Source organism: Bradysia coprophila, unplaced genomic scaffold (assembly GCF_014529535.1).
Source record: "Bradysia coprophila strain Holo2 unplaced genomic scaffold, BU_Bcop_v1 contig_297, whole genome shotgun sequence".
NCBI lineage: Eukaryota > Metazoa > Arthropoda > Insecta > Diptera > Sciaridae > Bradysia > Bradysia coprophila.
In genome coordinates, this window is record NW_023503555.1 from 4,481,745 (window position 1) to 4,542,692 (window position 60,948).

The window sequence follows — 60,948 nt, forward strand, 5'->3', positions numbered from 1 at the left end:
AAATATCATCATACAAGCAACTGCGTACGTTTCTGAGACTGATGAGGCAGTTTTCACTGCATCCGGGATCGGAATACTTCGTGGATCGGATGGCGGAACTGCAAAGATGGTCATTTCGAATGCAAACAAAGAGAAAATTTCAAAATTTTCACATTACTACGTTCTGAAACCGGTCGGTACCCAATCACATATTTATCTTTCTTCAGGCGTGATCAGGCCTATGCGGGGTCGGACTGCCAACCAATTCGAACTATAGAAAGTTTTTTTACTCGTTATGGAGGAGGTAAATAGATTAATTTTTTACAATTACGAAGACTTAACCGTTGATTATTGTCAAGAAATTTATTAAAAAAAGCCAAATCTGAAACAGATATCGACTTTCTTTCGTTGACTAGAAGTTGTATGACTTTCTTTCTATTTGAATTTTATGAAACGTGAGAAAGAGACTGCGGGGACACAGCCCTCCTTCACACCAATACAAAGCCGATCCTCGACAAAAATCTAATCCTCAAATCTAATCAATCTAATCCAAATTTACATATTACAATTACAATCAAGTCAACTTAGTACAACTTCTTACAAATACAGAGAGAGGAAAGTGAAATTCGTCACTTTTCTGATTTAAGAGTTGTTGTGGCTTGCAATTGATTCCACAAGAATTTCATTGAACAAATGAAAATCTAGATTTTTGATTTTCTGAAATTCGATTAGGCTCGAACTCGAACGGACAAGAATGAAATACAAATATAAAAAAATATAGATTTTCATTGGTTGAACAGATTTTGTGTGTGCGAATCATTTACAAACCACAACAACTCCCAAAACAGAAAATATGTTGGATTTCTTGAAAAACTCAGATATACCTATTCTAAAATTTCATCCACATAAAAAACTGCGAGCTAAATTGAAACAAAAACATAAAAATTCGTTCGTCCCGTTTTCAATACACTTGTACATATAAATCGATCTTCTATTATAAGTAAATGGCTCTGATATCACTATACACGAGTAACCAAATTTCTCTTCCTCATCTCATTCTTCGCTAGTACACTTCGCTAGTACTGGAATGAGACGTGTTAACTATGCCTTCTGTTAGATCGATTACATTCGGATCTACTCTTCTCTCTAACACAAACAGATCAAGTATGGGCGACTTAATATTGCCTGCAGGTTCGTTAAGCAAATTTCTACGTATATGTGACGACGGTGGGTGCATAATAGTACATTTTCTACCTTGGTGTATATTTCGAGAATAACTTCGTATGTACAATTGTATATAACGAGCGCCAGCGAGTGTATATACAATTGTACATAAGAAGTGATTCGAGAAATATACACCAAGGTAGAACAATGTTTTATCTCCTGCAAGCTGATATTTCATACATTAGCGAAATAACCACAAAAATTTGGATTTAAAATTAATTAATTAAGCATGTTGTTTTAAAACGCATTCACAACAAAAAAAAACATCATACAGAGAATCCTTTATTTACTTACTCACACACATATACTATCCACCTCAACATTTCGTTCAAATCACATCATTCCGACTACTCTGATTATTTGATCGATGTAGGATTATTTGATCGATGTAGAAGTGACTAACGAACCACTACCGACACCAATTGCATCGCGTTATGTGATTTGTTGGCGTAGTGGTCAGCATGTTTGGTTGATATGCTGCTGGTCCCGTGTTCGCTTCCGCCGTTCGGCGATTTTTTTTTTTTCAAATATAGATGGAAAGTAAATTTACCCTAGGTGGGTTATGTGTGAATTATCCAATCGTATAGCCTGTGGTTATGTATGTGTTTGTGTTTATATGCAGAAACGCGTAATGTATGAAATATCAGCTTGCAGGAGATAAATACTCTTCTGTTATCGATAACGACGACAAAAATAATGACAATCTCTGGATAATATGGTCCTTTATAAATAGTAAAATGCATTAAAAAAAGATGAATTGCAAGATTTGTAATCACTTGATCACCAAGCCTACAACAGGAGCGAGGCATTGTATTCTATAGATCCAACATTTTTAGAGATAACATGGAAAGTCATTTGTAGTACCAAGCGCATCTTTCAAAGTTTCGTCATTTCTATGAACTAATTCAATTTTTAATGCTCTGGTACGTTTATCAACGTAAATGATCCGTTTGCTATATCAAGGATTTTTCGCGTATAATTCTCGATCATTTCATCACTTAGTGGTAAACCGTCATAGACCATGCAGAACGTTGCCTTCTTATATTTCATATCATGAAATGAGTCACTCGTGATTTGGGAAAATGTCTACGATTTCGCACATCGTATTCAGAAATACTAATCGACCATTTGCTTGGCGTTCAACGCTCATTTCTTTACCACATTCTTAAAAAGGGATGCGTATGTGTAATGCTCATGTGCGACAATAGTTATTTGGTTACCGAGTGATAAAAATAGGAAATTCCAACTGGAGTGAGATCACTCGAGCTGGAATCTCCTATTTTCTTCTTCACAACGTTACAATGTTAGACATTTCTTCCCCCGAACAGACGAAGCGTCACCAAGACTTCGATTCCATCTCTCATTCGCTAAAAATTCCTTGAAACATGCGTTAGGAAAATAACTATTTAATAATAAAAATAAAAACATTTGCGGGTGAATAGTCTAGAATATGCTATTCGCACGCGTGCGGAAGAATAGTCACTTCGTAATAAAAATCATTTTACGAATACTTTGAATTTAGTTGTATATTATGTGGAACTTACACTTTCGTGGCTTGGTGTTAACTTTTGAATCGACACAGAGGTTTGTATTGCACAAAATTTGTTTATTCCCTTGACTGAAAGTCAAGGGTCTTATGCCAGAAAATACCCTAAAATGTTAGTAACCATACAGTGTATGAAAAATTATCAAAACTTTAAATGTTTGAAATATTTTTTTTTTGTCACGACGATAACTTGAGTAATTCTTAACCGATTTTGATGATTTTTTTTTTAATCGACGAGGAATGAAATTCCTGAGGTTAAGTTCGAAGATGAGCCATGTCCGGATAAGGTTCTGGAAACTATTCCAGAAAAACATGATTCTATTGATAATTTTAATTGTTGATAATTGTAATTGATAATACAGTGCTGATAATTGATATTTTGATAATTTAATGTGTTGTGGTGATATTATTATGTAAAATGTAACTGTAATAACTGATAATTGGTAATAATAATATTGTTCACTTGGCTGAAAGTCAAGGGTCTTACGCCAGAAAATGTTTGTAACCTAACAATGTATGAAATGTGAAGGAAAACGTAATTGTTTGTAACCTATTTTTTTTTGTAATCACGATAACTTGATTAATTCATAACCGATTTTTATGATTTTTTTTTTAATCGACGAGGAATGGGATTCCTGAGGTTAATTTCAAAGATGGGCCATGTCGGGATAAGGTTCTGGAAACTATTCCAGAAAAACAGGATTTTACTCTGTTGATAATTGATAATACATGTTAATTGAAAATTAATATTGATAATTTAATGTGTTGTGACATTTTATGAAATGTTATGAGAAACGTAATTGTTTGTAATCTATTTGTCACGACTTGAGATGACTTGAGTCATTCTTAACCGATTTTAATAAAATTTGTTTTAATCGACGAGGAATGGAATTCAAAGATGGGCCATGTCGGGCCTAAGGATCTGAAAGCTATTCCAGAAAAATTCATTTTACGCTGCTTATAATTGATAATTGATAATTATTGGTAATTGATAATTCCCTTCACTGAAATGTTTGTAACCACACAAAGATAGTTGGAGTTGGATAGGTCATGTGTAGAGGTGTGCACCGCCGATTTTACGCCGGCGCGCCGCCGATTTTTTGCTATATTTTCGGCGCGCCGCCGCCGAAAAATAATAGCTCACGCCGCCGCCGCCGCCGATTGTATTTTCGTCACGCCGAAATTTTATACGTTTAGTGCTTTCAGCCATTTTAATGGGCGGCAATATAAACTTAAATTGAAAAATCTATACAAAAGTGTGTGCCTGAGTACAAGGTTTTAGCAAATGTTTATCTCTCTTAATTTATAAGTCAGGTTTCTATATGCGTAGAAATGAGTTTTTGGTTAAAAAAATTTTGTTGTAACTTTGGGTTTTTCTTCTTACCTGTACTGTACGACGGTGATTTTGTTTCTGATGCTACGATAGGGTTATCTTCGAAGTAGCTTTCTATAACGTATCCTATTTCCATCAGTAAATGGCAAGTGTTTTATGCAAATTTTTAAATACTAGTCCAAAGAAAAAGTTTCCCGCTGTCTTGGGAAGGGTATCGATGGATACAACTGAGGATCACCATCGATACCCGAGGTCGAAACAGTATTTGTATTTTCTGTATCCTCACTTAACGTGAACCCTTGGGTACGTTACTCAATTTTCTGTGCAATGGAATGAAGCGTGGCAGACGGCAGACGACGTTTCTCTTATTGTCTGTTGATGCAGATAAGAGGAAGAAGAAAGAGAACAAAATTCAGTGAATCAGTCAAAACTGTGTGATACTACTGTAATTGTAAAGTGGCAAACTTAAGACCTTATGTGGAATTTGGGTGGAAAATGGCGCAAATCACATATTTCAGGAATTTATAAAGTGAAAAATCTTTCCGGTTTCAAGTTTTTTCGTCAAAAGACGAGACACGGATATCTTTATTTTCAATTTTTAGCTGCTTTATGTAAAAAATTTGGGAAAAAATCATTTTGGCGTAGTCTATACACTTATTACGCTTATTACTTATAAATTTAAGTTTATCTAAATCTCTTATTTGCGAAAACCTTCTACTACGATCTCACTCCTACATCGAAGATGGACTAAAGCAACACACTTCTCGCTCCTCGTTCCCTACAGCCTGATTACAACAGAAAAATGAGAGTAAATAAGAAAAAACGAGAGTAAACAATAAAAACAAACAGAGCTACTTCAGCTCTTCCCTCCAAATTTCACGTTAAGTGATTCAAGAGAAAAATCGCTGTTTCGACCTCAGGTGTTAATAGCGGTCCCAGGCCAGCGTGGTCTGGCCATCGTCAGTTGCTCTAAGAACACCCTTCACAAGACAGCAGCAAACGTTTGACTTGAACTGGTATTTTAAAGTTTGCATGAAAACGTTTTGCCATCTACTGATGGGAAAGGACATTTCAGTGAAAAGCTGCTTCGAATAAACCCATCGTAGCATCAGATAACAGAAGTGCGTTGACTTAAGGCAACAGGAACGGGTATTGCATAAATCGAAAGATAATAGTAGTGAGTTTGCGTGAATGACATACATTATAGTTGGAAATAAGAAACCTGCAGAACATCTAGTATGAAGATGTGACTTAAAATTTCCAACTTATAAGTTAACTTATATGTCATTTACGCAAACTCACTAATCATTCTTGGATTCATTAAATTAGATGTTTTTAAAATAACAGGTCTGTGATTGTACATTCAAAATATAAAAGGTGAGATACGTCTCAGTTGATTCCCCTTGTATAAGTGGTTGATACTTCAGATCGCAAGACAGTAAGAATTCAGTGTTTTTGCATTATTTTCGAAAATTTAGATTTTTTGTAAATTTATCGGCGCGCCGATCGGCGCACCGCCGCCGACTATAAATTTTTCCCGGCGCGCCGCCGCCGATTCCTTACCAGTCGGCGCACCGCCGCCGACTATTTTAAGATCGGCGCACACCTCTAGTCATGTGGGCCTAAGTATCTGGAAACTATTCCAGAAAAACAGGATTTTACTCTGTTGACAATTGATAATTTAATGTCTTATTCCCTTGACTGGCAGAAAATAGTGAAAAATTTTGGTTCCTAAAATTATACATCTGACATTTGGAAGGTTAATTTAGACGATAAGCTATGTGTGATCAACGCTTCGGAAGTTACCCCAAAAAATAGAAATGCAATGTAATAAATGAACAATATCATTGATATTCGATTATTGGTATTTGATAATTGATAGTTGATTTTTATATTTGATAATTAACAAGCAGCATATATCTATACAGTGAGTATATAGTATTACAAAAGTCAAGCAATTCTAACATAAGGCAACTTCGACGAGTGTGAAGCTTACGGCCCGAGCGAAGCGAGGGTCGTAATTCACACGAGTTGCGGTATCATATTGCAATATTAGACAGCTCGGCCTTGCGAGAAGTTTGCGATTAGACCAAACCTAATATTAGACAACTGATGAGTGTGAAGTTTGCGGCCCGAGCGAAGCGAGGGTCGTAATTCACACGAGTTTCGGTATCGTATTGCAATATTAGACAGCTCGGACAAGCGAGAAGTTTGCGATTAAACCAAACCTAATATTAGACAACTCTGACGAGTGTGAAGTTTGCGGCCCGAGCGAAGCGAGGGTCGTAATTCACACGAGTTGCGGTATCGTATTGCAATATTAGACAGCTCGGACGAGCGAGCAGTTTACGGCAAAGTATCAAGCAGAGTAATAGAACAAAATAAAGCAGTTAATTTTGGCGGTGTCAAATGTCATTTTGATTTGGTAAGATTTTTACACTCGTAAAATTGCGATGAGAGCCAACGTATATTTGAAAAATAGGCACGAACGTTCTTTCAATGAAAATGTGATCACTGAAAAAGGCTTTAAAACACAATAGAATTTCATTGTGTCTTTATCGGATGCGCTTCTTTGTCACGTTGTAGACGATTAATCTGATATGAGATGAAAAAATCAGTTAAAATAAATTAAGATATTTATAATAGTGTAATATAATTGGTTAATTATTTTGGAAAAATTATCAGTCAAGGGACCCGACCCGCCCAACAGGTGGGACCTAGTTACAGTCTTTCGCATCAAAACAATCATTGTGGTAAGTCATTTATGCTTCAGAAATTTCGTTTTATTTCATATATTTCTGGGAATAACTCCCGCTGGGAGTCCCACAGATGCCACTGGTCCACTTACTGGACAATCAGCTACCGATTAGGCTTTTTTAAGTTTTTAGATACCGCGCCCCCAAAATCAATTTTTAAAATTGTAAGACACGGTTTCGTGCTGATTTTACTAATTGACTTTTAGCATTTAAGTACCCATTTTAGGGAGCTACATTTAGAGACGAGACTGACCGTAACAACTCTGGTCCGTCTGGTGTAGCAGGTAGGAAAGAAAAATAGCAAGGAGGTCTTTAGGGTCCTCACATATTCAATTTAACTTAGACAGTTTGAATAATTAAAATTCATTTTTTATTAGTTTCAGCTTATTATTTGTTCAGGAATAATATTGATAGATCATTATTACACTGTGTGTATCACATACTTATATTCTCACGTATAAATTTTTTGCCAAAAAAAACATTTTGCACAAACATTAAGCATAACAATAACTCTTATCTTTTTCTGAAATCGCACAATAGCGTATAGAAATAGAAATGCATGTTGTTTTCGCATATTGTCTCTTTACACTGGTTGTGGCTATATCAGCTACTATAAACAATTTTGTTACCTCTTACCTTATATTACTACATTCTATATAAGAGTAAAAAAACAATTGACCTGTTGACTGACACTGCGATGCATGCATTGTACTTGAAAGTGTTGCATAATTACAGGCGTTTTATTTATTAAAGTGCTTGAGTCGAAAAATCTGCTATTGATGATTTACACCAAACGGATCGACGCCTATCGAAAAGAAATCGAACATATTACAGAGAATGTGACGACAATTGTTTTTAGACCCGTACGAAGTACTGGGGTCTTATGGGTTTACGCATACGTTTGTAACACGTCGAATTGGACTCCCTGAGTAAGGGGAAACCTATTGTGGTTGTCTAGAGATGCCAAATCCGCGAAAAAAAAAATGTCCGTCTGTCCGTCTGTCCGTCTGTCCGTCTGTCTGCACGATAACTTGAGTAAAACGCATCCGATTTTGAAAATTCTTTTTTTTCCCGTTTGGTAATGTCAAAAGACAGGCTAAGTTCGAAGATGAGTGATTTTGGATCGACCCCTCCCGAGCTGTGGCCCAATAAGTGCTTTACGGTTTTTCGAAGATATCTCCGGACATTTAAACGTTAAACTTGTAAGTGATACGTCAATTAAAAGGTATTTACAATACCGATCGACAAAAAAAAAGTTTATGGAAATCGGATGACCGACTCGTGAGTTAGACCCCTTGGTGTGGAACAGGCACAGGGCGGCAAGCAGTTTTTGCTTGTAGGTCGGCCACATTTGAACATATTTCGTCTGTTTTAGCTTTATTAGATAGGTATTGACCGTACCAATCAGGGAAAAATTTTTTTTGAAATTATGTTCTCCGGAGCGTGAGCTAGGTCTCTTGGAGTGAGCTCTTATCTGGCTACTCGGAAGTACAGTGAACGTGGTGTATTTTGACAATATCTCGAGTAAATTTTGACCGAATTTCATGAATTTTTTTTTGTTTGAAAGGTATTAACGAATGTAAAGCGTCGGTACTATTTCCGGTCTCCTAACAAAATGGCTGCCGGCGGCCATATTGGATTTTAGTAAAATAGAAATATCTTGGGAAAAATGATACTTAGAGAGTTTCTGTTAACATGGAAATAATTTGTTATGTGTGTGGGGTTTCAGGGATTCCATATACGGACATCTATATATACCTATATACAGCTATATTGAGCTATATACAGGCATATAGAGCTATATAATAGCATATATTTATCTGTGAAATGTTTATTTATAGTGAAATATAGTTAAATATAGCGGTATATAGCTGTTTAAATAGGAATTTATGAAATTTGTCTTCGTACGGGGCTGTCTATATTGCCTCCGGCAATTTAGTTGTATATGATAACAAGGCAAAGAGTGGATAATGTAAGTGATTTTAAAGGGAGAATAGTTTTTCAGCAGAGAAGAAAATGAAGTAAGAGAAATGAAGAGTTTCACATTAAAGGCTTTTGATACGAATAGGTGTTTCGTACGGGTCGGCGTTAGCTATGTTTTATTTGAAATTCTTTTCCATAGTTTATGTCCGATATTCAAATATTTCAACATAGAAAAAGTAAAAAAATAGTGGCATCTGTTGTAAATCGCGAATAATTTAATTAAATATACGTAAAATTTAAGGCTGTTTAATATAAACGACAGTATTTATGATTGATGTGTGCAGTGTTTTTATTAGGGAAAGAATTTCGGTGAGCGGTTTCGGTAAACACTGTTTCAATAATAATACCGGGATCCCGAATACCGGTTTATATAGTTCGAGTACCGGTTTTTTCCGAAATAGGAAAAATGGTCAAAATCTAAAGATGAGTACACAGTTCGTGAAAAATCTATGAAAAATGATGTTCGGTCCACAAGTTGCAAAATGCGTGAAAAATGTGTTTAATCACAGTCCAAAGTTAATAATTTACATTTTATTGGAATACAAACTATGCGCTATTGGTACTTTTGGCGGTCGAATCTGATATTTTGAATTTTTGCATGAGAATTCACATTCAAACGTTGATATCTCCGTTGTTTTTAAAGAATAAGAGCCAGATTTTGCTGGGTTTGCATCTTTTATGGATTTTTATCGATTGGCATACTCATTTGTGTAAAATAATTAGACGAAAATTGTAACTCAACATTTTGTGATTTTCGTCTTAGGACCAAGGACCAATAAGCCATTTCATATCAGTCTATTCAAATCTTAAATTTGCAAAATTTGCTGAAACTTTTTGTTGGTTTAAATTTTCGAATCGAACAATTCTGTTTCTAATACTGCACAAAATTATAAATTCAAAAAAAGAAAGTAGTAGCCTACTACTAGTGGGATAAGCGTACCAAAAAAGTTTATGAATGAACAATAGGTATCGCGGGATTCATGCTTGTCCCAGGATTGGTAAGCTTACCCTATGTGCCGAAGTTTTAACAGTTCGCAGCTCAGGATATTTTTACTTTAAACGTTAGATGAATCTATGAAAATACACTTTACATTCTGAATAAAAATTTGTTTAACGTAAAAGTATTACGGACATCAGGTACATTGATTCATCTAAAAGCCGTCATCCATTTTCATTTGCTAATTTGTTTAACAAAATTTTCTCTGGGGTAATACGCTTGCGGTTCCACATTTGTTTTACAGCTTTTCAAGAGTTTTTTTTTACTCTGTTAAGAGATTTGCTTTTCTGGCGAGCTTTATCTATGGCAAACCTTATTTGATTTTATTTTAAATTTTTGTTAGGCATTTTAGGTATAAAGAAAGAAGGAATGAGGGTCGGGTAAACCTTCAACATTCTTCATATGAGAATGTTGAGTGAATTGAAAATGTTTGGTTTAGTCAAGTCAAGTCAAAAAAGTAAATAGGGTTGGTAAAATTTCCAAATTTTGAGTTTGTTTGTCCGCAGGTCTGAGCCACTGCGATAATAAATATAAATTAAATGTACTTGACTTTAAAAAGTAATTAGTGACCTTACTTGTTGCATAGATGTTATAATGATGTTTTTCGGCGATTGAAATGTTAATGAATTCACACACGACAGAGTAAAATAAACCTTTACTCTGTTGTGATTTACAGATCCAAGAACTTTTTTACACTGACTTATGACCTTCCGTTAATTTAAAGTATTAAGAAACCTAATGTTCCAGAAACATTCTTACCTTTTCAGATTTTAGATGGAGTTAACACTGATCTGTTTTCTAATTCTCAGAATTTTCCAGTTTTATAAATCGAATTAACCTGTCACATAAGGCTATTCATCTGTTTTCGATAACGGCGACAAAAAAAATGACAAGCTCTGGGTAATATGGTCCTTTATATACAGTAAAATGCATGTTAAATAATTGAAGTACAAGATTTGAAATCAACAGATTAAAAATAATTTGATCGATTGAAGTAATAGACCCGATAATAATACTGGTCACATGCTTGCCGTCTGTAACAGGTTAAAAATACACCTTCGAATGAATTCAAAGTAAGTAAAAACATTGATAGTGATGTTCATTTAGCCACAAGGACCATTTTTATAACTTATGCCAATGATTTCAACAAAACATAGATCTGTAAATTCTTATGTACCAAAATACCTGGCAAACATAATTATAGACATAAAGTGAGAGCATTGGTAGGTGCTATTTGCATTCGGTTGCAAATAGTCTTCTGCAATTCGATGCAACTGGTTCAAATGGTTTGACGAAAACTTAATTTATTAAAAATTTCAGACAATCGACGATCAGTTCAATTCAAAAATGTCTTAATTTATCAACAAATCGTGAAACACAATTTTGTTATCTGTTATCGATAACGAAATAATGACAAGCTCTGGGTAATATAGTCAATTATACAGTAAAATGCACGTTAAATAAAATTGAAGTACAAGATTTGAAATCAACCGATCAAATACTTTGATCGATTGAAGTGATAGACCCGATAATAATACTGGTCATATGATTGCCGTCTGTAGCAGGTTAATAAGAATCAACTGAATGTAGCTCGCGCTATACAGCTTTGGTTTAAATGGAAAGCAAACTAATTAGGACACTTAGAGAACGGTTCATACAAAATAGTATTTTTTGTTTAGTGTGAGGAATTACTATGTTTAGGACTAGTCGAAAGCTTGTCCTAACAAGTCGAAGCAGAGGACGCGCTTACAACGTGTCCTAAAAAATTCCGCTGGCACCACGAGCGACAAATGTTTTTAGCCCCGTACGAAGTACTGGGGGCTTATAAGATTAATATGCCGTTTGTAACACGTCGAATTGGAAGCAGACAGTAAGGGCAAAGCATTTGGTTATGTTCATAGATGACGAATCCGCAATAAAAAAAAATGTCCGTCCGTCCGTCCGTGACCCCTCTAGCTTGAGTAAATCACAACCTTTTTTCAAAATTCTTTTTTTCCCCGATTGGTATCGCCAAAAGTAAGGTCAAATTCGAAAATGAGCATGGTAGGGTCGGCCCCTACAGAGCTAGGGCCCTATAGGTGTTTTTCAGTCTTTCGACGATATCTACCGAAATACGCACGCAATAGCTGCTTGTGATATATCAAATGAAAGGTATTGACGAGTAGAACAAAGTTGCTGAACATTGTTTTTGGGTAAGATGCAACGTGGGCTTGTTGGGAGGGCTCAAAGGTGTTACTCGGCCCTAAGTGTTTTTTGCACATAAATCGAGTAAATCTCATCCGATTTTGCTAGTTTTAGTTTTTTATGGATGGTAATTGAATACCGGAAAGAACGTGACGAAAAAAGTTTCAAATTAGGGCCCTTGGACTAAGGCCGCTACTCAGCTCTAAGTGTTTTTTGCACATAAATCGAGTAAATCTCATCCGATTTTGCTAGTTTTTGTTTCATTTGAGAGATAATTGAATGCCGAATAGAATGATGGCGAAAAAAGTTTCAAATTTGGGCCCTTTGACTAAGGCCGCTACTCTGCCCTAAGGTTTTTTTTGCACATAAATCGAGTAAATCTCATCCGATTTTGCTAGTTTTTGTTTCATTTGAGAGGTAATTGAATACCCAATGGAAAGTTGGCAAAAAAAATTTGAGTTTCTAAAATAATGTCGTAAATTGTTGGTTTTATTTGAAAGGTACTTCGTACGGGCTTTCGTAATTGCGCTATGCGCAATTTTAAAAATGAACAGTTTCAGTAAATTTGACAATGCCTAACTTGACTTGCATTTTGGTAACAGACGCATTAGAGGGTTGTAGACGTATTAGGGTTCAGGGCTTATTAGGGCTACGGACGTATTATGGTTGCGGACGAAATAGGATTACGGGTTGTACGGGGCTAAGTCGCAGCAAACGCTCCGACTGTTCTGATGCCTTGTTTTCACCTGAGGAACACAATGAGACGAAATCGCATCTTGGCAATTATCGTTGTATCGGCGGTGTTTATCGACCGAGAAAGTTCTTTCACAACAGAATGAAAATATTGAATGTATCGATCGAATTATGTGACATTTTGCTTTATGGAAAAGTCGTATGAGGGTCGAGGTCTAAAATCACTAAAAAAGTACATAATTTGAGTAAAGCCATTTATAATGTTCTCACTGTCTGATCGGAGGAAATTCTCAATGTTGATCGTAATATTGTTGTGTTTATTTAATTGGAAGATGAATCAAACACAGTCACCGCCTCCAGCTGATTCCGAAACTGAAGTGGTTCAAGCTTGGTTGAGGAACCAATGCTTGCAAACGAACCAACTGGCAGCCAATGGAGTTAGGGACATCGCAAACAAGTTCCGAAATTCGTCTGAACAGCTACACAACTTTTTGGTAGCTATTCGGGAGAAGGAGCCAATCAGCGAATGTTCCATCATCCAAATCAAGGAACCAGCGAAACGCATTGAAGTCAAGGCCGTATGCGTGAACTTCAAAATTTCTAAACTATTGAAACGATTGAAATTGTCATTTTATTTTTAGGATGGATCGAAACGGAGATATTATGCTCCCGAGCTAGCATACAAACTCTTCCGACACAAGCAAGCATTTAAAAAACGAATGGTCCGTCAATGTGATGCATTATTGGATGGTGATGATATCTGTATCAATCCATACCATTATCAGTTTGTCGATGCAAAAGGTAATAGTTTGTACGTGTTTTTCCCCGGTGAATTCAGTCTACCTATATGCAAAATTTCAATCAATCATATACCCTCAATCTCCAACTACTGGCTAGCATATTTCTTATTTAAAGTTCCACATGTGATGTGGAATACTGATGTCCGAGTCGACGTTTTTTCAAACCCGACCGAGCCATACACGCTTGACTTCGCTAAAAAATGCCTTTCAGCATAAGTGAGGACATTACTCTCTCTCCTTCTGTCTCTATTAGTTGATATCGGCTGTAACTCTATGTTTAAAATTGTCTTTTGATTCTACAGATGTTAATGTGCCCGACGAAACAAGTGATGCCGAGAAAGCCGTTATCGGTTTTGCACTTCATGTGGTTAATGAGTGTATGATATAAGCTTTTCAATCTTACTATAATAGGCATTCACGAAACAGTATTTTTAGTATCCGACAAAGACGAAACCGATGAAGACGATAGCGATGTGGCCGGGACGAGTGCTTTAACTTCGACATCGATCAATGAACCAGATTTTCGTATTGGGGCAGCACAAGTGTTGAGTTCAACTGTGATAGACCAAACATGTCTATCGTGCGCTGGTATGATTGTTTCTACTAAATTTGAAAATAAGAGCTTTAGGATTTTTTTAACAATAATTCAATAATTCACCATACAGAACAGGATGCTCAGTTGAAATTTAAAGATCAGGAACTGAAGTTGAACCAGAAGGCGATAAAGTTGAAAGAGGAGGAGATCAAGTTGAAAGAGATGGAGTTAAAATTTCGAATGGAACAACTTAAATTTAAAGATGAGAAGTCGGCTTTCAAAGATAAGCAAATTGCCGAGAGCTAACGAAACAGCTCGAGGATCGTAATGTATGGTTGATTAAAACTACGAACTGTTATTATTTTTGAATTTTAAACTTGTCGTATAGTTACAGGCGCCCGGTAAACGAAGCGGTAGCAAATGAAGAAGACTTTGTTGAAATGCCTTTCTGCTCTTTCGTGGCATTGAACGTTTAAAAATGTAAAATTATGATACCCATGTATCCTTTTTTAGCGAAATGATTTTTCACTTTACAAATAAAATTCATGAAATATATGATTTCCCACAAGAACAAGTAGTATTGTTCACCTTGTATTCACTTCTTCAATGAATTTTACATATTTATGTTTTCCCTAGTGTCGAAAGTGGTTTATTACAATGCTAGCGAAAAGAAGGAAACTGGTTTAAGACTCAAAAGCACGGAGCTCGTGACAAAAATGAAAAGCCTCGTTTTCGTGTATTTGTTGACCTCGATTCACCGAAATGTCAAATTATTCACAGTAAATTTTTAATCTTAAACATTTATCGGTGGTATTTCGAGTAAAACGACGTTCTTCAGTTTGGTCCCGAAATAGTCCGGGTTCTTTCCGAACTAAATTTTTTTTTGGTGTTTTGAACCGGTAAAAACTGGTTTTAGTGTAAAACTTAAAAGTGAAATATCTCGGTCAAAACTGCATATTTTTCTATGATTGTACCAGAATCTGAAAGGTTGACTCATAACCTATGCTCGCTAGAACATTTTTTTTAGAAAAAAGTTCACTGAGTTATCCTAAATTCCTTGAAAAGTTTACCGGAAAAACCGCTAACTTTGACCTCATCTTCATCTTCATCTTCATTGTGATCACCGATCTAACCAAAAAACCAACACTAACAAACAAAATATTCCTATCAACTGACAAATAATATCCCATTTCGATTCTTTAGAGTTTCCGTACGTGGAAAATATCTTTCTCCATGAGTTCGTCTGACGAACTTCGTCATGGCAATGATTTTTTTAAATAAATTCCTATAAAAAATATAAAAACACTTTTCAATGGTTTATTAGCTAACTGTTGTTTTCATAACAAAACTAAACTTTTTATTAAAAAAAGGTGCGCGGTTTATTAGCTAAAGCTAAAGTTAATAAGCATTGACTATTAATTCATTTTTTTTCGTCTAGATTTTGTGGGAGAAGTGCCTTCGTAGGAACTGGTGCGTTACGACTACGGCAGAGTAAAATAAACCAGGCAGTAGCGGTTCATTTTTTATACGTCAAATAAGGGAGCTAATACTGAAAATGAACTCAAATGAACACTGTCATACAATGAATAATTTTTATTCACAAAATATAAAGCTACCAGATGATTCAGGTCCATAGTGAAATCAAGCTCTACCGCCTGGACTAAAACTGCGATTTTTTTTTTTGGTGAAAAACATTGGCTGGACTGTAATACAAATCAATTCACTAGCGTTTTTTGTCAGTGAAAGTTTGCAGATTCATCAAACAATATATTCGAAAGTGAAAAGTTGTGTAATAAGAAAAAAATTCCCCAGAAAATGTGCAAAAAATGGGAATATTCCAACATTAATAGAAAAGCTTGACAAAAAACCGCTCAAATAATGAAAAGAAAAAATTCAAAGAAAATGTGCCAAAAATGGGAAACGTATTTAAACCGGAACCTCAATCAATGAGCATCACCATTTCGTGTTCTTGTTCAAAGTCTAATCTTTAAATTTTTGATCATTGGTCAAATTCTAATTAATTATACTGCTCATAGGCCATAGGCTTCACAAAAAACGCTCAAATAATAGAAAGAAAAAATTCACAGAAAATGTGCAAAAAATTGGAATGACCGTTATAAAATTCCCATTTTTTGCACATCTTCTGGGATTTTTTTTCTATCTTCTTCTTCTTTTTCAGCCTGTTTCTTCTTTCCATTTCGTACGATCCATTGCCATTTGCTGCCAGTTTGTACCAGCAATATTCTTAATTCCTTTTGTCCATCTCTCTGGTGGTCTACCTATATCTCGTTGGTCCAACGTTCGTCTGTCCTTCTTGCAATATGTCCCGCCCAGCTCCATTTCAGAGATGCTATTCCTTCCATGACATCAACGACCCTGGTTTGTTGTCGAATCCATTGATTCGTCATTCTGTCTCTGAGTGTTATTCCAAGCATACTCCGTTCCATGGCTCTTTTTGTCACTCTCAATTTATCTTCGGATGCTTTGGCTAAAGTTAACGTTTCCGCTCCATAAGTGAGCACTGGAAGGACACAAGTGTCGAAAACTTTGTGTTTCAGACTATTATTCATTTTGCTTTTGAAAATTAGTCTGAGTTTTCCGAACGTTGCCCATGCAAGACCAATCCTACGTCTTATTTCTGCAGTTTGGTTGTCCAGACCAAACTTCAGTTTATGTCCTAGATATACGTAGCTGTCGACTCGTTCAATGACAATGTCACCAATTTTGATTTCTCTATCGTCCCCGATGTTGGTCATGACTTTTGTTTTCGATAAGTTCATCATAAGTTCATCTTGAGGCCAACTTTGCTTGCCTCTTCACTTAACTGTTGTAGCATAAGCTGAGCCTGACCTAGATTCGCTGCTATCGGTACAATGTCATCAGCGAAGCGGAGATTGCTCAGGTACTCTCCATTTATCTTTATTCCCATTTTACTCTAGTTTAACACATTCAAAATAATTGCGGCTTGTCAACTTTCGGCACCCTGGACTTTACTTAAATAGTCGTAGAATGCCTCCAAATAAATTTCTAAAAATCTAGAATTCAGTTTTGGATTTTTAGAAATTTATTTGGATGCATTCCTCGACTATTTAAGTAAAGTCCAGGGTGCCGAAAGTTGGCAAGCCGCAATTAATTTCAATGTGTTAACTTCCTAAAAACACTCTGCAGAATCGCCGTGAATAATTTCGGTGAAATGGTGTCACCCTGTCTTACACCTCGGCCGATTCTGAATTTCTCCGTGCTCTTATGAAGTTTTATACATGAAGTAGCATTTTTGTACACATATCAAATTGTGTACCTTGAGTCTACTCTACATTCTTCTAATGCGTCCAATATCGACCATGTTTCCACTGAATCGAAAGCTTTTTCGAAGTCTATGAATAGCAAGACTATGTCGATGTTGTATTCGCGACACTTCTCAATAAGCGTTCTCATCACCTGCAAATGGTCGTTTGTGCTGAAACCAGATCTGAAAGCAGCTTGTTCAACAGGTTGGTAGAAGTCGAACTTGTTAGTGTTCCTCTTCGTAATGATTTTCATAAACCACTTGTAGAGTGTTGACAATAGGCTTATGGGTCCAGCTTTGTTATGTCACCTTTTTTTATGCAGCAATGTAATTACCGCATTTTCCCAGGCTTCTGGTACTTCTTCCCATTGGAGACATTGATTAAACAAAGCCGTGATTGCCTTTAATAAGGAGTCTCCACCTAGTTTATTGTCTTCCACTGGAACACCATCTTCTCCGGGAGACTTTTTGTTTTTCATCTCGGCTGCTGCGGCCTTGACTTCATCAACAGTTATGTCGGGCATATCCTCCGATCCCACGTTTCTTATTATTGGTCTATCTTCGGTTTCTTCCGTTGGACTCTGTCCTGCTGAAGAACACAAATTCTCATAAAATTCTGTTGCAATATTTACTATCGCATTTCGATTAGTTTGGATCGTTCCTGTTTTGTCTCGTAATTTGAAAATTTCTTTTTTGGCGTTTGTCACTTTTTTCGTAGGACTTTCATATTGCAGTTAGCTTCACATTGATTGTTGACGTTATCTAATTCGGCAGTCATTTTCGTAGGAAATTCTTCATTTTGTGTGTAAAGCCGTTGTACGTCAATTTCACTTTTTTGAACTAGTTGTGATCTTTGAAATCTGGTATTTAACGTGACTCTTGCACGAACCATTCGGTGATCACTACCTGTTGAAAAATTGTTTAGGACCGTAACGTTCTTAACGGTTGACTTACAGCCAGTTATGATGTAATCGATCTCATTTTTCGTTACACCATCTACACTAGCCCAAGTCCATTTCCGTTGAGGCTTTCCTGCAAAAAATGAATTCATTGTGTACAAATTGTGATGCTGTAGGAAGTTGAGTAAAATATTTCCACGCTCATTTCTTTGGTCGTTGCTAAAACTACCAATAGGAGTCTTTTTCTCGTTTTCCCAGCTTCGCATTGAAATCACCGATAAGATATTGGTAATGTGATGGGTTTTCGTCCAGAGCTTTCTCGACATCTTCATAGAATCTTTCTACTTCTTCGTCAGCACATTTTCTGGGAATTTTTTTCTATGACCGTTAAAATATTTCCATTTTTTGCACATTTTCTGGGAATTTTTATCTATGACCGCTAGAAAATTCCAATTTTTTGCACATTTTCTGGAATTTTTTTTTCTATTGTCGTTAGAAAATTCCCATTTTTTGCACATTTTCTGAGAATTTTTTTCTATGACCGTTAGAAAATTCTGTTTATAATATATAACATATGACATATTTTTGCGTAATTCTATTACATTTTTAGTACATTTTGTCATAAAATTACTAATATCAGCACTCTATTTTTATGTGAACCAAATTAACTATGACATTTCATTTATATTTTATCAGAGTGAAGGTATTTCACCAAAAAATAGAGCGCGAAGAATGAAGTACTGAAAGAATTGTGGCACTTTCAGGTCACCTGAAAGTTCTTATATCAAAATTGTGCGAATTCGAATATATTTTTTTACACGGAAACCTTTTGCATATTTACTAATCCATTCTTCTTCCACTCTTCTTGGAGTACACTTCCGGTGTCTGAAAGTTTCCAACTTCATTTCCAAGGTAATCGTTCCAATATTTTAATTTTTTTCAATTCAAGAGTTTTGTGTAGTAAGAAAATTCTAATTCTTCGCGCTAATTTGCCCACCAATTCTCACACTATCAAATATTTCGTTTTTATGTTGGGGACACAATATTTACGTAATTTTGTTAGTAATTTCCAACTCGTCTAAGGATATGAGAATATCGTGAATTCCCCATGAACTACTCTGCCTTTAATTTGGGTTTGACATTTTTAACTTACGCTAACATTAGTTACTTTAAGAAGAAATGTAATAGACTTATACAAAAATCTATTACATTTGAGCTGTAGCTTCCTAACAGCTTTAATAATTAATAAAGTGTAAATGCGGTTTCTGAAAGCACAAATGGTTGTTCAAAATATTGATGTTCGAGATTTAGCACTGACCTTTTGTAAAATTCTTAGATCAAAAGAAGTATCAGACCCAACCATTAATCTGGTGATATGCTACTTCTTGTTAAAGGTTTTAAAAAACACAACGAAATCAAAAGACTATTTAAAAAGCAACATTTCTGTAACGACAAAATACAAATGGAAAATCAAATAACTGGGATGTAATGGTAAAAAAAATTGAGGAAATATATTTAGATTTATTGAAATTTTATTCAAACATCTGAAAAACAAGGCATCAGAACAGTCGGAGCGTTTGCTGCGACTTAGCCCCGTACGATCCGTAATCCTATTTCGTCCGTAACCATAATACGTCCGTAGCCGTAATACGCCCGGAACCCTAATACGTCTACAACCCTCTAATGCGTCTGTTACCAAAATGCAAGTCAAGTTGGGCATGGTCAAATTTACTGAAAGTGTTCATTTTTAAAATTGCGCATAGCGCAAATACGAAAGCCCGTACGAAGTACCTCTCAAATAAAACCAACAATTTACGACATTATTTTATAAACCCAAATTTTTTTGCCAACTTTCCATTGGGTATTCAATTACCTCTCAAATAAAACAAAAACTAGCAAAATCGGTTGAGATTTACTCGATTTATGTGCAAAAAGCACTTAGGGCCGAGTAGCGGCCTTAGTCCAAGGGCGCAAATTTGAAACTTTTTTTGCCATCATTCTATTCGGCATTCAATTATCTCTCAAATGAAACAAAAACTAGCAAAATCGGATGAGATTTACTCGATTTATGTGCAAAAAACACTTAGGGCCGAGTAGCGGCCTTAGTCCAAGGGCCCAAATTTGAAAAATTTTTCGCCACGTTCTTTTCGGTATTCAATTACCTTCCATAAAAAACTAAATCTAGCAAAATCGGATGAGATTTACTCGATTTATGTGCAAAAAACACTTAGGGCCGAGTAGCGGCCTTAGTCCAAGGGCCCAAATTTTAAACTTCTTTCGCCACGTTCTTTTCGGTATTCAATTACCTTCCATAAAAAACTAAATCTAGCAAAATCGGATGAGATTTACTCGATTTATGTGCAAAAAACACTTAGGGCCGAGTAGCGGCCTTAGTCCAAGGGCCCAAATTTGAAACTTTTTTTGCCATCATTCTATTCGGCATTCAACTATCTCTCAAATGAAACAAAATCTAGCAAAATCGGATGAGATTTACTCGATTTATGTGCAAAAAACACTTAGGGCCGAGTAGCGGCCTTAGTCCAAGGGCCCAAATTTGAAACATTTTTTGCCATCATTCTATTCGGTATTCAATTATCTCTCAAATAAAACAAAATCTAGCAAAATCGGATGAGATTTACTCGATTTATGTGCAAAAAACACTTAGGGCCGAGTAGCGGCCTTAGTCCAAGGGCCCAAATTTGAAACTTTTTTCGCCACGTTCTTTTCGGTATTCAATTACCTTCCATAAAAAACTAAATCTGGCAAAATCGGATGAGATTTACTCGATTTATGTGGAAAAAACACTTAGGGCCGAGTAACGACCTTTGAGCCCTCCCAACAAGCTCGCGTTGCATCCTACACAAAAACAATGTTCAGCAACTTTGTTCTACTCGTCAATACCTTTCATTTGATATATCACAAGCAGCTATTACGTGCGTATTTCGGTAGATATCGTCGAAAGACTGAAAAACACCTATAGGGCCCTAGCTCTGGAAGGGCCGACCCTACCATGCCCATTTTCGAACTTGACCTTACTTTTGTCGATACCAATCGGGGAAAAAAAGAATTTTGAAAAAAGGTTGTGATTTGCTCAAGCTAGAGGGGTCACGGACGGACGGACGGACGGACGGACGGACATTTTTTTTATTGCGGATTCGTCATCTATGAACATAACCAAAAGCTTTGCCCTTACTGTCTGCTTCCAATTCGACGTGTTACAAACGGCATATTAATCTTATAAGCCCCCAGTACTTCGTACGGGGCTAAAAATATTGTTAACGTTGTGCTGTGTGCAGTTATTTTCGATATTGAATCCCTACCAAGCTCTGGTGTACATGGTGGCTGATAGAATATATTAAGTAAAAATTTTCAGCTCGATTTTCCGTTGAATCGTGACAATTGCAGTCTAACTATTTTAATGGAAAATGGTAAATTGTAATGGTTATTTACGACAACATCGACTATTGATTATTTTTTTAAGCGACTGTTACGAGAATAACCAGCTCGCTGTATCTGTCAATGGGAGTAGCTGCATTTACTGTTGAAACGGACAAAATTGAAGTGAATAAAGTCCGCAAATAGAATGGATTTCAGCTCAATCAACAAGGAAAAGCTATTTTCAAAGTTTGCGTTTGTTTATTTGTGCAACTTTACTCGTTGCTGTGAAATTATATGTCCTCTTGTAACGTAAACTTGAACCAATTTTCTTTTTAAAGAAAAATAATGAAAAAACTTTTATTTATTGCTTTGTAACGGATGGACTGGAACATAAAATCAAATTCAACAACGATGAAACACTTCAACTGAAAACTGTCGCTTCGAACGGAACACACTTGTGAGTTTGAGAGTCTCAAAAGACTCTTTCCGAATCAATGACCTACGAAACGTAGCAGCATCCAATACCCCATGCAAAATTTGATTATCACAAAAGAATTCACGTAAAATGAACCGAAAATATTCTTCGTGTAATGGTTCATTTTCGCATGGTGCAAGATGTCATGTAATGGGAAACTTTCGCATGGGACAGGTAATAAAAGTTTTACTCAAGTTATGCAAAATAAATGACGCCAGACGCGTAGATTTACGTACACGTGAAGGTATTTGATTCAATTTGATTTGTTTAGATAACCACGCCTCTAAGTATGCAAATACTTTCTGAGTAAAGTTAGGCCTAAATGTAGGCTAGACACTATATATTACATATGCACACAAATTCATCGCATTTGGGCTACACGCCATACGAGTTATTCAGTCTATGTACATCGCTGAAGCCACTAGACACACTTCAAAACTACAAAATTATGAAGATTGAGTGAACCTTAGGACGTTACCAATGCGATATCAATGTATGTATGTAATGCAGGGACCCTCTAAAACAGCACTTTTTCGACCATATAGACCAAACAGATCTTCGAACTTATGCCCCTCTCCAGGAAAAAAACAAATTTTGGACGAACATAATTTTTTTCGCGGATTCTAAGCCTATAAGTATACTTTAAACGTCTTAGAATTAGTCTCCGCTACGAATTGACAATTGTAACAATTGTAAACCTAATGCTTCCAGCGATTTCTCCTTTTCAGGTAGGAGGTAAGGACACATCTACACATTGAAAGTATGTGACTATACTCTTTTGTCGGTTACACCACCTACGACGGAACATTTCGAATAGATATGGTGTGGTATTTCTGCTTCTGCTTTATAAACGTAATGAAACTTCAGAATAACAATTAAAAGATAAAGTAATCTCAAAACCTTTTGGTATACGAGCTTTCAGTGCCTTTAACTCTTATCCTTTGCCTATCAACATTTTGAGTCAAAGCCGTAGCTTTGCCAGTTTCATTTTGCAATATGACGTTCACCAACACAACTCATTAAATTTTGCTGTTACATTTACCCGTCGATGCTATTAATTTTAGATTAATCTTCCGGAACATCCACCGCGCATTTATTACAGTAAATATTTTGTTTCAATTTACGTTGCCAGTTTTTCATTATTATTTTTCTGTTTAAAATATCGAAAATTTCATTTACTTACAGTCAAAATATGCCAAATGACATCAACATTGTAATCACCTAGTGAGAAAAAAGCGTTCAAAGTTCGAAATTTACATTAACTGAGTCATTTTTCCAAGAAAAACGGTCACACGACAAGCCAAATTAATATAAAGTCTTTATCTGGACACTTTACCGTGTGTATTCTCCTTAAGATTTTTAATTTAACTCGTTCATTGGCCTTTCACAGACAGCAAAGATTATCACATCCCAATATCAAATCTGTTATACTTCTAAAGCTAGGGCACGGCTATTTAAAATGAACCGAAAGTATTCTTTCTTTGTGCAATGGATCATTTTCGCAAGGGATAAACCGATATGTAATGGTCAACTTTCGCAGGGGGCAAGCAATAAAATGTTTTACTTAATCGATTTTACGCATTAAAATTTGTACAACCAAATTTTCAGAATTCTTTGTTAATTTTTGTCGTCATTGTCGATCACAGTTACAAGACATGATTAAAATGTTGCAGCTATCTGTTAATACCCCTGACTGAACGTGTTAACATAAACTGAAAACTATGAACATGAATTAAATTTTTTTCCCGTCTTTTATCTTAATCTAACAAACTAGTCATATAGACAACGTAGCGGATTTAGATACAAAATTTTAATAAAGAAAATGCGGATTAAATAGCCTTTCTGGAAGAATAATTCTCTCATAAATAGTGTGGTAATACCCCAGCAGTGTTGTTGATTGCAAGCAATTTTTTTACACCTCATAATGTGTGATGATCGTAATTAATTCGGAATGAGACAGCAAAGGAAAGTCAAGCTAAGTCCGTTCTTAATTAAAAATGTGGATAATTACAAAAATGAAGATAATACAAAGTAGCGAATCATTTTAGGGGCAAAGTTCACCATATACTTAGATGGTTAAAAAAAAATGAATCGTAAACCATTGCGCAAGGAAATACTCGTGCATTCGTTGCTATCTCTAGTCATAATTTACGATGATTAAAACCGGTCTCGGTTTCTTGACTATTTTTAGAATTGTAACTCTTCAAGACTGATAGTTCTGAAGAATTTTTCACTATCTCATTTATTTTGGAAGGCTCAAAGTCCTCGGTGGTTTGTAAGTGTTCAGAAAACGTAGGTCTCGTAGGTCCCTATTCTCAGGTCGATTTTTTATAAATTCCTAAACTTTCACAGACGGCAAGCATATCAGAAGTTTTACTGATTACTTAATTAGATATTTTACCTCATTTTTCTGAACGTGCTCTTTGCTGTGATATTTTGCAGTCGGTATCGACAACATGTTAAAAAAATTTTGGGACGGGAAATTGAAAAATAATTGGAAAGAAAGTGCATCAAGGGACTAAGTAACGTTAATATCAATTTTGGTCTTTGAGAGCACACATTTAAGCTTATACACGCCGCGAGTCTAATTTTTCGCCTCAACGAGTTGTTTTTTGTTTTTGATCCTAAATTACAAAGAAGAAAATTTGTTTGAAAGAATGACGTTACGTTTTCGTAAGTCCGATATCTTGTTGAAAGTTTTGGTGAGTGAGTATTGCTAAATCTTTCACAGACGGCAAGCTACTTGCTGCAAGCATATATACACATTCGCATAATTATCAAGTCTGATACTTTTTCAATTTAAGCTGTTTCAAGACTCTTGAATCAAGAGGTTGATGCAGAATCTTTTACTTCAATCGTTTTAACATACATACGTCTATATATAAACACGCATAAGTCAAGTGTCTTCAGTTTCTTCTGTCGTCACTGATCATAACAGATGACATAGTTCCAGAGAAGGTGTACGTGTTGAACAGTAAAGTATTATTTTTGGAATCGTCATAAATTTTGCTTGACAGACGAAGAGTGGGTTTCTGTTTCTGAAAATACTTGATTTTTGCATTAAGTGATTTATGAACGACCCCTTAGTACTCTTACCAGTAATCGTTACTATGTGGCTGGGCTTATTAATCGACAAATGCACAAAGATTTCTAACACTAGCCGAAGTCGAGTTGCCCAGCCGAAGCCGAGTTGCGTTACTCATTCTGAAATATCCATTTGGGTATGTACTATACGAACAAATCTCTTCATATTTTGTGGATTTTCTCTAACCTGTTGCAAACAGCAAGCACAAAACCATTATGATATTATTGAATCTGTTCCTTTAGTTAAAATGAATGTCTGCGGAAAGGTCAAATTTAGGAAATAAATTTCTTGAAAGGCTGCTATGATGACAAGCCCAAGAAAATGAAAACGGTTCCACGAATCTACTACTTCGCCACCTTTTGTTTACAAATGATTGACACCAATTAATTTCAACAAAGCATAAAAATATTGTGACTTTCCCGTCTATATTACGGTCACCAACAGAAAACAATTTTCTTTGTTCGACATAGAAAAAGAGATTTTAAAACCAACAAATCTCAGACTCTCCGCGTAGAATTGTGTAAAAAAGGACCATCTCAATAAAACATTTAGTTGGTTACAGTCTCGGAAAAGGTACAAAACCATCAAAACTTGGTGGCCACCAGAAAAACCGAAAATAATGTCACCGACTCTAAACGTAATGTCCAATAATAAAACCGATTCAACAACTTTGACACGATTTATTATGGCAATTTACTAGAGATTAATGTGTAATTTATATTGCATTCGGTCATAAAATTACCATTGGCCTTTCGGTGATATCATTTATATATGGACGCTGTATTCAGAGCAGCAGCAGCAGCAGAGTGGTGGCTCTTAAACTATTGTATAAGATAGAACTCAGTCGACAAAAAGGCAACAATCGCATTATTATAGATCCAGCACACAGCAGCATTTTATACATTATTTTACCATTCAAAAGTGTAATTAAACAGCAAATGGTTGGGATTTTATTTCATTTTTGCATTTTCTGCTATCGCTAAAGCCGTTTAGTTTTTGTGATTGTTTTTTGTATTTTTTTTTTATTTATTTTGTTTTAACAATTTAATTTGAATTTTACGACTTAACAACCGTTTCGTCAAAAAATAAATTTTAATTGGACTGTGAAACTAGAAAAACCAACTTTTTGTTTACGATTGATTTTCCACTTCTTCGCTGCTCTTGCTTTCCAACGATGTGGTCGTTTTTTTCTCTGGAACATCATCAACCACTTCCTCGCTGCTACCGTCTTCTTGTGGTGCTGGTGGAGGTGGTGGTGGCGGTACAGTCACATTTCTTCTGCTTTTTGTCGCTTCTACGCTATCATCACTATCATCCGGACTAGATTTGTTTGCTGCAGATGACGATTCAGCAATTTCCTCACTGTCATCGTCTTTCGTCAAATGTGACAAATCGGTCTCTTCTTCACTATCAGCTACTTCATCACTTTTGTTGTCTGAAGCTGGACTGTCCTTTTGAGGTTCTTCGATCTTCTCGTCACTTTCTGCATTTTCTGGCGTTTTTGGCGGTTCTGGCTGTTCGGGTTGTTCTGACTTTTCTTCTTCTTCCTCTTCACTGATTGGACCTTTCGAAATTGTAATCTTTTCGTCGGCATCTTCTTCACTTTCTGACAAATCATTCGGAGCATCATTTTGCATTTGCTGTGAGCGTGGAGAACAAAAGATTTGTAAGAAAAGAAGTGTGGATGGAAATAATGATGTGGAAATGGCCTTACCTCATCTAAATCGTTTACATTCCTTGTTGCAATGCCATTTTCATGGAATGCCAATGCGAGATCGGGATTTATTTCATTTAGCGGAGTGTCGCCTAACCGAATGTATACTGGCACATATCCATCCCTGGGTGGAAGAAACTGATACACTGGTGAGGATTCTAAAAATATTTTTAAAAAAATTTAAAAATTAGTCGAAATTCTGATAAATAATTTGGTTGAAGGAAAGGAATTGATACTGCTTTTACGTCCTATCTAAAACTACAAGTCAAAAAATTTATTGAAAAAGAGAAATTAAAAACTTAACTCCAACTGGAATCTCGAAGATGAGATCTGTTAGCGACATGGCATAAATAATGAAGTAAAAGATTTCATCTCAAAAACTAGAATGTACGTTAAACAACAGAAGGAATAGATTTTAAAGTAATACACGTGGTAAGAACAAATTCTGTAAAGAATTTTTCATCAATGCCTAGCATGAAACTAACGTTCCTAAACGTGTCCGAACTTCGCAATCTGGGTAGTTGGAGTGTATGGTCCCTCAACGAACGGTACACAGAAGAATGACATGAATGACGCACTCCATTCACAAATTTCTCAGTCTAACTTAGGCAAAGATATATTTAGCACCAGATGAAGAAATTCTAAAAGCTTACTAACCTACAGGCGTGGTTCGGAATTCACGTTGAGCATGTGGTCGACACGCTCACATAGGTTTCATAGCTTATCAAAAGGTCATTCAGATTCTGAATTTCAGAAGTGAATCGTAAAGGCTACAAATATAAGAAGAAATGTCTTAACGAAAGGTCAGGCAATGCCTGCTAGTCTGATACTTCAAGGGGCTAGGAACAGTACCATGTAAAAGCTTTCCATCTTCGCCATTACTCGACATTTTCTTATTAGCCGTCACAACCTACATTAACCATTTACCATAATATCACTTGACATTATTCATGCATAATCACATCAACTTTCGTCAATTTATTACAGTCACGTGAAGCGTCTTTAAAGTTAATTCATTCAAGTCTAAACATTGCATTGTGATGTGGTTAATACACGCTATATCATCTCATAAATGTGCAAATAGACCCTTCCTAATAAAAAGCATTATTCGGCTCTCAGAATGTGTACACCGTAGAAATCACAACATATTTTCTTATTATGCTATTGTCCCTCATTGAATTTAATTAAATTTGCTGGATAGTGTGACATAATGTGAAATTATATATGAGTGGAACCGAATATGTATAAACAGATTCATCATTACTATTACTACACAGTGTTCTTGTTGAGTATATATGTGGTTTTTGATGTCGTATTTTTATTGACATTATGAAGACCTTTAGTAGATGTTTCAGAATGTTTGTCATTTTGCTTTGGTCAACATTTAATTTCATGCAATTCGAAACCAAAAATTTGTGGTATATAAATAACCGTATACTATGCATACGGAGTAGCACAATATCAAAGAAATTGTCCCAATTAATAAGATTACGTTGATGAAATTTGAAAACACGAAAATAAACTTTTAGAATAAATGGCATAGATATCTGCTGTGGTTCGAATACAGTTACATTTAGACAGAGAGGCTATGTGAATATTAGTCACTCATATGAGGCAATTGTTTTGAAACCTATTCAACATTATTATCCAAGGTTGGGGACTATCTGACGCAGAAAACACTTCTTTCATAGTTTCTGTTTTTGAGTATTAGGAGAACCCATATCTAGAGGTCGTTCACACGTGACATACTATTTTATGGAATTTTTGGCAATAAGGCCCTCCGAGCTAGTCAAGCAGAAAAGAGTCAAAATTGACCCAAATTTGTTTCAATCGTCAGGGTTTCTTGAATGTCGCATCCGTCTAATGGCAAGTCTAATGGCCAGTTCCTTAGGTAGTGGACCTCTCAGCCATTGCACATTGTTGAAAATTCAAACTGATGCTTAAATGAAGTCACAGAAAATCTCTCTCTCACTCTCCTACAGGGGGTAAAACAAGGTTAAAACTTGAAACTGGGTAGCCCAAATAGAAAACCCATTTTTTGTCCATGTATGAAATACCCTGTTTTTATACATAGCCTTTGCCCTGTAAGAAAGCGAGAGAAAGATTTTTTACACTCAAGAGCACATTATAATCAAAACGTTGTTCCTAGCCTACTTATCGCCCCGGCTCGTACTGGAAAACCATCATTCGCTAAAGATTCCATTAGGAACTACTATTTCAGTATCGGCTAGTGTAATAATAATATGCCAAAGACGGTGACCTTATAAAAGGTTGATCTACACGAAGTCCCCCTGTCTAATTGCAAGTTCTACTTTCACAATCTGTAAAAGAATTCAGATCCAAATATATTCATGAGAGAGCTGTTTTGTTAATAAATTTATTTTCGTTTGTAAGACTTCATCTCATTTGCAGCGATATAATATAATTTCAATCGAAAAATAAAATGGAAAGAAGAATGGACCAAGAAATGAGAAATTGATTGATGCGTTGCTTTACCTTACATTCAGATGGTATTCTTACAGACAGAATTTATGATTAAAGAAAAAAAAAAGTTTAAAAAAATAAAAAAGACGTGACTGTTGCTTGCTGCTAATTTGAAAATGAAAAAAAAAAATATCTTTTCTGGTATCGTCATCAAAATCATGAAATCACAAAATATAAAGAGAAAAACGAATATTTTTGTAGTGAACTACACGAGCAAAACATGCTTAGCTAAACGGATTATAAACTGAAATACAATAAAAATATTTATTCTCTTAAAGATGTACAGCGTTCATCATCTGAGTCATTTTTATAAGGAATGATGAATTGACTGAAAACGGTTCTGCGGTGAATGTTTATTTATCGATCTTCAATATCAATGATCCCCTTATCTTAAGCGATTTTACATCTACTATCGACATCGACGACAAATAAAGTGAAAAACCGACACTGACCTATGAGGTCTTAAATATTAAATTCAATGTCACAACAAATAAAGTCATAGATTTTCATTTAATCTTATAAAAAATTGTTAGACCAAAGAAAGTACTAGACTCGATAATTTTGCTGGTGATTTTTAAGCTTGCAGTTTGATAAACGCTAAAGTTGAGAAATTGTTTAACTTTCATTTGTATTTTTTGAAACGAGTAGAGTTTGAAAAACACGGGCATTAATCGCAAACTGCATTGCTTTCCATGTCGATGTCATTGAATCTATTTATTTTTTTCAAACTTTATTATCTACTAAAAGCAGCTATTTCAACAGAAACAAATTTAGGTTTTTCTGATACTGCATCAACAAAAACATCTAGAGGGAACAAACTTTTAGTGCCTTTTGAATACCTAAATCCATTTTATGACAAAAGAAAAACTCAGTGCTTGTATTATGCACACAGTTTCAATACGGACTTTATTGTCATTAGACAACCACAACTTTTACGATACATATAAAGACGGATAACGACATGATATCGATACTGAATTAATAGCTTCAAGCCAATACTTATTATTATTATAATTTTTCTTCTTCTTTTTTTTCTCTGTTAAACAAAGTTATAAAAAATGATAATGTAAAATTATACATCATTAAAATCAACCACAAAAAAGATATTCGGGGTCGGTATTGTGGTTGGTATCTATACAATGCTTGTCGGATGATTTCCATTAATAGCACATGCCCATGTTTTATATTAAAAATAAAAATACTTTAGCTCGATAAGCAGAAAAAAAGACTCAATGTTAGCAATCGCCTTGGATTAAAAGGAAACGCAAACGAAAATTTTGAAGAAGAATTTCGAACTTTTGTCCTTATTTAGGTAAAGGTCTTGATCGTGACTTTAGGAACGATAGAATGTGTCAATGGCTATGTTTCTTGTATTCGTCACATTAGCGCTGTCGAAAATCAGTATTTTGTTCAAAGTTCTCACTGATACATATGGATTCTGTTGAAACACCGCCTACCGAAATCTGACGCATTTTCCATTAGACTTAGAAGCCAAAACCGCTTTTAAAAAGATTCTTCATACGGTAGCGTTGAGGGTTTATTAGACCTCCCAATTACATTTGTCGCCGCTATTTTCAACGTTTTCACGTCAATACAATGTTATTAGAACTGCTAATATATTTTTGAGTTGGCTCATTCAATTAAAGTTTAGGTGGATCAAAAAGGCAAACCAAAAATATTTTCCTGTGTTAAGCTTGATGACGAGAGATTTCCTCACAGTTCGATCTGAACCCATTTCTGTGGAGCGAGATTTCTACAAAGGAGTTCCTATTGGTACCCCGACCCGTTCGTCATTACAAGAAAACACAATGTCGGTGAAATCAGGGTATCAAGATTCCGCTAATTGATATTTTCTATTCGACTTAACTCATACTTCATAAACAAATTCTGTCACTTGTTGACAAAATCAAATTTCTTTTTTTTTCTTGAAATAAATTCCCATTTCATCTTAATCCGAAAATTTCAGCGATGCAAAACAAATTATTCGAATTTACTCGAACTTATCCCGTCAAATTCAAAATTGTGAAGCAAGACTGCACTCAGTCAGAGATCAGGTCATTCAGGTTGTTCGGGTCATTTCAGGTTTTTCGAAAACCAGGTCAGGTCAGGTCATTCCTTTTGGAGCAACCTGAACCTGACCTGAAACTTCAGGTCGAGTCATTTTCAGGTTCAGGTCGGCAGCGGTCGACCTGTTCCGAGCCTTAGTCGAAGTCTAGATTACATATGAAAAATTCCACTAGAAAATGCGTGCGGTATTTTTTTGATCCGGTTCTTTATGAACGCAAGACTTTGTCAGAGGTAGTGGTTAGCTTTTCCGACATATCCAGATTTTTCACAATTAAGTGAGTCTCTTAAGCCTATCAAATTCAAATGGTAATTTAGTGATGATGTCAATGAGTCTCGGATTGTTTCTTCTACTAAGATGCCGAACTTATAAGGTTCACAGTTTTCAGACTTTCACGGACTGTCTATAGCATCTATTATCAACATAGCCAACAAAGTGCATTTTAAAACTGATGAAGTTCGAAATCTTTATTTCAATCTGACGAAAATATTTCGTTAGGTGAAAGTAACACATTAGACAATAATTTAATGCCGATTTGTATGCCGTTCCGACCGACTGGTGATACAATGCATGTTGTTAAAAGCTTGTTGTAGAATGTCGTAATCGGCATTCTCCGAAAAAATGCACAAGAACCGAAACATTATAATCATTTACGTGCGGCCACATCATCTGTTATAAACAACGCCGACAAAAATAAATAATAAACTCAAGCTACCGTCTTCTCATATAAAGTAAAATACAAATTCAAACAAATGAAGTAATAGATTATCTATAGTCTATTGAAAAAGTTTTGATTAGAAGAATTCTTCTACTTAAGTAAAAGATTCGATAACCATTGTCCAAATTATTCAAGTGATTGACGTCTGTGAAAGGTTAAAACACTAATTTGCTGAAACTATCGTGACCTGTGTAGAAGAAACTAATTGTTTCAATATTCGTGCAAACTAAATTAACTGTACAATGTCTCCTACAACAAAATCTATAAACTTTGTCAATTTAATTATTTATCAAATTCGATTACACTCAGCGAATGAGGTAACTTTTTTTCAATTCATACAATTGTTAGCATCGAAAGCACATTGGTGATCATTAATTATTGAAGACGAAGCAAAACTTTGTATTATATCGTATGTCTTACAAATTATATTGGATATCAATCAATTCAATCAACACTCCCAAAAACTTGTTAAACAAGAAAACGTGCTGCCTTTAGGATTATACCTATACAAACATGTTGTGTTCATGTTATTTGTTTTGCGAAGGAAAAATGAAGATAAAACTGAAGCTGGTAAGTGAAGTTAAATAACTATACAATCATTTGAGTTAATTCATTTTTATTATTTACCACATTTTACGGCTCCCATTGAATGGTGTGTCTGGTAGGTACATTTTATAATATGACTTTAAGCAGAGGCATCAAAGCTCTATGCACCAAATGGCTAATGAAGGTTGTAAAAATTGTGATTCTCTCTTAATTACTGAGAATTAATTCTTTTTTCTGCTGATAGAGAGGTGTAATAAATTAGCCTTCAGTAATAAAATTCTAAAGAAACAAAAACAGCCGGAACTGTGGAACTTTTTTTTTCGGTTTTCAGCTTTAACTTTAGTGGAATATAATTGCGTACAGATCTCATATTGGCAAAAATAAGAGAAGAACATTCAAAACAGAGATTTAGGCGAAAATTCAGGTGAGAATTTAGGCGAGACTTTAGTCACTCATCTGTTATCGACAACGGCAGCAGTAATGCACTAAGTGAGCTCTGATGGCTTGTGTTATCATTTTTAGTAAAATTTCTGTTAAAACTAAAGAAACAGTAGATACTGCATCAAACGCTAGGCTGTTAAACAAAAGAAGTACCAGATTTAATGAATAATATATAATAATCTCGTAACTTACAAAAGATCAAATATCGATTGTACAGATGAACACTGTTCATTGAACAGACAGTAAAATTTTGTTTCTGTTTTTTTTTTCGAGCTAACAAAATGATTTTCCACGTATGATTCGTACCTGTTGGTCAAGCAATTTTTTCTTGTCCACTACATATTTGAGTCACCACTTTCTGCGTACAATGTGTACCTGTTTGTGATGATATTTTTGCCGTCTCGCGTCGTACACTTTGTTGCTAATCGCCAACAGTTCTTTTAAAGATTGGGAAGGTCATTGCAAATTCAAATTGAGTAATATCGGCAAGAGGTCGATTATATCTGTGTATCTTCTCACGTAGGATTGATTACGTTCGCCGTTTGCACACAGTCATTGTCAAGACTTAAGTCAATTACTTCAGTTATTTTCGAAATTCACACGTTACTAGAACTCGGTTTTACAAACAAGACATATCGTCCTTTCCTTCGGCTCGGGCTAAAATATAACATGTTAATGGTATATGAAAATAACGGTTACGTTACGGTAAATTTCTTTATCACATACGCGCGGTGTTCGGATGTCAAAATTACTTAACTAGAAGTTTAATTCAAAAATTACACTTCAGGTCTATGTTGTTGTCTCGTTTTCGCTTATGTGATAAAATAGAGTACACACTTGTCACTATCAGTCTCGGCAAGCCTCGACTTCTTCGTGACAAGTGTGTAATATATATTATGATTATCTGTCTAGAACGATAATCTCGAGCTTATCCCTCTAGGGAGTTTTTGTTTATCTCGATATATCTGTTCTCGACAGATAAAATATGATATGCACCTATTGCCAGACTGTTATTTTGATGTGTAGGCATTATGGCCCACGCCTTCGGCTAGGGCAATAATGTCCTGCACGTCAAAATATCAATCTTGGCAAAAGGTGCATAATATATATTATTTACTCTTAAGACCGCAGGAGTTACTACTACCGATGAATCATGCTTACAAGTCTTGAGAATCTATAACTCTCGGATCTTGGTTTTTGCTTGAAGATGGTTCAAACTACTGCTACTACTACTACTGCTACTACTACAAAAATAGTCTTTTTTCAAGTTTTTCATCTACATTGACCGCTTCCATATTTGAGTCATTGATATTTTACCTGCTTCCGGAATACGGTAGCCACTTTCCCAGTGCGATTTTTAACCTGCCTTCGTCGATTCAGTCGTTGCCCACAAACAACCCCAAAATAAAGCCAAATTTTCTGGAAATTTTGTAATCTACCTCTATATCACCGGAATATTAATGATGTCGTTGACAAAGGATTTTCAAAAAGGATATCCTCTTAGGACTTTCAATGGTTTTCTGAGAATTTTCTGTGATTTTCAGAGGACTTTCTTTGCCATTCTTGCTGGGTCTTGAAGGATTTTATTTTAAGTTTTGAGGATTTTCTTGGTCAAATTTACCGAGTCCGCTGAATTTTGAAGAATTTCCATCGATTTTTAAGGATTTAACAAATAATTAATTTTTGAGGATTTTCTTGGATTTCCAAGTATTTTTTTAGTTTTATAATGATATTCTACGATTTTAAGGATTTTACAGTTTTCAAAAAGTTTCTTAGGTTTTCCGAGTATTTATTGCCGTATCGCTTGACATTATCAACAAACAAACATGCAAAAGATTTATTCCCCTTTTCTCAACATTCCAATTTTTCGTAGTAGACCCGAAATCAGAGAAAATGTAAACTCTAGCAACACTCACCTTCCACCTTACATGCATTATTTTCGTCATCATCTCGTCATCATCATAATCTTCACCGCCGTATTTCCCTTCACTCATAAATAAAACGAAGAGAAAAAAATCCTCATCTCATGTAACGTGTAACAGTGAACAATATAATGTTATTCATTCAAGCTGCTGATAATTTACGAGTTTTTTTTTCTGCTTTATTCAAATTTTTCAAGTTCATATCATTGAACTTGTGAACGATGTACCAGAAATACATCATGCAAGATTAAAACGTAAAAAGCATTTTTACAAGAATGTATACAAATCACAAGAGGTAGCAGCAAAAGTGGCGATATTCTGTTTACTGTTTCTCTGGTTCGCTTTTTTTTTCTACTTCTTCGTTTTTGTATCATTTTACAAATTGAATAATTTGATTAATTTTAATTTGATGCTATTACTGTGTAAAGTGGTTAATTATTTTGACATAGCGCCGTGTTCATGACTAGACTTATGAACGTGGTGTGTGAGTGTATACACATAATGACGATGCCTCTTCAACGAAAGCGAGATATAAAAACAAAATGTTCAGCGAATCTTTATGGATCTGATTCAATTATTATTTTTCTTTCATCTACTTCCTCAATCTAACAGTTTGTTTTTGCCGTCAAAAATTCGAAAATGTAATTTTCAAATATTTTTTTTTCTGCTTATTTTTAACGGCTATCGGGTGTCTAATCTGTCGTTCTGTCATCAGTTTATTCTGTGGTATTACGTAATTTGCAAGGTGGTTTGGTATTCCTTATCAAGTCATGTCATCACTGTAACTAATCTGGCGACAATAGAAACGTTATAACACGTAGAAACTGGCGGATCTGATGGGCGTGGCGCGGAGAATGGTGCATCGCAAATTTGGTCAGTTTCAGTTGGTTCAGTTTTTCAATTTATTGGACAAGTGACTAAAGTTGTCGAGTGGAAACATTTAGATGTCTCTATTTTAGAACCAAACATATCACTCATGTATTGGTTGTGAGTACATAATAATGGTCTAGTACTTCATTTTGTTCTTCCACAAAACACTTCCACTTGTACTTTTTGTTGGATTTCACATGTACATTTAAAAATGAAACGGTTTTATCTGCATCAATCGAGCACACATATCATTGATGTTTGCATATTTTTCAATGATTGAAATAATTAATTCCCCGGCTATACCGCTTCTGCGGCTAATCTTCTCACAACTTCGCACAATATTTTATCGAGTTATTCCCTATTCTTGTTTCAATAATTGTTTCAATAATAAACTATGGATAAAATGTCGAACTTACGTAAACGTGACTTATCATTTTTATTCCTAGTCATGTAGACAACTTGACACAGCATAAGAAAAATGAAATTTCAATGATTTAGATCCTTTTGAAATAGACTGATCTGACTTTCTGAGGAATTCTTTTTTTGATAAATTAAAACAAAAAAAAAGTTGAGACGCAGCTAAATGACATCGTCAGATCAGTCTATTTCAAAAGGAAATTTCGGGACAATTCTCTCCCCACTCTACGTGAATTCGTTTCTATTGCCGGATTAGAATGACTCTCCACCTCCACAGACAGTACCGGGGCAGTAAAGCACAGACAGTACAACTTTTGTCGTTTTTATATTTTATAATGAACAACGGACACAATATTTCCAGTCAAAAAAAACGGGAAAAAATATTCCCGGTCATAATGATCCCTCAGACCCGAAATTCATTTCCCGAATTTTTAAGAATTTCAACAATATTTATCGAATCTTGTACTTCTTCTGAATAATGCATTTGCAACGGTTGGATAAAAAATCTTTTACTTCGTTAATTTAAACATACATTTTAGCTATATCACGAGGTGCGATCTAAAGTTCAATTTATTTCTGATGTAGCTATCGTTAACAGATACCACCTAAAATACATTTTGTAGCGGGTTTGTGTCTGATAAATACGAAATCATACTCATATATAGGTCTCACACTTGCAGTTTCGCAGCATTTTTTCGAATTATTTTTTTTTCACTGCCATAGCGGTTCTTGGCGGCAATTTCTATTTCAATAGCATACGTTTAGCATAAATTCTATTAACCGAAATCGTGTTTCATCAGTTGATAAACAGGTTGAACGAATATAAACATTTTTTAACAATAAAAATAACAAAATTTGAATGACAATGGACCGCCTTGGATGGTGTCGTTGTCATTAAATTCTACAAAAAGAAGAACCTGGCTAATATCTTGCTTATGCTGATGCTTATAAGATATTGATCTCTCGATTCTGTCGATAAATCATAAATTGATGGCGTGTGGAGTGGATATGTTGTTGTTTATAATGAAATCGAAAACACTTACCACTCAATTGAATCACGGCCAGAATTAAGGAGATTCCAATGAATTTCAACATTTTCTTTGAATATCACAAATATCACAAAAAAAAATATTTAAAGCACAAACAAGAGCAACAGCAAGTGCAATATATACCGTGCTATCAGAGTCTCTTCAAATTCTTAAATTCGTAACTTTTTTGCTCTTTTCTCTTCGTCTTCAAATCGATCGTTTTTTGTTTTGTTTTAGTTTAATAATATTGCTGTCGACAGTGTTGATTGTTATGCTGGATATGTATGCTCAATGTGTTTACTGTTCAGCTGCAAGAAGCAAGTGATGAACTGAAGAATATTAAGATTGAGGCAAAGTCTTTATATTGAGACGAGTTTTTTTTTTCGTTCGCGGATTTTTATCATTGTATTGGCTTCATTAGGTTGCCTGTATGTTAAAACCTCACGGTGTCTTTCGTTTCGTTTGAATTTTGTATAGATTAATAAACACGAATGTGCTCTAAGCACATTGTTGTACTTGATTGTGTGTATATTATACTGTACGGATCGCTTTACATTTTCCAGAACAATTTAGCAGATCTAGCTGATTAGATAAAGATTCTTTTTTCTTTTTTGAATTTATTATGAAACTTTCAACATGATACTGAACTAAATGTTGACAATTTTCAATTATGTTGTGTTTGTTTAACGCACAACTGGTCCGGTGAAGACATAATTTAGTTTAGTTTTTCGATGTGATGTAACGACATATATTTGATTGCTGGGAGTTTGGTGTTGATAAACTGACATATTACTTAAGATTCGGTTTGAAATTGGTACACATCGATATAAGGCTAGATTGGTACACACAAAGAACGAAGATTTATTACATACAACACACACAACAACAATAATTTTCAATCACAACACAAAATAAAGCGAAGGGACATTAAAGGGTAAATTCAAAAAGGAAGGGACATTAAGATTTTGAAATATTTGTATGGCTTTCTTCCGCGCGCTTTCTTAGAACGACAGTTACGTTACACATACATTCATACATTCCTTTCCGCACAAACATTCTTTGTGTGTACCAATCTACCCTATATTATATCGATGGTACACATTCACATCGGTATGAAACATACCCTGACCACGATTTGCGGATGAAAAACCTGACCGTGATTTGCTTATGTAAATTTACATTTAACATAAATTATACCGCAAATGACGATTCTCTTGGACTGTGGTTTGCCGTTTGCGGTATACTTTGTATGACGTCTTGAATACCTCCAAATAGCGGTCTATATAGAACTTCATATGAAATACCACAAATCACGGACACCATAACGCAACTCTCGATCCAATTACAACATTAAACTGAATTAAAGGAATTCTTTAAATATTGATTAATTACGAAGCCAAATGTTCAAGTTACAAACCCTCCTCTTCGACGCCCTCAGCATGTAATAGTTATTTGTTCAACTAGTCTCTTATACATCTTACTCGCTGCTCATGATCAAAACACTGTGGTAAACTCAAAAGGAGATACATCTGAAGCAGCTAAAGCTGCTTAACCATCCTCCTAGGTTTCCTTCATGGGACAGATATTCTTGTACTACTGACTCAGTGCAAAAACTTCAGTCTGTATAATCTGCTGGAATCAAAGATTGCGTTTGAACATTTATTCAAAATTAATCCTCCTAATCTATATGTAATCTATAATTTTTGTATATGATCTTTAATAATTTTACATAATGACAAATTTATTCTATCATCCCGACGACGATCATCTCGGTAGGTGAATTATTTGTATTAGAATGAGCAATTATACCCTCTCCATAATTTACGCCTCTAATGACTTTTCACATCATGACTCCGCTGAACATTCAAAATAATACGAAAATGGACAAACAATCACGAAGATTTTAACTCTTTCTTCGAAAGAAGTTTTACAATAATAGCCGAAGCGCATCGGTACTACCTTGGATTAGCCTATTTAAATTTTCAATGAATAACGGGAAACGTTTATTTGATAATCATTTATTTAAGATCCGTTCGAAAGTCGCAAAAGATTTTAAAGGCGTAAAATAAAATAAAATCGGTGAAACCGTTTCACTGTAACAATTTGTAAAAGGATGAATTCACATTAACCAAAGAAAATGTTTCACTTTGCCATTTCTTAAAAGTATAAAATAGATAGCGCAAAAAACAATCATAATGGTCACAACAATCCCACGACATCGATCACATCGATGTTCAGCAAATTACCGAAAAATTTGATATTTTTTACATATGAAAGTTTGCAATGTTCGAAAAATGTAAATACTGCGTACAACAGTTGTTACTGCAATTTAAATTTATTTATTCAGTGACAAAATAAAACAATCAGTTTCCCTTGGCATGTGAAGTTATGAACATGAACTTTTAAAAATTTTAGCGCTCACAAAAAGCGTACCATTTTTGACACCTTTTGATCTAGTACGTTTAGCACTACCATTTTGACGTACATTATATCAATCAGATTGTTGATGTTTACAAACCACAAAATGGTTCTTTGATGCAATTGGAGTTTTGTAAAAGTTGAATCGAAACTCAAATATTTTAATATGAAATGTTTAGTGTTTGATGACCAAATGTTGTACAGTCGATAGGCCTTATCTTTTCGCAGGTAATTTAATTCATTTTATTTTATTCATTTCATTTCATTTCATTTTATTTTCGAAAAATTGTTTTAGGAAAATGATCCAGCATCAACCGCTTACATTAGATTAGATTATTGCCGGTCCGAGCTTAAGAAAACAGATTCTTTTTCTTCGACTCGATGCGTTATATTGTCTACGTAAACACGAAATTCAAGCGATACAAAGACCTCAACTTTAAAATGACATTTTGAAACCGCACCTTGAGGCTCTTGGAACATCGAGTGACCAAAAATCTCAAATCGGTCCACTGACCTCGGACATAAAAATTTTGTTCTAGGACCCCCCTCAACTTTCATTTTTGAACATTTCTCCCGAAGAGACTAAAGCTCTACGACGCCATCTTTTGGCCGTACCAGCATCAAAGTTGGTACCCTGAATTGACACATTTTGCATCTTTTGTCGAAAACGCTTCCGCCGATTTTTTTAATATATACCTCAATCGATAGGTATTTTCAGCGGCTATCAACCATGGAAATTGCACAAAAGTTCTATGTACTGTTTTTGAGAAAATTGAGAAAAACTACCCAAAAAACTACTTTTTTGCAATTTGCTGCGGCTCACAGGTGTGTGGCCGCTCTCAAATGTTTTTATTTGGAAGCGCCGACCTCGAAAACCCTTTAGACACATATTTCACGCCAATCCATTAATTTTACGCGAAATGGCAGCCATTTTTCGTTTCAAAAATTCCGACTTTGAAGCCACCTAGCGGCCAAGCGACGCATAAAATTTTTTTTTGACCTACATTTCCTGAATCAGCATCAAAAGCTCTACCGAAATCAACCGTAAAATCATTAGGTCCGAGGTGCGGCCTCAGCCCTAACCTAGGTCCAAACTCGACTTTTTCCCATCTCGCCACCCCAAAAAACACTCCTATCTACTTTTTAGATTTTTCGTGTAATAGATGCCGGGACAGTCATGTATTAGGGCGCAGCGCTGCGCGCTGCGCTTGCAACGAGGGGAAAAAAGGTGAAAAGTCACTCGATGAAATGAAATTTCCTACTTTTTTGCAACGTCAACACAACGTTATCACAACAAAGGCTATCGAAGTTTCAGCTGAGCTGAGAAAATGACTTCTCGCCTGCGTTGTGAAAAATCCGGTACATAGCTCGGGATAAAAATGAAAAGTTTCGTTTTCGTGTGTTTATTACGCTCGGCGTTGCCTCGGATCAACAAATTCACACAAAGCGTCGAATTGTCAACTTTTTATCCCTTGTTGTGTAAATGACCGTTAGGTCCTTCAAACATCTAAAGACACACTCCCTATATAAGTCGAGGGGAAACTACGCGAGCAAATGCTGGGACAGGTGCTATTTGCTATTGGTGACCAATAGAAGGAAATATGAAACAAATGGATGTAGGTGGAACAGAGTTTGCTCGCGTAGTTTCCCTTTCGATGTAAATTCTAACATTATTAAAAAAAACCCGCCCACCCAGTGCCCGAATCATTTTTTGTGAAAGTCCAATGTCAACCCGAAAAATGTTGGCTCACGTGGTTCGTGCTGCCCGCACAGCTCTAACCCTACACGATCTGTGTCACAGATTTCATGAATAATGAGTCATCATAATTATAATGATTCCAACGTCATCGTCCCAATAACATTCTAAGATATCTATGCGTAATAACGTTGCAATGTTTTGTCGTATTTTGCATTACAAAAACATTTCCCAGAATCCCATTCTACATTTTAATACCGAATGTCTGTAGTAGTTACTATTTTTTACAGAAAAAATTGCAACAAACACCAAAGTGATTGCACAATCTCACTGTTTTTTTAATCGCTTTACTTACATTTTGGTGTTTACAATTTTCTTTTGCGTTGTGCGCTCACATAAACGACGTAATTAAAAACAGTCCAAAAGACGACATTCTTGGAAAAAGCATAATCTACCAGAATTTATCTCTATGTGCTATTAGCTCGTGTTCTCGTGTAGTTTAAGTTGTTGATCTCTTTTTTTTTGCTTGTTATGACTGGCGAAAAAATATTTGCATATTTCAGGGAGTAATTGAAAATAAGCTTGATTGGAACTCTACCTCAACATTCCATCCAAACAAAATTATAATGACGAATTTCCAATCACCATTCGGACCATCCAGCAATTGCAATGTTTTCAGACTGATCTTAAAATCGTTTTAAAACAACCACTGGCTATTACGAAATAGAGAAATAAAAATCTACTGCAACTCTAAATTCTTCCCAGGGCCGTTCTAATCTTTTATTTATTTTTACAATATTTGCTCTGATGGGAGGCGAAGAACTAAGAAACTTAGATAACAAGATAAAGTTGAAAGAAGCCATCACTGTTATCTTCAGTAAATCGAGCAAATATGGCTAAAAACGTGAAATTGAAAACCTGATTTTTTTAGGTTTATTTTTGGCAAAGCTGACACTCGCGACGAGTAAGTCAAGAGAACGCAAAAATTAATAGTTTTGCTTAGCACACAAAGTTGATAAAAATTTCTGGTCATGTTACGTTGGGCCCAAAATACTTAGTCAGGTTAGAATCATTTTCAACGGAACTAATAGAGTTTCAACCTGATCAGTTCGAAGTAGTTGAAATGAAGAAAAAAGTGGGAAGTGTGCAAGAACATGATTACAATCTTCATCCCTAGTTATGTCGTTACCACACTGAAATAAGAAATATTTAACTTTTAAGAAACTTAAAAATCTGTTACTTCAATTGTTTAAAGTATCTCTCATCTAAGTTTCAATACACAATCTTTTACTTCATTCGTTTAACCATACATTGCCCAAAAGCAATCCTAAAAGTCTGGAATATCGCTGTGGTTTTACCGTCTTTTGTATGTTATTAGCACCTTCAGGGTATTATTACGGTCACTGTTATTAGCAACCAGTGACCAATATCACACAATTTTTGGAATTGATTTTAATTGACACAGACTGGCGCGCCACCTTTAATAAAAGTAAAGTTCATCTAATTGTTGGATTGTACTAGCTGTACGTACACTTCAGATTAAAATTCATTTTTTTAAATGAAACTTTTTTTTACCTTCCGTTAAATAAATGCAACGTTTTCTTTATCAAACTTTATCGTCATTGAGGCAGTGCGGCAAATAAAATTTTCCAAATCAAATAAAGCCACAGCTACATCATTTACGTGTACATAATCAATTTAGAGTCGACCTGCCTTCTCCATTGACAAAAAATATTAATCGTCATTTGGTGTGTAGGTATGCGGAATTTTAATTTCTTAAATTACATCTCAAAGGACAAACTCCAAAACAAAATTTGAAAATTTATGATTGCACACAGTGAAAGCGAAGGAAAATAAATTTTCTTTTGCTTGGATTTTTCTACCGACGATAATTCGTCATTGCTTACAAGTTTTTCATTTCGGTAAAAGTTTTTCACAATGCCAATTCAGACTGTGTACAAACACAACAATTCCTCTCTCATCTGCGTGTGGTTATTCCCGTTAAAGCTGCAGAAGATTTTCCGAAAATAAAAAAGAAAAACTGGGGGCCATTCCCATTCCAATGGCCAATTCCCATTTGCAAAATATAAAATATTGCTGCTGTACATACACCTTCATTATATTCTGGAAGAAGTCTTCAACTATGCCATGAAAGAAGTAGATTATTGCAATGCTTTTGCCTTCATAAATTCCCAAATGAATCATAAATGAAATTTACATTCTGTGGCTGTTGTTGTTGCTGCTGCTGCTGCTGCTACTGCTTGTTGTTTTTTTTTCTTCAAAGTATAGTCATCTAGCCTATGCAAGGTTCATAAAAAGGAAAGCATAGCGTTCGGTCTTGTGAAAGCGTCCACCAGAGAATGTAATTATAGCAGTGCAAAACGAACGGTATACATGCTACACGAGCGAAGTGTTGTTTTCATTTTCAGGGGGTATTGTTTACATATTTAATGGGGGGACTGTACGAACATTTAAATGTTAATTGTTAGGCGTTATACAGACGGTTTAAATTTATGACCGTATCAATTGTTTATGTGTTAAGACGATGTACAGTCCACGGATGAAATAAGGGAAATCCCAGTCACTTTCATGTAAGCAGATTTCATCGTATACCTCTAATGTTAAATACGAAATTGATGAGATAAATACAGAAATCGTCTGGCTTGAAGGAAGCTTTGCCGCTGCTGGTAGGCGGTATAATCTGATATTTTCGCTCAGCCTAAAAGTATATTATGCAACATATTCATCAGATGGAATATCAAGTACTCAAGTATCAAGGCGAGTAAAAGACGCATGGGAATATACGGCGCAGCGTGTATAAAATAAACGTTACGTATACGTATGTACCTTATAAATGTTTTAACTTTAAATTTATTTAAAATGCGAAAACGAATAAAATGAGAAAGAACATGCCGAGTAGGTGATGGTAGCGTGTGCTGTTCTTTTTTTCGAGGATGAGTATAACGTTGTAAAGACATGAACGCCGGAAAAAATTAAATCGGGCGGTAGTCACACGGTTGTAAATTGTACATAAGAATTATGTGCTGGGTATGGCTCATAAATTTTAGAATTCGATTTAGAAATTATGATACTCAGTCGCTTAGAAGAGATGAGCTTTCATAAACGGATAATCATCTGAACGACAAAAATCGGCGATGATCATGGTTTAATGTGGTCTTTTAGAACGTATGTCAAAACGAATGAAGTAATAGATTTTGTACTATACGATCGATAGTTCTTTTTCTTTGATCAGAAGTAATAGATTTATTCTTACCAATTCTCATAATTCTTGAAAATTCTCAAAATTCGTGCAAACGCTCGAATTTAAATTTTTTTTTAAATTCTAAAGAATTTTTGAGAGTTTTCAAGAAATAAAATTCTCCAAAAATCCACAAATTCTTGAAAGTTCTCGAAATATTGCTGCAGAAAATAGACGACACATTGAGCGCTTTGTTACTGCTAGAACCAATCTACAACAGAATTTTAATCTGGAGGGACCCTTGTCTCTGATTTATTTCGAATGAAAGTCCTAGCTTCTCTTGTAAAAGTACAAAGTTGACGCATTTAAACTAATTCTGTGCTGGAATGAACACTAATGCTAACCTGGCCATTCTCCGATGAGTTTGGTCAATTGTTGTTGATGAACCCCGGTCAAAAATCAGTATTACCTGAAATTTCAAGTCAGGTCACGTAATTCAAGAAAACAGACCTGAACCTGGCTTCAATCAAAACTGTAAGATCGGGTTTCAGGTAATCTAGACTTTGTATAAAAATTTGCAGGTCACTCTGTCAGGTTGATTGAATCAGGTTCAGGTCAAAACAGGTTTCATGTGTTTGCTTCAGGTACGCCTGACCTGTTCCGAGCCGTAGATAGCTAACGTCAAATGTGCTCCGTGATGAACGAAAAAAACTTTGTAGCTTTTTCGGCATGCAAGTATGGCTTGATGCCTTGATGGGGGTGGCCGACCCATTCCGACGAGTTTTGGACTGAACAACATCCTTCAACCAAGGACAATGTATGTCGGATAATGACATATCTTTTCCTAAATTGTTAACTGCAATGTGACTGTCAATCTCCTTCACTCTGCTTGTCCACCTTCTAAATAATTTATGATCTGCCCGACCTTAAAACCTTTTGAGATTGACTGTTCTTCGAAATTAATGATCAAAAAACCATACAATGTCTCCGCTCACATCTCTGTATCGATAACCGAAATGAAGCTACACGCAAAATTAAACGTTCAGAACATTAAACTTTCGAGTAGCTGTAGGAACAATTGAATTTCTTATTCATATTCGACTTTATGGCAAAATTGACTATATGGCAAGTAGATTCAAAGCTGGAAGCATCTTTTATTTGAAAATTGAATGGATATTATACGGAAGCGAATAAACGGAAGAAGATCATCAAAAAGCGAAAACGAAAATTTGGCTTTTATATTTAGTAGAGCAGTTTATTTCATGGAAGCAATGAAATCATACAAATGACAATCATAATTAGATTGGAAATAAATGGGTTTTGGTATATATGAAAAATTTGTTAAATAAATAACGACCTCGTTTCAAACAGCGAAAGCAAAGCATATTGAACATTGAATTATTTATTTGCAATAAGACTGCGTGAAAGATAAACTATAGATTGGTTCCCCGGTAAACGAGATGCTTCCTTGGATGACTCTATTTATTAATCAACAATCCAACCAAAGCGACAGAGTTGCTGCTGACACTAATGTTATTTGACGACAAATGCGATTGAGAAATACGTTTCGACTCTTTGTTCCCACATCGCATGGAAACGAAATATTCATTTTGGATATTTAATTTTGTTCGTTCATGAGCGTATAAACATTGAGTGCGTTGTTCGTTTCTATATATTAATAATCTAAGTCAAATTAAATCCGACATCTGAAAATATTTCTTGATGAATGGCATTCTATTGAGGTGAACGATGTGAATGGAGAAATTGGCAACATTTCGCTAAAATAATAATTTCCTATGAATTAATAAACTGGAAAGCATTTTGCAGAGTCAGAACATGAATGTGAGATTAATTAGGGCAATAAAGTATATCAGGGAATAAAGTAGAGTGTATCAGTGGCTGATGGGATTTCATTCTTTATTCGTAGCGTAATTGGATCGTCTTTGTTTTTAATCAGACAGAAATTTCAAATGGAATGTTCTGCACCAAAGAAAAAGGAAATGAGATGCGTGCATGGTAGGATATTTGAAATGAAAATTTTTCTCATTTTTCGTTTCCCCATTTCAATTCATTTTTGGAAGCATTTAGTTACCTGGTAACTGTTACCAATATAATCCACCAAAAAGAATTTAATTTAATTTTTAGAATGTTACCGGAAGTTGATTTCTCTAACTCTAACATTTCGTATTTTTTGCTGATATTTTTAAACTTGCATCATACTGATAAAAAATCTTTTACTTCATTTGTACCACATTAAAACCACATAACTCAAAATCGAATGGTTTATGCTCGTCATCGTTTTAGTGCGATACTACCAAATTGATTAGCCATCTGCTCAAATAGTTTCTGACTCCGAACAGATACGAAATTCCGGTTTTCTCCCCTCGATTTATTTTAATTTAATTTATTAATTTACTCCCCACGGTAGGGGGTGATGCTGACCTCATTATATTCTACAGCAGCTAATGACTACTAAGATGTACGAACAGTGTTCGTCAAACACATTTTCGAAATACAGAGATGTCAAAAAGCTGCCGAACATACAAACAATATAGTTCTATTGCGGTCTTTCGGCATCAGTCTCCCTTACAAAAAATAAATAAATAAAAAATAAAAATACAATTTCAATCGTTCACAGACGGAAAAATATTGTCAGGACAATTATCTATGCTCTATTTTGCTTTAATTATTGTTGACTAGTTACCACAGTAGTTATTTGTTTACAGAGTGAAGAAAATAGGAGATCGGCGTTTTACTGCCCGAGTGAAGCGAGTGCTCCGAATCGTTTGATTGGGAATTTCCTATTTTCTTCCAGAGATGAACACAAAGTTTTTCCTATGTGCGAGGTTTGACTAACCGTCTTTCTCTAAACAAAAAAACAATTATTCGTTAGACCATTTTTTAAAACAAATGCAAAAGTGACTGTTCGGAGGTGAAAATATCCATTTTATACCCTCTTCAAAACAAGACGGTTGAAATAGTATTTACATAACAAACATGAAGCTATTTGAGAAATTACCTTTTGCCTGTCACATTGGTAAGAACGGTAGAGCACTCGACTCACAAGCGAGAGGTCACCGGATCGAATCCCAGTGTTCATTTCATGTTTCACAGATCGTATATCGATGAAAAGTAGAAGTTTAGTGAGAATTGTGTGGATTCGAGGCGAAACCGAAAATTTATCATGTTTATACCGAGTTATGTAATGGATTTTACATGCTGAGGGCGTCGAAAGAAGTGGTAGAAACATGAAAAGTACGATTTTCGACGCATATGTAGCAAGCACGTAATAGACATTTTTTTTTCCGAACTGTCATCAGCATCAACAAAACGTCATTTTGTAATGGCCTTTTGAGTACAAAAAATAAGCTCAATCACACACCGCACACTCGAGAAGTCTTTTACTTCATTTGTTTTGACTTACATTTCTTGTTGATGAGACATTATCAAGTATTAATCTTTATTTTTGACAGCTATTAACCTACTGTCAATAGGTGCAGCCTTGAAAAGATTGAGTTTGTTCAATGGCAAATATTGGCTAAAATTAACCATATTTCACTTCCGTTTTAGAGTGATACTCACTACTATAGTGTACTAGTGAGTCACAAGAGTGTTTGAGACTCCCAAATTCATATAATGAAGTGTGCATTTAAGTCGGTTATATGTTCATGTAGCTCATCCGTTCCTCAAAAAACACTTAACCCGAAATTGTACAACCAATTCGATTTTTTGGTTCCATTACATAAGTGTGAATGTACTGCAGACATCAAATAATTTTTTGTTTGTTTGCTCGAAGAAACGATTAATTTAAATTTCCACATAAAACCGAATTTATGAAACCATAAATTATCCAAATAGGCAAAGTAAATCGTTCTGTAAGACGTACTAAATGTGTGCATTAAAATATAATTTAAGTGTTACGCATTTAAACAAACATGCCGCGTATAGATTCCCGTCAGACTAATCTTTTTTCTATTTTGCGTGATATTCATGTTAATGGCAATGGTTAATGGGAAACGAACAACAACCCGGGAAAAAATCAGTTAAACGATTAGTGATGGATGGCTATACTGGATGAATGGTTAGGATATAAAATGGAAGAGAAGAGGAAAAAAACGCCGAGCACTGTATTTCGGTCAAGGAATTTATATTAGGAAAAATTCGCTTCCATAATTATTTTAAGAATGTACAAAAATCCATTACACCGAAAAATTTCGTTTCTTTCGCCCATAAAACTGTTCAACGAACGTGTTACCAACCGAAATTCCTTCGTTTTTGCCACTCTTTAAAAGTGTGGGTTAGGCATCCACGTAACGGAACAGCATGCAGTTTTCACATAAATTTTACACAAAGTTTTTTTTATTAGCAGAGATACTTTTGTGCACGATTCCATAAACCGTACCGTCATCTGTGCCGTTTGGGATTTTATATTTATGCAAAATTAGAATGAATTGTTCATGTACAGAGCGAGACGTTGGTGGTAACAGTTGTTGGTTGGTTTGTTGTCTTGTAAAGTGTGAAACAATTTTCACTTATGACTATTTTTGACTAACTAATGTTATTCTACATGTATCTATTCGTTACTTTTGATGACATTTCATAACAAGCTATAGAAGGAAGAAACATTTCGTTTTCGTGTGCGTAGTTAACTCGGCTTCGCCTCGGAAGAACAAAATTCACACGAAAACTGAATGTTGAAACGTTATGTAAATGCCTATTCCTCAATGCAGCCCTTCTATGGAGTGTAATATGTTGTGCCAGTTTTATGGATTTCTTACTTTCTTGACTAAAATATCTTACGCATCAGCTGGAAAACTTGATTATCTTTGAACCCTTTCATGTCTTCAGCATACTCCCATTACCGAATACACTAATACCCGTGCCACAATCATACACACAATATAGCCAATATTTCATACATTTCAACATTCGCGATATTCATTTGACAGTTCATCTGTCAAATGAATTGAGTCAAATCGTATGGCAATTGCATGTCACTCATATTGTGTGCGAGGGGCATAATACGTGACTAAAACGGTATTTATTGACCAACCACTTTCTTTGTTAACAAAAAATCTCACAACAAGAAATGATTAATTGATCCAAATGAAATGACCCAAATGTAATGAATGAGTATACTGTCATGGAGGAAGTGGTCATTTCTGGATGAGGCTCTTTCTAAAACAGACGCCATAACTTTCACAAATAGCTGCTACAAACAGCATTACCTTATCAGAGACGGCATGACCAGTATCATTAACCAATCTGTTACTTTCTTAATATTCATTTTTTCAGCAAATTGATAGAAAATCTATTACTTCATGACTTAAAGCACACTTTTTACAATATAAGTTTAAATTAAATTCTGAACTAAACTTATCATTTATTTTGGTAGTTGTTGCCGATAACAGATGAGATACCAGTCTGTATTAATAATTAGAATGTTATGCTAAACGTGAAGTTGACCTGTGTAGACTGTATTCGATTTGCTGCATAACCACGAATATGTTTCGTTCCCCTAATATAAAGGGAATTCCCTTAATCTGTTTTCCAGATCTCTGGTAAATTTGTTTGGTGCGATATTTTCAGCTGACTAATTATCACAATTAAAGGTCCATTAATTTAAATTAACTGTAACGTTCGTTCATTCAACATATGTTTCGGTTTCAAGTTTCTCTGGATATCTTATCAGATCTTTGCAAATATATTTTCAAACTTTCCATCATGTGTATAAGGGGACCACATTCAAATTGTAACGGAAGTCTATGTGCAGCCCACTAAACGAAAGCAAAAATTGAGCGCAGCCATGTTGAGTATACATATAACTACAGTGTTGGCACTTGTATTTGCGGTATGTCTGTGTTCAGCACAGAATTTTTTACGCAGCGTCAGAGTGAGTAGAATAGGCTACTAGGCCGAATGGAACGCACTCACTAGCCGTGGGGTAAACAACCATTTGACTACGTGAGTGCGAAGAAACAGCATGACATATATTTTGATATATCTCTGTTGCCTCGCACTCACTCAGTCAAATGGTTGTTTACCGTCCGTTTACCTTCCGTTCGGCGAAGTAGCCTATAGAGACGTTCCAGAAATGAAAGCTTAGTATGTTTTTGTAGGGTAATCGAGCTTGAACAGCCATTGAAAGAATTGGTCGGTTGCAGAATGAATTATAATTTCAATTTCATGGTTAGCAATCATCTTCATCGTGTTCCTGCTTCTTTCCGGAAATTACACCGTTGATCCAACCCAAATTGTCAGCAATTTTAGCATAAGCGCCGGGTAAGCTATTATCGTTTTGAGCGCATGTTGCCCCAAATGAAACCACTCCAATTTGTTGGTTATTTTCTCCATAAATAAGTGGACCACCGCTATCTCCCTGAGTTTTCAGAAAATGGTTTTCAATTTCAATAATTTCATCGATAATTTTTCAAGAACCTTCTCACCTGGCATACGTCAGCATTTTTAGGTCCTAGGGCGCAAATTTCATGTTTGCTATATTCACTCTCCGAACCGCCCCATGCTCTAGCACACTCAGCTGAGTCCACAATATTCAAGTTAACTTCATACAGTTCTGCTGCATGAGGATTCTCCGGATTTTGTCCCCATCCCATACTCGACACATCTTCTCCCGATCTATATGTTCCATTGGAACTATCAAGTTGAATGTTCTGCACGGTTTTTTTGTTGTATCGAATGTTCTTTGTAAGTTTTAAAAGTCCCATATCATGAGCGGGTGAAGCTGGAGTATATCGTGGATGAGGATATACTTGGGCCACCTTGTAAATACTTCCTCCTTCGTTAAAGTACGTTGAGCCAACTCGAATTTCATATAGCGAAGCTTTTCTCTTTTTGTATGCACCCTGAACTTTGTCAGTTACACCTGACAAAAATGTTTAAATTTAACGTCCAACTCCAACAGTAAGCAATATTGAAAACTTACAATGTCCGGCAGTTAGTATGTACATTTTATTAACGATGGTTCCACCACAAAGATAGTCGATTCGAACACCATACGAGGTATATGTCATGTAGCGAACGTAGACCATCCAAGGAGCGTCAGAGATATCTTTTGGATATCCCCTGTAGACTCTCGCACCACCGCCTCCATCACCGAACACAGTTGGTTCAAGTGTTAAAAATATGATTGAAAAGCTTAGAACGAACTTCATTGCTTGATTGATAGCAACTTTGTGATGTCAATTGTTGACAATTGCAACTGTTTTATATGTTGGAAAAGTAGTCCAACACGCACGGTGGGGTTGAACAAAATTTAAATAGAGTCGCGACACCACCTCTGATTTTTTTTAATATTCTTATTGAGGGACTCGAGTACTATAAGGAACCACATTCAGTTCGAAAAATTTTCCAGCCGTTTCGGAGAACCGGCACTCATGGCTGTGCGGGACCGACGAGTCAATTTGAATACAGATTGTTATCGCAACGGATAGAGGGACTAATTCTAAGCTAATTCGTATTGAAATGGCTCCCCTCGACAACTTGACCACGTAGCTACAGCCAGCTAAAGTCGAAAATTCGACATCTTTGAATGGTGATATGTCCAAGCCGAAGAAAGTTTGAAACTCTTTGAATAGCGATATTGGTAGAGGATTCCATGCTCTAATAAACGCCGAGAATGGATTTTACAAAATTTCTCTGAATTGTAAAATATTTGAAAAATTTTATTTTCACCATCTTCGGCGAAACTAGGACTCATCTGCAATACACATGTTGATCCTGTCTGCAACAAAACAATAATGCCTGATCAGCCTGCAGTCTAAGCTTTACAACAATACCACACTCGCCGGTGTTAAAGTCGGTTAAAGCTGATTTCCATATATTTTTACGGTAAATTTCCTCTAATGGTTAGCGAAATCAGCTTTAACCGACTCCAGATATACGTAATTAATGTAAGAATTGCTGCAAATGACTTATACCACTTATTTATGAAGAATGCATAACAATTCCACTCATTCTAAAGGAACGGGCACTTGAAGATAGATGATAAATTGAAAATTTCGTCGTAGAGTGACCTTGCTGCAAACAAAATGTCGTAAAAGATACTTGTTGTGAGGCTGGTATGGCGAGTGTGGTATTGTTGTAAAGCTTAGACTGCAGGCTGATCAGGCATTATTGTTTTGTTGCAGACAGGATCAACATGTGTATTGCAGATGAGTCCTAGTTTCGCCGAAGATGGTGAAAATAAAATTTTTCAAATATTGTACAATTCAAACAAATTTTGTAAAATCTATTCTCGGCGTTTATTAGAGCATGGAATGCTTTACCAATATCGCCATTCAAAGAGTTTCAAACTTTCTTCGTCTTGGACATATTACCATTCAAAGATGTTGAATTTTTGACTTTAGCTGGCTGTAGCTACGTGGTCAAGTTGTCAAGGGGAGCCATTTCAATACGAATTAGCTTAGAATTAGTCCCTCTATCCGTTGCGATAACAATCTGTATTCAAATTGACTCGTCGGTCCCGCACGGCCATGAGTGCCGGTTCTCCGAAACGGCTGGAAAATTTTTCGAACTGAATGTGGTTCCTTATAGTACTCGAGTCCCTCAATAAGAATATTAAAAAAAATCAGAGGTGGTGTCGCGACTCTATTTAAATTTTGTTCAACCCCACCGTGCACGCACATTGTTGATAATTCACAATCAAAATCATTTTCAATAGCTGTAATTTGTCGTTTAATTACTGTAATTCGTCTGCTAATTAGCACCGGTTGAATTAAGGAATTCCAATTGTTCTAAATTCAAATAAAAAGTATAATTGAACATGGTCATGAACCTTAATCGACAAAAAATTGATAGTGAAGTAACGTTAGAAACGCTACGACTCTAGCTCATAAAGAACCAGTATACCATACCCAGATCCAAACGTAGCCCGAACACAATTTAATTACGTACTAATGACCCTTAGACGAATTGTACCTCTAGGTTTTGTACAATAACTCTTAGTGCTGACCGATATTAAACGGACGATATTAAAAATGACGAAATACCTAACTCAGAAAGTTCCCTCCAGCAAAATCACAAAATCCAATGTATCACGAAATTACGATAATATGAAATGTCAATTTACGTACGTAATGTAACATTGTCCAACGCATACTTTATGCGAAATAAAGCCAAAGCTGAAACAGATTATACTTAAGCCATAGATTGCACTTTTCGGTCTTCATTTAACTGTTAGTCCAGTAGCCACGGAAAGTCCAGTAGCCACGGAAAGTCCAATAGCCACGGAAAGTCCAGTAGCCACGGAAAGTCCAGTAGCCACGGAAAGTCCAGTAGCCACGGAAAGTCCAGTAGCCACGGAAAGTCCAGTAGCCACGGAATGTCCAGTAGCCACGGAAAGTCCAGTAGCCACGGAAAGTCCAGTAGCCACGGAAAGTCCAGTAGCCACGGAAAGTCCAGTAGCCACGGAAAGTCCAGTAGCCACGGAAAGTCCAGTAGCCACGGAAAGTCCAGTAGCCACGGAAAGTCCAGTGGCCACGGAAAGTCCAGTAGCCACGGAAGTGCCCGTGTTGGATAGCCCTTGGTACACTGAAAAACAAAAGTTCGGGTGCCAAGCTGAAATCCTGTCAGTTTTCGGGAAAAGGAGGGGGATGTCTGGAGTGCACTATTTCAGTTCTTGACCATTTTCAAACACTCTGAACAAAATATTTCGTATTTTTATGGATGATATCGATTGAGAATTAAATTTACTAAACCCAAGAAGTATTTTCATAATATCACTAATCATCACTAATATCAGTTCGTAATAGACTAAGCCTGGGACTAAGTTCTCTGGACGTGCAATCATAATTTTCCTGTTAACAAGTTCACATTACTTCATCTTCTTCTATCTTTTACAAACATTGTAATCCACCCAGTATTGTCTAAATGCTTCAAGCCATACTTCTAATTGTTAGATAACTTATTGAATGAGTTAATATTACGAAGTGACTATTCGCACGCGCGTGCGATTAGTCTTTCCTTCGGCCGTAGGCTATTCGCACGCCGCGTGCGAATAGTCACTCTTATGTTTGTTGACTATTGGGACGCGCGTGCGAATAGCCATTGTTACAGGTGTGGACTATTGGGACGTGCGTGCGAATAGCCAAACCTACAGATGTAGACTATTTGGACGCGATACAAATTCGTGGAAGATGATTTCACGGCGCATAAAAGATTGGATCTTGGCTTTCAGCAAAAAGGTGTGTGAAGAGGTATTTACACTAGTTTTATGAGAGTTTAAATGACCATTGCCACAGCTGATCCCCATATCTTACGGAGCAACGGCCTCCAGCATCGGCTAATCAGAAATATGATACTTATGCATAAGATTCGATAGCTAGTAGGACCTAGAGTATTACGAATCCTCAGGCTACATGTAATGGGGATAGTCTGAACTTCGCGTCTGTCATGATGTCTAAATAAGTTAGCTGACACACTAACAAAGCCACTCTTCGAGCCAATATATTTAAAAAAAAATTCGACTCTACTGACGTCGTAAAATACCGGTCTCTTTGATTTTTTTTATTTCAAAAAACACCGCTACTATTGTCTCCCCAAAGCAATTAGTCAGGAAACATACAATATTTTTATAATTTAATTATATTCTTCATACAAAATAGAACAATTCTGCGTTTTCAGAATTTATTTTACGAAAATTAAAATATTTTAAAAAACTATTTTAAAGAGTTTGCACTACTTTCTATTAAATATTCAAAAAGGCTGTCAAGAGACTGTCATGAGACTGTCAGTTTTTTAGAACAGTTTAGAGCTTTCATTTACTAACACATATAAACAATAACAAAGGCACATCGGAGCCATGTCATAACAAAGCCGATTGTTGATATTGCTATGTTAAATTTGATGTGAGTTTTGTGGATTTTCATTTCAATTTAAAAAATATAAAATTGCGTTTTTTCCATATGTTGTTGCAGGATTATCTTACTAAAATAGGTATTATTTATCAAAATAAATTATAAAAATTTGCTGTTTCCTGACTAATGGGTGGGTCGAATTTTTACTTTGATTTTATTGTAATTATTCATCTCAATAAATTTAATCACGAAGGTATGTTGTCATTACATGTCAGGTAATGCGCGCATGCGAAGGCTAAAATTAGCATAAGCACAAAAGAGAGGATTGACTTTAACATGTTGGCCAGCATATTACAGATAGTGTCTTGTTCACAAGTGAAAGTGACCTGTGCTATTTTTGACCGACGTTTCAAATGTTCCAATGATGACAAACTACTGACTTTGTATGGAGAAATGAGGTTTTTCTCACATTATTCGTTTTGAACAACAAATTTCGCGGACCGTGCTACAAATTATGACATTTAATTTTCTAAATATTTATTGTGAAATTTTCCGTGAAATAAAGAGAAATATTGACGACTCCACTCTACCTTTTTAGTGTGCTGTCTTTCGCGCCGGATAATTGAATATAAGTTGTATTAAAGGCAACTGTCATACATCAGTCTAAATTGAGACTATTTTGAAAGAATGTTGAAATTGAAACATATCAAAAATGAAGATTAAAAATGGGCAAGAACAGTTATTCCTTTTAAGCAATGACACTAAAAAATTGTATTAATCATTCAGCTGATCAAAATTGTCATTTACACACTCATAAATACAGTGTGAATACATAATAATAATTTCATTTATTTGTCATAAAGACCCTGAGCTCATCTTCACACAACGTTTTCTTGAAAAGCAAGATACATTTAATACTGAAGAATCATGCTACAAGTTGTAGAGCCAATCCTACAGGTGGAGACTATTCGGACGCGAGGCAAATTCGTGGAATATGATTTCGCGCGGCGCGAAATCATATTCCACGAATTTGCCTCGCGTCCGAATAGTCTCCACCTGTAGGATTGGCTATTCGCACGCACGTCCCAATAGTCCACACCTGTAACAATGGCTATTCGCACGCACGTCCCAATAGTCAACCAACATAAGAATGACTATTCGCACGCGGCGTGCGAATAGCCTATAACAGTAGGAAATACTATTCGCACGCGCGTGCGAATAGCCTACAACCGTAAGAAAGACTATTCGCACGCGCGTTCGAATAGCATCGGCCTTAATATTAACTTGGAATTTTGCTTACTTCTAAATGTCAATATAATATATCAAAATAGTGGCCGAACTTGACATTTTTCTAATATTTTCCTCGTGAAATATTCTTTCTTAAATACCTTGAACACCCTGTTAAACTTAACAAATCATAAAAAATTATAATTCCATCGTCAATCTTTAACATTTCTGCGACTTTAGTTAAAAAGTGCTATCTTTATTTCTCTACAGACGCAACATAATCATTCTTCAGGACCACCCTGTAACCTTCAGTGCCTTTAGACATTCGAAAAATGGTATAGCAAATTTTCCAGGCAACAATATCGTAGAACATTATCTAAACATAAAATCAATGTTTCCATCTGAAATATGATAAAAACAGTGAAAAATTAGATTTTTCAAAATATTTCTTCACTTTGACCACATTTTTAGACCACCATATGTTGTCCAAAAAATTTGAAAAAGCTTCTAGGGTTTAGGAAATTTAATTCTCTATCGCAATCATCCATAAAAATACGAAATATTTTGTTCAGAGTGTTCGACAGGATTTCAGCTTGGCACCCGGACTTTTCTTTTTCAGGGTACCAAGGACTTTCGTGGCTGCTGTATTATTGGGAAAATCTCAATATTAGGAGTCTCGTGAATATTGGGTTATGTGTATGTGAATTACTTTTTTAGTGACGTCCCAAACGACCATTGGTGTACATTTAGAAATTTCTATAAGAAAAGCGCATATTTTCGGTTTTCAATGGCTACCTACTAACCACAAAAGCATTGAGGAATTGTTTTGAAAGTGCTTTCGGCTCCTAAAGTTCAATACCTTATTAGACATACAAAAAAGAAGTCCCATGGAAAATGTGTCCGATTTCGGAAGGCTGTTGTTCGAAAAAATCCTCAATTTTACAAAAACAAATTAAACAGTTCACGAAACTTTTGCCTCTTCTCTTTTTCATAAAAATAGCTTTTCCGGCAGAAGAAACGATTTTCCTTTTTTTTGCCAATTTTGTCTGCTCTTTCGATAACTGATGACTCAAGTATTAACCGCTGCGCGAATGTGTTATATGACCATTATATCATCATAAAAGGCGATAATGTACCGATTACTTGAGAACCTTAACACTGACGCTGATTTTTTTTATTCGGTTGAGTGCACGAATTCATTACGTTGATTCACTACTTCCACTTAGTTGCCAAAGTTTGCGATGGCATCAGAGTTTTTGTTAGAAAATTGAAATGTAAATTTATCGCCAGTGTTCATGACCTACCCTAGACAGCAGTAAAAACTGTTGCTATACTTGCAAAGAAATTCTCATACTTCATAGAAAATGGAATATTAAAATAGTGCTGCACTTACCATTCTCTTGCAAATATATACACACCATTATAACCACCACCGGTACAGGCCGAAATATATTTTTAAAATGAAAACTGTGAAAGGTAAACATTTTCATTTTACTATCGTGTACATATATGATAAAGGTGAAATATTTTTTCTCCCAACTAAATTGGCCCATATGCATTTTGTACACTTCCACACCCGGAAGACCCAACTTTTAATAACAATTTCGTAATGCACTAACATTAAATTAACATAACGAAAATAAAACTTTGTCGTCCAATTCACATTCAACGTAATTAGTCGGAGTATTATATTTGAACAAACTGGACTTTATATGAAACATTAATTGTAATTAAATTACCTTCGGGGAGGTGAAAAGTTAAGGCTTATATATTCAGTCCACAACACTAATGAATTTGTTGCGTGAAAAGTAAAATATAATCTCGAGATTGCATTAAACAAGTCATATTCACATCTGCTTTTAATCTTTTCCCGGTGTGAATCTCTTAGTATGTAGATAGTACCAGAGAATATTTTTGGGAAAACATTTTTTTGCGTTTTCCTAGATTTTCCGATATTTTCCTTAAGTTTTTCAAAAATATTTTTTGTAGATTTTGGGAAAATGCAGGAAATTGTTGTCCCAAAAATAGTCTCTGAGATAGTCACACTCCACTTGTTTTAAGACAAATTCAATAAGAGCTCCTCGCTTATTTTTATCGATGTTGTCGATAACAGATAATATAAGATTACCTCTGTCACCATGGTAACTGAAACGCTAGGTGTCGTTTTCTTATTTTAAGAGGATTCTTTGCGCCGATCATATCAATGGTTATGCTATCAAATCTATTACATTTAATGCTGATGAGACTTATTTCAAATCTTTTACTTCATTTTTTTGATCAGGGCTTGTCTTTTATTCCTGAAGTCGTTATCGATGACAGTGATGACAGCCGTCTGTAACAGCATAGTTCCACTTCCGTTTTTTCTTGTTTATGTAAAATTCAGAAATTCAGTAGCAGTTCATTGTAAAACTTAGCGAAATTTAGCGAGTTCTCAGCTAAGGCCTCGACTAGACTTCACTATGATGAAGAATGTCACATATTCTATAAAAGTTGATTTTCCTGAGATGAAAAGCTAGACGTGTCACTTCATCCGTAGAGATGATCGGGCTTTGGAAGACTTTTATTGGTTTTTTTTTCGGGTTGAGTCTTCAGCCCGGCCAGGCTTGGGTTTTCGTTGGATTTTTTTGTTTAAGTTTTATATAGAGCTCTAATAAAGTGTATCACCAGGCTTCCAAATAAACATATTTTTAATCATTTTAAAGTAAAAATTATGATTCAACCTAAAATCTATTGAGAAGTATAGACTAGTCCAACCTAAAACCCTCAACACAAATGTCAATCACATGATATTTATCACTTAGATCTTTGATCTTTGTTATCAAAGGCTCTGTCGTTGCTTCTCTAGAACGCCACAATTTCAAAACTAACTTCGGGTTTGGTTCGGGTCAGGTCGGGTTTTAGTTTGCTTATGGCTGGGCGGGATTTCAGTTTCTTCGGGTTTTGGGTTGTCGGGCTTCAAAAATTTACTTCGGGCTGGATTCGGGTCTGGTCGTTTTTTGAAATCATTCTTTTTGTGGAAATAATTTTCACTTTGACAGAATTCAACCAAATTACCAGCATTATTTTCAGCTTCTTTACTTCTTTTCATCTAAATACTTTCAACAGATTGATACAAAATCTGTTCAAATCAGCTCATCCCATCGCTATATAAGCCCAGACTAGCCAGAGCTACTTGAACATCTTCGACTGTAATGTACAAATGTTCTGCACGTTATATCAAACGTACTCTCTGTTTCGATGCACGACGTAATGATGAATGATATGGACATGATGTCTTTTTTTGCTATATAAAAAGCATTTTATTTATGGAATTGTATTCGGTACACAATGTACATCTGCTTCAATGTAACAGCCAAAAAAAGCGCTCAACCATAATGTTGTAAATTTACTCGTGCACAATTTCTATTTGAAAGAGTTGTATTTTGCGTAGCTTTTGTACATCTCCATTCATACTGTCATAAATGACATGCAGCAATCGCCATTCACCATTCAACCATTAACTCGTTCTTTTATTATATTTCTTTTCGTTGAATGTAAATGGAGGCAGGGAGGGAGAGAGGATAAAGTAAATTCGTTTGTAAACACAATATCAACAAATTTACACATTTTATTAGGATCAATAACATGAAAAACCCTTACACACTTTCACCAATGGAAATTATATGGCATAGCATATCGCTACAATCAAATATGCATAAAAAACCAAACCTTACATTCAACGTCTTTTATTGATTGGATGGTTGGTCTTTACGGTCTCATATATTATACCGTGTGTAACAAAGACGAAACGGAGGAAAAAAAAACCTTTTTTCCGGCTCCATGGATCATAATAAAATAGTCTCAATGGCTCAGCTATACAATTTCGAAGATTGTTTGGCACTTGTACTCCTATTTTTATACCCATGTCTTGTCAATTCTGTGCATTAAACATCAAAAATAATATTTCAACCGAAGCGAGTCGTATTGTATTATTTTGCTAACGTATGTGATTCTCAGTTTGTGTCCATAAATGGAAACATTGGGTTCGTTCATGTGAAATTTAATTGATATTGTGGTGTATTCAGTTGAAGTTTTATAGGAACATTTCCACTAACAAACCTCTTCTAGCTTTAGACACATTAATATAATGGAACTTGCAAATTGGAACTTGAGGTTTTGCATTTGTTCGATTAACAGGTTGAAGTTGCTAAGTTACACGTACTGTATTGTACTGTATTGGATTTGCATATAATATAC

The 60,948-nt window shown here is 35.4% G+C and overlaps 2 protein-coding genes and 1 long non-coding RNA gene across 3 annotated transcripts; 1 reads left to right on the forward strand and 2 right to left on the reverse strand.

Moving 5' to 3' along the window:
* Nucleotides 1-25,813: 25,813 nt before the first annotated feature.
* On the reverse strand, nucleotides 25,814-37,697 carry LOC119078580 (balbiani ring protein 6). Its single transcript, XM_037186157.1, has 4 exons — nucleotides 37,503-37,697; nucleotides 37,374-37,428; nucleotides 26,868-27,025; nucleotides 25,814-26,793 (listed from the first exon to the last, which is right to left on the reverse strand). The coding sequence occupies exons 2-4, from the start codon at nucleotides 37,423-37,425 to the stop codon at nucleotides 26,284-26,286; spliced, it is 720 nt and encodes a 239-aa protein (XP_037042052.1). The 5' UTR covers nucleotides 37,426-37,428; nucleotides 37,503-37,697; the 3' UTR covers nucleotides 25,814-26,283.
* A 540-nt stretch (nucleotides 37,698-38,237) lies between these two features.
* On the forward strand, nucleotides 38,238-59,427 carry LOC119078589. The gene is made up of 4 exons (XR_005088033.1): nucleotides 38,238-38,452; nucleotides 53,615-53,619; nucleotides 57,531-57,544; nucleotides 59,415-59,427. It is a non-coding gene; the product is annotated as an uncharacterized LOC119078589 (long non-coding RNA).
* Nucleotides 50,832-51,847, reverse strand: LOC119078578 (trypsin beta-like). The gene is made up of 3 exons (XM_037186155.1): nucleotides 51,615-51,847; nucleotides 51,118-51,554; nucleotides 50,832-51,050 (listed from the first exon to the last, which is right to left on the reverse strand). The coding sequence occupies exons 1-3, from the start codon at nucleotides 51,841-51,843 to the stop codon at nucleotides 50,862-50,864; spliced, it is 855 nt and encodes a 284-aa protein (XP_037042050.1). The 5' UTR covers nucleotides 51,844-51,847; the 3' UTR covers nucleotides 50,832-50,861.
* Nucleotides 59,428-60,948: the final 1,521 nt, after the last annotated feature.

What these genes read in the sequence shown, in the direction of transcription:
- LOC119078578 (XM_037186155.1), bottom strand. Translation starts at nt 51,843, where the DNA reads ATGAAGTTCGTTCTAAGCTTTTCAATCATATTTTTAACACTTGAACCA. An exon ending in CATACTAACTGCCGGACATT is followed by an intron (nt 51,555 to 51,614) that starts GTAAGTTTTCAA and finishes CATTTTTGTCAG; the next exon opens with GTGTAACTGACAAAGTTCAG. An exon ending in AAAATGCTGACGTATGCCAG is followed by an intron (nt 51,051 to 51,117) that starts GTGAGAAGGTTC and finishes CTGAAAACTCAG; the next exon opens with GGAGATAGCGGTGGTCCACT.
- LOC119078580 (XM_037186157.1), bottom strand. Translation starts at nt 37,425, where the DNA reads ATGTTGAAATTCATTGGAATCTCCTTAATTCTGGCCGTGATTCAATTG. An exon ending in GGCCGTGATTCAATTGAGTG is followed by an intron (nt 27,026 to 37,373) that starts GTAAGTGTTTTC and finishes AAATATTTTTAG; the next exon opens with AATCCTCACCAGTGTATCAG. An exon ending in ATGTAAACGATTTAGATGAG is followed by an intron (nt 26,794 to 26,867) that starts GTAAGGCCATTT and finishes CCACGCTCACAG; the next exon opens with CAAATGCAAAATGATGCTCC.